Genomic DNA, 68784 nt, shown 5'->3' with positions numbered 1-68784 from the left:
TTCAGAGGAGTGAGCAGTGTGTGGTCAGACATGCTGGGAGCCGAAGTGGGGAGCCACCAGCTGGGCTGTGCAGCCACGTTGGTGGGAAGAGGGTCGTGGTCCCTCTGATAGGGGACTTAAGACTTGGAAAATTTCAGCTTAAGGTAAAAAGTTATAAGTCTAGCAAGTAATGTGTATGTTAAGCTTTTGTTTCAGAGACTACTGATAAGGCCCATCCTGGCTCCTGGGAAAAACAGCTGACCTCTTGGGGCACTGATAGAAGATTACCACCTGGGGACATCCCAACCTTTGTTCCAGGGAGAGCAGACAACCATCCCTCCCCTGGGACCAGCTAACTGCCCAAAATGGGAATGCTGCAGCTTCACTCACCTAATCCTCAAAGCCCTGGCTGTACCTCATTTATCCACCCACCCCTGCCCTTATAAAAGATCTGGCCAGGAAAGAGAAGGAAAGATGGTTTGTTAGGGTATGAACCTGCCATCTTCTCGGATTGCTGGTCATCTGAATAAAGCGCCCATAAAAGATTCAATCGCTGTCATTGCTTATTGGATTTGGTAGTGACAGGCAGCCCGAATGCTGGTGTCTTTTCTGGTTACACCTCCACCTTGGAGATGCTAAAAGGAGAAGCAAAAGGCACCAAACACTCTGATTTATTTGTTATTGGGATGGTGACGGGGTTCCTCCTCAAAAAGCTTCAGGCTCATTAAGGAAAAACAATGACCTATTCCAAGACACTAAAACCAGCCACAGGGGAGGCCAAGACAGTGGGTGGCAGAGAGGAGGAAAGGAGTTGAGGGAAGAGAAGGAAAGTCGGAAGACCTACCTGGGGTATGTGGCCCCCTCCAGGCTTTTGGAATTCATTGGCATCCCCATCCCCTTTGTCACAGTCATCAAGGTCAACATCCCCACAGCCATCTCCACCCCCAGCACCACCAGGGCCACCTCTATGGCCACTCACCCAACTGTGTCTTCACACGCAGCATCTCCACCCCCAGCCGTGTCTTGGCACTCCGTCAGGGTAAGCCCTGGCCCACTGCCTTCCTCCCAGATTCTTTTGCTCACTCTGGAAAGGGCTCGGGGTGGGGGTGGGGAACAGAGCTTCTCCAGGACAGAAGACCCTTCTGCATCGGTGCCAGGGAGAGTCAGCGTGCTCAGGACTTCAGGACGGAGTTCAGCCCAGGTCTGCGTCGCTGTGAGTTTCTAGGAGCCTCTGTCTCAAGGGGCTCTTGTTTACCATTTTAGGAATGCTAGCGGCCTTTTGGATTTTTTTTAATGTGAATCCCATCTTCCGAGTTCTGCGGGCTCAAGAAGCATCGTTTGGAGGAATTTGTAGCCGGGATCAGGACTTGGTCTTATGTTAGGGTTCGAGGTTAGAGGTCCGCCTGTGGCTGGGGCAGGAGCTTCCCTTGAGACTGGGATTAGAAAGAGGCTAATTTGAGACAAGGTCAGGCTTCAGTGTCCAGCCTGGGTCAAAGTGCTGCCTGAGGTTGGGCCAGTTCTCAGGGCAGAAGTAGTGGCAGGTGTCCAGCATGTGAACCTCTGTTTTATATCCAAAGTCTCTCACCCAGCACCACCATGTTACTCTGGGTCAGTCTGTTTTCTTGAGAGATTCCTCCCTGCTCTGGACCCTTTGCCACTCACAACCCTCCTTTCAGCCCTTAGGCCCCTGGGACTCAAGACACAGCCCCGCTCCTGCTCCGGGCTGCGGACTTCAGGATGAGATGGATGACCTGCTGAATTCAAAGCCCTCTGCAGCCGGAGCCTGCCATTGGAGGAGAGGCCACGACCAGGCCTGGTGCCCAGCCAGCCCTGGCAGCTGGATGGCTAGCCGTAATGGGATTAGGGCTGGCCATGCCCGCCCTGCCTGCATGCTGCCCCAAGCCCCACCCGCCCTGCCTCCCCCTGCATCCTGATTAGGATGCAGCCCTGAGCTCTACCTACCCGGCCAGGCCGGCCTCATTGTCTAGCGCCTAGCAACCCTCCCTGGGAGCCCTTTCCCACCACATCCTGGCCCCTCTCCCTGCCCCTCCCCTGTGTGAGCACCGACACCACTTGCGTGTTTATCCCTGCGAAGAAGCCGGCGAAGTGAGGCAGCTGGTCTCACCAGATCCTCCCGATGACCCGATTCCAAGAGTTTCTTTGGAAATTCCAGCCTTTTCCCCCCAAATCCCTAGGTCCTTGCTCAATTCTCAGACTACATCCTGAGATTCCCAAGTTCCATTCTGGAATTCTCTTAAGTCCTAGAGTTTATTCTAGGACTCCCTGAATTCGAGAATTCCAGGACCCTCTGTTACGGGTTTCAGATCACTTAATTGTATCCTAGAATTTGGTGGTCTTGTTCCCGAGGCGTCTGTGGCTCCAGAAACGGTCCCTGGCTGAGAGTCAGGGTGATGAGGTTAGAAGCTGGTGAGGGCGCAGACACTGCGTTTCCATCTTCTTTGAGTTGGAACTCCCAGCTCCGAGAAACACGGGACTGCCGCCTGGGAAGAGGAAGGGGAGGTTCACTTCCCTAGCCAGCAGATGCCGTCCAGCCGCTCACTCTCAGGGCTGGAGACGGAGCCGGGACAAAGGAAGACCCCGTCCCCAGCAGGTTCCCTCCTCATCGGGGAGGCAGATGTTAAACACACAGGCGTATAACACACGACATGCCAGACAGTGACGGGTGCATTAAAGACAATGATCGAAAACGTACAGTAATTCATACTTCCTTGTTCTTACTCTGTGCTCGACACTCTTCTAAGACTTTGCCTGTATTCAGTGATTGAAAAAGTAGAGGCTGCTGTTGAGCCCCCCGCCCCCGCTTCTAGAAGAGGGAACCAAGGCACAGAAGGTTAAATAGCTTGTCCTAGGGGTAGAGCCAGGGTTTGAACCCAGCAGTCTGGCTCCCAAATCTGTGGTTGACCACCATGACTGGTGCAGGGGAAGGAGGCGGAGAGTGATGCTGTGGGGTGGGGGGGCTGTCCCGCAGGGAGGGTGTGCGCACTGGACCCGAGACTTGCAGACGGGGAGGCGGTGACCATGTGAGCTCCCCGGGATAGCGAGCCAGGCGCCTTCTTCCGACGGGGAAGGCCCGCGTTCTCTGCGCTCCGGGGCCAGGGAAGACTTCCCATGGGGACCTGGTGGGCGGGGGCAGGCCTGGGGAGAGGACCCCTGCGCCAGCCTGGTCAGATTCCTCTGTGTCCTCTCCTCCCTGGACACCCAGGCCTGCTCCCCTCCTTTGCAGAGCAGTGTCCTCGGGAAAGAGCTGAGAGAGACAATCCCGTGGTGACAGGACTAATCAGGCTGGCTAATTATGAGTAATGAGAGGCGCCGCCCCCCTTGTCAGGTCCAGTGTGAACCAGAGTGAAGACTTAATCTCCCTGGGAAGGGGGGAAGGAAGGAAGGAAGGGGGAGCGGTGGCCAAGCATCCTTGACCATCCTGCACACCTGGCCTCCTGATGCTGCTCTCAGTCTGTCCTGCCCGCAGACACGGGCGACGCAACCTAGGCCAGGGCGTCGGGGACAGTGGGGTCCGGCCGGGTGAGCCGAGCAAGTCCTGGCTTGGCGAGTGTGCCTGCTGCATTTTGGGATAACTCACTTCCCCCCTGGGACTTGGTCTCTTCGTCTCTAAACCTGAGGTCATCACAACCCCTAATCACACAGCTTCATAAAGACCCAAGGAGCTGGTAAAATAACCCAACAAGGCGCCTGGCCCAGAGGCGCCGTGCTCGGTGTTTGGCAGTGTTTTCATCGTTTCAACTGCGTCGTCTGTCGCCTGGGATGACCTGAGACACTTCCATCCTGTCTCCCGGCCTTGGCTCCCCCCACCTGTAGTGACCCACTCACTCACCCAATCAACGCTTCCCGAGCTTCATGCCAAGCATAGGGGATGGAGCAGCACCCACACAGGCCCTGACCTCAGGGAGCTTTGGTCACTTGGGTGTCCCCATCCCGTCCCTGACCTTCCGGTCTCTAGGTGGTAGGGGTTGGGGTGGACAGAATTGCGAGGCCCAAGGTTCCTGCCCTCTGGGGCATACGCCCACACAAGGCCCTCTCCTTGAGTATGGCCAGGACCCCTAAATACAACGGCATTTTCCTTTCCTTTCCTGGGTCGACTAGTTATGTGGCTGAGTGGAAGGGGTTTTGCAGACGTTGTTAGTGTGCCAAATGGCTTGACTTCAAGTTTGTCAAACTCTCGTTAGTCAGACAGACCCTGTAAATGGGGGTCTAGACGTCCAGGACAGGCAGCAGTCTCTCCGCCGGCCTTGCAGAAGCAAGATGCCATGCTCTGGAGAGCCGGAGGCCTTGGCCCCGGGGCCGCGAGGGGACAGACTCTGCAACAACGTTGGGAGAAGACTCCAGGCCACAGATGAGACCCCGGGCTCTGCTGGCACCTGGGTTGCGGTCCTGTGACACCCCCATCCACATTCCACTCTAGGGAGATCGTGGCATAGCCCATGTGTCTTGCCTTAAGCCGCTAAGTTTGGGGTAACTGGTTATGCAGCCGTGGAAACCGGATATACAAGCCCTGAGCAAGTGTGTGCAAGGCCTCGGGTCAACCCCGACTCAGCATCTCCAAGGCTCTTCCTAGTCCCAGCTCAGGGCCCGGGGCCCCGACCTCCCTGGTGAGTTCCTCCCACCTGCGAGGCAAAGGGTCGTCTCATCTGCTGCCAACCTGCTTCCGAAGCTGTCGTCAAAGGACGTGCTATCTGCCCTACTTTTAATATAATTACCAGCATCACTGGCACGACTCGGAGTCAGGGCTCAGCCTGTCACAGGCCCCCACTGTACCGAGCTGCGTTGCCGGGAACGGCTGCCGTCAAGCCTGGTGCCTGCCCCCTCCTCCCTCACGAACTGTCTGTGATTTCCACACCTGTGTCGCACACAGCCCGGCCTTGGGCGGGCGCGCGGGGGTTTCCCAGGGGGTCAGGTCAGGAAAGTGGAGCACCAGCCAGGGGGGGCCTGGCCTGTGACTGTGAGACCCACAGGGGGGTGGGAGGAGGACAAGCAGAGGGGGTGCCGGCACCCACCTCTGCAGACCCTGGGCCAGATCGAGGGCCGTGGTCCAGCCTCTAACAACCAGAGGGCAGAGCTTGTGAAATGTGGCTCTCGAACTCGCACAAAGTGGCCTGTTCGGAGGATCCTTCCTGCAGAGCCCTGAGCACCCAGCCCGGGGCCTGCAGAAGATGGGGGTGGGGTGTTGGGTGGAGAAGACAAGAAAGCCCTGTAGATACTAGAGGAGAGTTGGAGATGAGAGTAGAAACAAGGCATTCTCCTTCAACCAGGGGCCCCTGCGGGGTATCCGGCTCCCATGGGCAAATGGCTGAGTACCCCGGGGAGGGCACTCCGCAGGGTGAATGGGAAGCGCCACTGCCTCCTCGGAGAGGCCTGCATGCAGCTCTGCGGGAGAGGAGACACCTGGGTTTTGACAGAGAAGATGTGCTTTCATACTGCAGAGCTGTGGATGGCACCCTTGTGTGTGCCCGTGCCTGCTCAGCCCCTTGGTGGATGCCCCGCTGGGTCGATGTATCGGATGGAAACGCACGTGTGTTCGCGTGCAGAGTATAATCACACACAGCGATAAGCACGCATATTCGGGTGCGTGCCGGATACGAGGCTGCATTTGCCTATTTATGTCCATGGGTCAGGAGACTGAGGGCAGGTGGTGCTGCTCCTGTATCTCTCACTTTTACTCCGAGCTTCAAGGGGTCACTTCTTTCGCCACCTTACTCCCAGTACGCCCACTCTGCCCAGCTCCCTGGAAGGGTGTCCTTCCTCTAGGAGTTATCATGGTCAGGGCAGAGAGTGCAGGACTCACAGTCCAGAGAGCTGGCGTGTGGCCCCAGCTCTGCTACGGTTGGCCTGCCCACTCATTTCTGCTCTCTGCGCCTCAGTTGCTTCATCTGTGCAATGGGGTGCTCACCAGGCAAGTCAGCATGCAGAATTTGGGGTTTCAAATCCCTGGCCCCCTGATCCCACTTCCCCTACCCTACACACCCTGCTCTTGCCCACCCTTAGCTACCAGCACACCTTGGGGGCAGGCAGGCAGGAGGGCAGAAGGACGCGGGCGGGACTCCTCAGCTCTGAGGAGCTCCCAGGCTGTTCTGAAGATGGCTCTCCCTCCCTGCTGTGCTCCAGGCGTTTAGGGAGGCAGCTAGGAGGATTTCTGGAGCTCCCGGAGCCCAGCTGGAGCACCAGGGACCTGGGCAGCTTTTCATTGCCCCGGTTGCTCAGAGAATCCCTGGATTCGGGGTCCAGCACCCATGGGGTAACTGAGACGGCTCTAGGAGGCAGCGGTTCATGTTGTGAGTTTGCTGTGTCTCGGATGAGGGGGCAGGGGGTCGCAGCATCCAACCCGCATGCAGTGCCCGCTGCTCAAGTGGGTGCTGCCCCAGGGGAGCCCAGGCTCTGCCACCAGGAAGGTCCCTGCGGCTTGTGGGTCAGGGGGAGGGGGACCTTTATGGGGCAATGGGCTTACACACCTTCAGGGGGCTCGGTGCTCGGTGTTCCAGAGCCTCCCTGACTCTGCCCTGTGGTGTTCCGATGGGCCCTCCCTAAGCATCTGGGGCCCCTGGCGCCTCCCTGGAGGTCCGATGCAGGAAGTGAGCAGCAGGGTCACTTCTGAACAAAACTTGCCTCACAGCTGGTGCGGTTTAGACCTGAGGGCCCCGCTGGCTCCAGTGAGAGGTCCCCCAGGCTCAGCCTGGTCTCCTCCAGCGTCGGCGGAAACAACCACATCTTCCACAGTCTGACATCCAGGCCCACGGCACGCCCCAGACGGGAATTAAACAGGCGGATGCGCAGGAGTGAATCTGTCACTCCCCACCCTCTTCGTGTCCTGGGCAAAGGGGAACAGGCTGCCCGTGGCTCCCTTCCTCTGCCGGGTTCCGGGTGCACGGGGGACTCTCCCATGCAAAGCATTCAGCACAGGGCCTACAGCCATGGTTCTGAACTTTGGCTGCGCATTACAATCCCCCGGGGAGCTTTAAAAAGATACTTTTGCTCAGGCCTCACCACAGACCAACTGTCTAATGATCTTGAGTGGGGAGGCCCAGGCACGGGTGTATTTTAAAGCTCCCCAGGGATCCTGTAGCACCAGTGGGGGTGAGAAGCACTGGCCCAAGGCAAGGTGAGCGTTCAGCAAACGTCAGCTATTTGCTATCAAGACGCCTCGGCGTCCTGGAAGATGCTGTTGGCCGGCCTGAGCAAGGTGAGGGCTGGGTGGGGTGGGGCGGGGAGCAGCTCACAGGGAGCTGCCGTTCAGGAAAGATGAATGCTGGGTAGGGCAGCCTGGCATCTATCTCCCTCAGCCACGGCTCAGAAAATTGAATTAAATCCCATAGTTTTGAGCTGCTGCCCGCCTGGCTGGCTGGCTGGCTGTGGAAGGGAGCTGAGGCAGTGAGCACCTCAGGGAAGGGACAAGCTGTAGAGAAGACCCCCAGCCCCGCTCCCCAGGGGAGCAGAGGCAATGCAAGGGGTCTGCTGGGAGAAGACCACTCCCAAGGCTGGTCTCACAGCCTCTGGTCTTGCTGAAGCCAGGCGGGCAGGGTGAGGATGGGCAGGGTCTTGGAAAAAGAAGGAGGCTCTGGCCCTGTCCTGGGGGAGGCCCATTCTGGGGAACGGGGTGTCTTCTGCCCAAGGAGAACCGAGGTTGCTTGGAAGGGCCACAGCCATAAGCCTGGACGGGCAGAACACAGTCCAGGACAAGAAGGCCCAGCCAGGGCCCCCAGCACGATCAGGCAGACCACCAGGTAGAACTAAGGGGTGGGGGCACCAGGACGTGGGCTTCAATCCCCGATGTGATAGGAAAGTTGCCTGTATGTCCTTGGGCTTGTCCTGTGGCCCCTCTGGGCTTGGGCACCTCATGCACAGAGAAGGGGACCAGACCAGGCCCTGGTCCCAGGTCTGAGGTTCATGTCCATGTCTCCCCAGGCCGATGCTACGAGGTGGGGCTCGGATGAGATCCATCTATGAGGACTGCTAGCCCATATGGCGCCTTGGGGAGATTAGAGGGGTGCCCCTCCAGGACTGACTAGAAAAACCGCCTCTTTGGGGTGAACTCTGTGTGCCTGGCTTGGTGGGCAGTGGGCAGAGCAGAAGCTGGGTTTCTGGCCCCACTCGCCGCTTGGCCAAGCCCCTTTGTGTGGGGCACCCATTGCACAGTGGAGCCCAGAGCCTAGACTCACCCTGGATACGGTCTGCTAGAGTCTCACACCCCACCGGGGGCCTTGAAGCCATGTGAGAAGAGGTGAAGGGAAAGGCTGTGAGCACAGCCTGGCTGGGCTCCTCCCCGGGCCCGCTACTGCCCCACAGAGAGGAAGCTGCCCCCAAGACGAAGACGTGCCCACTCCAGCCTGCTCACTGCCCACACCACAACACACATCTGGGGGTGCAGAACAGAGTGCAGGGGATCCAGAGCCCACTGTGGGGCCTGGAGAGCTCAGGGTATATGAGAGGGAATAAACCTGGAACTGAATGTCAACCTCAGAGCCGAGGGGACCTCCTCCAGGGGCCAGACCACCGGCATTCCCGGGGTGAGCTGGCCTGCAGTAGATGACTCTCACCGTCACCCCACCTTACCCTCCTGGCCCCCCGCATGCCTCACTCCACGTCTCCCGCCTGACTCTGAGGCTCCTCACAGCCCGTCCTCCTCTCTAACGACACCTCACAGTTTACACAGCACTTTCACACCCGCATCCCATGCGATCTTCCCAGCGCCAGGGCTGTCCGAATGGGGGAAGCAGGCTCCCAGGGGCTAGGGCCACAAGCCGGGCCCAGAGGGAAGTCCAGCCTGCCAGGCCGTCTGACCCTAGCCTGACCCCTCTCCCGGAGGGCTTCACTCTTTGTTGGTACAGAGGACTGATGTTCTCCTCCTCCAGGAAGCTTTCTGGGACTGAAAGGGGCGTGAGTCACGGTGACCCACAGTGCGGTGCAGCAGCGGGGCCAGTGTTCACTGCGCAGTAATGAGAAACCGCCGACTCGCTGTGCGGATGTGGGGGAACTCTGCGCATCTTCCCGGGGCCTCGGATGCTCCCTGTAAGTTTCCGTCACGGACTCCTGCTCTGCCCTCCAGTCCTCTTCTCCTCCGTTGGACCGGAATCCCAAAGGAAAGGCTCAGTCTCTCATCCCGCCTCTTCCTTCAAGCTTCCTCAGCAAGGCGGCCACGGCCAGGACTTGGGCCCACAGGGAGGCTGGGCAATAAGTGATGTGAGTGCGGAAGGACGGAGCCCGGCTGCGGAAAGGTGAGCGGGTGTGGAGGGTCAGCTCCTGGGATGCTGACCGTGGGACTGTGGCCAGATGCTGAGAGCAGGGGCGGCAGGTTGGGGTGAGCAGAGGGTGAATACTTGGCCTGGGAGTGGGTTCTCAGTTAGAGTTGGCTCCGCCACCGACTGGCTACATGACCTTGACTCGTTTAGTTCTCCTTATGAAGCCTCAGTTTACCCATCTGTATAATAGGAGGAGGTTCAGTGGGATCACAATAACAGTGGCGATAGTAATTCAATCTTCACTGAATAGATAAAGTCAGTGAAAACCTACTGTGGGGTACGTCACGACGCACCAGGAAGCAGAGGCGCAGAGAGAGTCACCTGCCCAAGCTCTCAGAGCTGGCCCTGGTGCTGGGGACTGGAGCAGGCGGTTTGACTCCTGTCTGAGCAGTATCATTTGAGGTTGCTGTAGGTCCGTCCCCCCTTCCCGTATGCCCCCGCCCCTTTTCTGAACACAGAAGCATTCTCCGGGAGGTCACACTTGAAAACATTCAGCCGGGCACCCCAAAGCCAGTTGATCTTTCCAGGCCAGGGCTGTGGGGGCACAGAAACCATGAGAGTCGAGGGCTTGTCAAGTTAAGGAAGGCTTCGTGGAGGAGGAAGACAGGCTCTAGTGGACTCAGAATCCTGAGGATGTGGGAGGGAGAAAGATCAGGGCTTTCTCGCTCTGGGTATCTCGGGGAGGGTGGGAAGGAGAGCAGTGAGCCCCCGGAAGCCCAGCGACGAAGGGGGAGTGGTCGCCCCCGCATCCTCGGCTAGTGGGTCGGCGCCGCAGCTCTGGCTGGTGTCCACCGTCCACCTCTAAGCGAGGGGAAAGCGGCGGGCGGGGTCCCGCTCCCCCTCCTACTACGGCCTGGGCCTAACCCCTCCCCCAGGCGCTCATTGGCCCGCACCCCAGCCCCCAGCCTGCGAAGTGCGCAGAGGGGGGGCGGGGAGGGGGTGGTCGGTCGCCTCCCTCCCGCCCAGAGCCTGGCTTCGCCGCGGAGGCGGCGCCTCTCCCGCAGGGCAGACTCCGCTGGGCGGGCGTGGGGCGCCGCGCTCCGGCCCCGGGCGGTGACTGACAGCAGCGGCTTTAGGCGAGCGCGGTCCCCGCGTGCGCACACGCACACGCACGCGCCACCGGCAGGGACCCACGGCCACGGGCCGCTGGCTGACACACAGACGCGGAGACCCGGGATCGGCACTCGCTCCTCAGGGCACACGCTCCGCATCCCCGGGCGACGCGGGACGCGGACTGGCAGCTGCGCGCCCTCCCTGCGGAGTCTGCCCCGGGCCGAGTCGCAGCACGCAGCCCGGTGGCGAGGCCCCGCGGAGATCAGGTAAGGGTCACCCGGCTGCCCCTGCCCCGCCGTGCTGACCGCCCTCCCCACACCCCAGAGGCTTCGCCCCTTGGACACTGCGGACCTCCTCTTCCAGCTCGATCGTCCCCGCAAGCCGCGTTCTCCGCCGTCAGAGAGCGGGCCGGGGCAGCGCGGGGCCAAGCTCCGGAATCCGAAATGAAGCCCGCTCCCATCGCCGCTCCCTTCCTGCGCGGCAATCCGATACCCTCGCCCCACAAATGTCCCGGGGGCTTCCGGGGTAGGTCGGCTAGCGACCTCGAGCCCTTTCTGGGGCCAGAAGGGAGGACCAGGGTCTGGGAGCGCACTGCGGCCAGGGAGACCCAAAGCGACCCGTGAGGACCTGTCTCTACTCCCAAGACACATGGAGGCGCCTCCTGGATGGGGCAGGGGACGCTGGAGGGCCCCTGGGTGCTGGATACTGCAGGCCTCGGGAGGTTTGAGGGGTGAGCAAGCAATGTGTTCGTTCCGGAGGAGATGGGCATCAGAGAATGCCCCCTTATGGTGACACATTGGGGATTGTTCCAAGGAGCATGGTCTCTCGGTTTCCCGCAGCGGGAAGGGGCTGGGGTAGGGATGGCTTGGGTGGTCCTGCGAGGAAACGCCCTCCAGGGGCCTGTGGGAGAAAGGCACCTGCCTCAGAGACCGAAGGGGCCTGCCTGCGGGAGACCCCTGCCTCTTGCCCTAAAGGCACAGGTTTCTGTGGCAGCCGACCGAGGAGGGGACCACATCTGGGGGTGAGGGGGTGAATGTTGGGCATCAGAGGGGGCCAGGATGCCAATGGCTGGAGCTAGGTGGTCAGAGGGGAGCCCAGCCAGAAGCTGACTGTATTTCACACGGAGTTGGGGAGCGGAGCCTCACCCCTGCAAGGAGCTCCGGACCCCCCCCCCCACCGTTGGAAGATGCTGGGGGAGGGCTGTGGAGCCCCGCAGACGGTGTGTGTGCCTGTAGTGCAAGTGCGTCAGTGCCTCTTTCTCTACCTCCCCCAGCCTCACAGTGTCCCACAGAGCCACCCCCTCTTAACCCCACCCCCTAAAACAGCAGGCAGCTTTTGTTGTGAGCAGCCCTGTGTGTGTGTGTGTGTGTGTGTGTGTGTGTGGTGGGGTGGGGTGGGGGTGGTGGTGACGTGGGATGGAGGCTGCTACGCACAGTCTGCGGAGGGCCACTTGCCTTGGTGCTGCTGGTGGGCAGGGGAAGATGGGCCTCCTGAAGGTCAGGCTGGAGGGTCTGTGGGCTCCAGAAGGGGATGAAACCCTGATTGAGCTTTGGGGGGTGGGTATCAGCAGCATCCCGCTTTCCCCAGGAGGTCCCATTCTGAGTTTGCAAAGGTGCCGGGCACAGGTGGGGTCAGTGAGGCTGGAAGAGCCCACTGTCACAAAGTGAACCCAGCTCCTGCTCCCCACTGACCTTGGGGAGGGCAAGCAGAGGCACCAGTCTGGACACCAGCCGAAATCTGAACGTACACATTAGGGACAGAGCAAGCTGGGCAGGCCCTGGGCCAGCCCTTCCACCCAATCCATCAACAAGTGTGTGTGGGGTGCCCCGGGAGGTGGCCCGTCTCTCCCTCCCCCCGGTTCATCTGCGGCGGTGCGGCTGGGACACGACCTGGGAGTCTGTGTGCCCCTGCTCACGGTGAGGGGGGGCGTGTGTGGGAGCCCCTCAAAGGGCCTTTTTTCTGCACTCTAAGGGCTCATCAGGCCCCAGGTACCAGCAAGGCCCTGTTTTGTGTGCGGTTCAGGCTGGCAGGGGGTTGATTAGAGAAAGCTTCAGAACCCACTTTTTTCCTCCCGCAGCCGCAGTTCTGCCGTGCTCCTGCTTTGGGACACTCTCTCAATTGGTGTTGAATAAACAAACACGCGGCAAATGGGTATTTACAATCGGCACATGCAACTCCGAGGCTAGGAGAGACAAGTGATGAGGCCGCAAGGTGGCTTTCTTCCTGGGCACGCGGCTTCCGGTCTCTGGCCTCCCAGGGAGGGAGATCTCAGGGACCCGGGGCTGGCACCGATGAAGTAGAGGGCAGGCACCTTGTGCTGTGTGTGCCGGGGGCCGAGTCGAAGGGTGCCCAGCACCGGGCCAAGGCTTGGCTGAGCTCAGGCCCAGGAAGGTCTTGCTGTCCTGCAGACCACGCAGAGGGAAGCCTGCCCTGGTGGCAGTGGGTTCCTTGTCAGGGACGTGTGTGATCTGAAGTCCGATGCCCCAGACCGGTTTGCCTGGCGGGCAGGGGCGGGGGAGAAGGATGGTGCCGTGGGAGGCCCGGGGCCCCGGGAAGCCTCCGCCACCCCTGACCAGAGCCGTCTGAGTCCAGGGTCTGAACGGCTGGGCCTAGTGGGCCAGCGGCCGGGCAACACGCGGACAGCTCCTCGGCTGCGACGAGTTTGTATTGAGCCCTGCGTGTCGTCAGAGGCACATGGTGACAGCCACCCCCATGGTGACACACAAAGAGGGAGTGACACACCGCCGGGGAGGCATCTGGGCTTCCTGTGACACCTGCCAGAGAGCTGGGGCAAACCGTGCGGCAGCAGAAAGACCCACAGACACTGGGACACACGTCCTCACACAGATCTGGGACTCAGATGTTTGTCCCGGGAAAGTCACCGGAGTCCTCCTTAATGAACCGTTGAATCGAGTGCGGGAAGTTCGTGTGCGCGGCCTGGGACCGGGGCAAGGGCTGGCGGGCGCTCTGCAGAGGGCCCGATCGGCAGTGCTTGAGGCGCTGCTGACCGACCACACACGGTTGCAGCTACTCCGTTCTGCCACCGCCGCCGCCGCGTGAAAGCAACCGCAGATGACGGGGAGACGAGCAGGCACAACTGTGTGCTGATGAGCTTTATTTATGGATGCCGAGACTTGGATTTCACACAGTTTTCATGTGTCATGAAAGAGGAGTCTTTCATTTTTTTTTCCCCTGGCCATTTAGAAATGAAAAAAATCCATTCTTGGCTCACTGGCTGTCCAAAAATAGGTGATAGGCTGGACCCGATGGGCCGGAGCCATTTGCCAAGACCTGGGCTGGAAGGTGAGGGGTGGATTGAGAGGCTGAAGAGTGGAGGGGCGGGGTGCTAAGAGCTCGGGCTGCCCCCGGGGCGGGGGTGCCATCCTCTACTCTGCCTGCGGCCCCGCGTGCCCCTCTGTTTGATGGGTCAGTGCCAGGCCCCCCCCGACAGGCCTTTGTTCTGTCCATGTGACACATCTCTCACTCGAAGGACACCTGGAGACCACACTCATGACCGAAAACAAAACCACATCACATTGCTTGAATGCACTGGAGCCTCCTTTTCCATTCACCCTCTGTGTCCAGGTCTGTGCCCACCGCCACCAGGGGAGACCTAGACACACCCCTTGTTTCCAGAGGAGACTGAAACTCACAATGAGCAGGGTGAGACCTTCAACGTCCCCAGCAGGAGTGAGGGACTTCTCTGTAGGACTGGTGGTTTGTAGAAGAGGGTGATGTCAGTGGAGGCGGGTACAGCCAAGGTGGGCTTCCCGGAGGTGGTGGTAGGAGGCTGGGTTGGCTTTAAGAACTACTGGGACACCCCCATTTCAGCTCCATGCCTTGCCCTAACTGTTCTCACCTTTCCTGCCTGCCTCCTTTGTGGATACCTCCACATTTCCCAGCTTCTAATGTAAGGCTGTTTGCTGAGCTGGGTCCTGCCGCGAGCTTCTTTCTATCCTTTCTGTCACCTCCTGCCATTTCCGTCCTGCCTTTTCCTTGGGGGCAGGATGGAGAGACTTTCCTCCCCTCTTCTCCCGTGTCTCTGGGTCCCACCTCTGCCTTCCCATTCCAGCTGCCCTTCCTCCCCGGGCTCCCGTTGCCGCCCTGAATCCAGAAAACGGCCTCAGCGTGGGTTCTGCCTGCACGTTGCTCTCCCCCTGAGCTCCCCAGCCTTCCGAGGAATATTCCCTAAACGGGGAGCTTGCCCCCTTCCTCCGCTGCTTCAAACCCTCCCTGCTGGAGTGGAGCGAGGCTGGGGTGGCCCTGGCACTGGTGGTCTTCCGCCCTCTGGTCCCTCCCGCCCCTGATAGCTCACCGTGCCCCTCCACACCCCCAAGTCACCGTTCCAAACCCATCCACCAAGCACTCAACAGTGTTCTGCCCCCAGAGCCCCCCGCAAGCTCCCCGAGACGTGCCCTGCCTGCCCCCGGTGCTGGGGCCATGCAGCTGGCCCTCCCTTGCAGAGCTGCCCCCCCCCCCCCCCAAGCCAGGCAGCGCGCAGTGAGCAGCAGCAAAGGAGCCCCTGCCCCAGGCGGGCATCTGGCTTCCTGCTCCCTCCCTCTCGCCCCTCCCTCTGCACCTTCTTCATCTGCCTGCCCTCACATCCCTCCCCACCTCCCTCCTTCCCCTCCTTTTCATTCATCTCCTGCCACCTCCTCCCCCCCCTTCCCTCTTCTTCTCTTTCGCCTGGTCCCCAGGGGGGCTCTCCCTGGCAGAGGCCACCCAGGACCTCTCAGAGCGGGGGACAGGCTCGTCAACACGACCTCAGGAAAGGACCTGGACCCTTACCCGTGGGCTGCGCCTGGTCCTTCCCTGCCCGAGCCCGGCTCCCCCACGTCAGATGCAGGACTTGGGTGAGGTCACGTCCGGGGTCCCTTCCAGGCACCTGGCTTCTGTCACCTGCGGCGGGACACAGGACCCCGGTGGCCGTGCTCTGAAAGGGGAAGGTGGGAACACTAAAGAGGAGTATCCGTGTTGACGGTGAACTCCGTGACTGCGAAGATGCCCCTCACCCCGGGGGGTGGGCTCTGCCCTCTCTCAGCCCTGACCTTTTGGAGGAGGAAAGAGGTTCTGGAGGGGCCCCCCGTCCTCCCCAGAGGCAAGTGCAGTGCCCTGCCTTTGAGGGGGACGTGGGCAGTGTTGCATCGTGCAGCTGCACCCCTGGCTCCCCGCACTGGGAGGGAGGGGAGGAACTGGGGGGACTGGCCTGCCCGGTTTTCTTACTAGAGGGAGTGCGTGGAGAGTGAGGGCGGCCAGGAGGCACTCCTCCTGGGTCCTCGCCCGCCTGGTGTCCGGCTCGGCCCTGCCTGGTGACAGGGAGGGATGCTGAACAGCCAGAGGCGTCCCGGCGGAGGTAGCCCAGACGGCCCCAGTGCCGTGGGAGCCGGAGAGGGACCCAGGGCTGTGTGTCCCAGGGAAAAGGGAAGGTGAGATGCTGCCTTCCCACTGTGGGCGCTTCTGTGAGGCAAAGGGTGGCCTGGAAAAAGTTCCGGTGGGAAGATATTGGAGCTTTCACCTGGTGGGGGGGTCTAGGGGGTGCTGGGCCAGCCCCTAGAGAGGGGTGAACGCCCCATTTGAGGGGCCAGGCCATCTTCCTCGGGGCTGCTGTGTAGCAAGGGTCCTGCAGGGTGTGGGGCAGTGCAGGGATGTCTGGAGGGTCTCGGAGTCCCCGGAGCCCGGTGAGTCACTGCTGGCTCTGCTATGCTGATGAGTGATGCTGTCTTCCTGCGTGCCTGCCCAGTGGCTCATGGGGCAGGGGCAGTGTGGGGGGGGGGTGACACTTGGCTGCTCCTGTCAGCTCCCCATCCTGATTTGTCACTGGGCTGATGGGGCCTGAGGAGGACCGGCCTCCCTGAATCTGGAGTGGGGGAGGCAGACTCCCCTCCAGCTCAGGTATCAGTACACTTCAATGCCTGCCGGGCAGGGGCCCACGACCCTCCCCTGTGTGACCTTGGGAAGGGTTGTCCCCTCTCCAGTCTCGGCTTCCCCACAGGTAACTCAGCACCACAGGGATGTGGTCTTTAAAGTCCGTTTCAGGACTCAGAGTCCGAGTTTCCAGTGACATCTTTCTAAGGAGCATTCTCCAGACAGAGAAGCTACAGCGGAAGGCCTGAGCAGTCTCCCAGCGGAGGAGAGGGGTCACTGATGGGGTGTCGGTGGGTTCTGAGCTGAGCTTCCTTTCAGCAGTAACAGAGGCCAGCAGGAACGTAGGGAAGGAGGGCATGAGCTTTGGCGCCAGACGTTTCGAGTTCACTTCCCAGCTCTACCACGTATTTGCTGTGTGAACCTGGGGAAGTGGCTTAGCCTCTCTGTGCCGCAGTCACCTCAGCTGTAGAGTGAGGATGGTGCTAGTAACGACTTCATAGCGCTGGGCAGGTGAAACCAGTTAATGCATATTTATTGCTTGGACGTGTGCCTGACACATACTGAGTGTTTAATAAATGTTAGTCATTAGGAAAGAAAGGTGCATCTGGCCTGCTGTCCTCGTTCTGAATGTGACACGGGGCTGTGGGGATAGAGGTGACAGCAAGGCGGTGCAAAACTCTGCACACCAGTGGTGAGATCGCAATAAAAAGAGCTGATGTACGCGCAGCCCTGACCGGGGGCCGGGCTGCTCTGCGGCCTCCACAGTTTTACTTACATGAGGTCCTCGGTGCCCCCCAGGGATGTCTGTGAGGTTGGTGTTCCTCCTACCCCATTTAACAGCTAATCGAACTGAAGCACGGAAGAGGCAAGTAGCTTGCTCAAGGCCCTAAGGCTAGAAACTCCAGCAAAATGGGCCATAAATCCACCACAATGAATGTTAGGAGATACGGTATAGCTGCAAAATTGCCCCAGCAGAGCCTGGACCCGAGAGAGAGAGAGAGAGAGAGAGAGAGAGAGAGAGAGAGAGAGAGAGAGAGCTCGCGCACACGCCTGGGACGATCGGGGACCAGGTCACACTGAGCCACTTGTGCGTCTGGGCCAAAGTGGCCCAGTGTCCATCCTCAAGGAAGGGAGGGCCCCATCCCAGGGTGCAGGAGCCAGGCCGTGTCCCGCCAGAGGGGCACGGCAGCCTGGGGGAGGCAGCGAGGATGAGAAGCAGCAGCAGCTGACGGGGCTGTGGGGGCAGACCCAGGGGATGCATTCACGTGGCCTCGGGGGGGACCAGGTGTGGGGCAGACGGCCTAACACTGTAAACTCTGAGCACTGCCCAGTGAGGGTGCCAGGAGGGGCCGAGGAGGTCACCCTCTTGGAGAGGCTGCAGGACATGACCCCTGAGGTCCCCAGCTCAGGTGGGGGAGTGGGAGCGCCAGGCCTTGGGAGCTTCCAGGGTCTCTTTCGCTGCTGTGTCTGTGTCCGGTTGGGCCAGGGGGAGGACTGTCGTGGGGGTGGGTGAACAGGAGAGGACAGCAGTCAGCAAGAGAGTAGGTCTTAAAAGCTCTCATCACGAGAGAAAGAGATTTGTGACTGTGGTGCTGGATGTCAACCAGACTTCTCACACTGGCGGTCATTTTGCAATATACAGATATGGAACCATTGTGGTGCACACTCGAAATGAGTGTAATGCTGTGTGTAAATTATATCTCAGCAAAAGCGAGAGGAGGCACCGGTGGGAATCAAGAACCTCAGGTGCAGTTCCCTAGGAGGCGCGTGTTGAGAGCCCCCCATCCGGTCCACCCTGTGTCCCCGGGCTGGGGCCACACCTGGCTCCTGGCTCTCCCCTCACTGCCTAAGCGGCCGGGGGACAAGGCAGGGAGCGGGGGGATGGATGGTTAGGCTGAGGCCCCTGCGCTGGCGTGTGTTCAGTCCAGTGCAGCGGCGACCGAGGAGCTGAGCTGCCAGAGAGAGCGATGAGCACCTGCCCGTCTGGCCCTCCCCCGTGAGCACGTGTGTGTGCATGTGCACAGGTGTGCGTGTGCCTGTGGGCGTCCCCACGCCTGCGCCTGAATCCGGACGGATCTCACTGCCTCTGTGCCGCCGAGTGCCTTTGCCCAGGAGTGTGTGTGTGAGTGTGCCTGTCACTACGTGTGTCCACCGGCTGATGAACGCACCGGAAGCCCTGAGTCGTGGTGCAGTTTTGCGTCTGCCCACAGCTCTGCTTTCTGCTCCGTGAGGGTGCCTCTGCACGGCTGCAAATCCAGATGCGGGAATGTCGGGCGGCGCCAATGTGCTTTGGCGATCGCCTCCAGAAGCAGACCAGACTCATCCCCTGGGGACGGGTTGGGACCCCCACCACCTCCTCCCCCCCGCCTCCCCACGCACGCCCTGTCATCCTCGGTGACCTCGGTGACTGGTGGCCTCGGTCCTGCAGGGCCCGGAGCCCCTGCCGCTCGGAGGTTGCCACTCGCCCTTCGGCAGCTGCTTTGCTCTGTGTGCCGCGGAGGGGCAGGCTTTGTGCTGGAGGCCCAGTGGGCTGAGGCAGGGCGAAGGGGGCGATGCTTGCGAGGGGCCCAGGCTCTGGAAGCTGGAGCAAAGCAGCCCTTTACGACGGAGAGAGTTAGAAGTGTGGTTCTTTCGCACGCAGCACTCCGGAGCCTGCGGGTGGCCCGGCTCCCTGAGCTCCCCCAGCTCCCCCAGGCACGCTGGTTCCTTTCGGCGTGTCGCTCCCCACCCCTCAGGTGCTATCTTTGCCGCCCTGTCAGAGCCGGGTCGGGTCTGGCATTGGGGAAGGGCGCAGGAGCGGAAGTGGACAGCACGTGGTGCTGATGGACAAGTGGCCCCTGTCACTGCCACCCCCATCCCATAGGTGGGAACTTCATCACATGCCCTCCCTTGAGAGCATGGGGTTCAAGGAAATGCCGTCTCTGAGTGGGCATGCATGGGACAGCAAAAACGGGTGGTGCAGACACACTGGGGGATACAGTTGGCTGCCGCAGAGCAGAAAGCCATTGGAGCGCCCCAGGAGTCCAGCGGGGGCCCCAGGAGCCCATGCGCCCCTGTGCCCAGCACTCACTGAGCAGGCGTGCAGCAGATGTTAGTGGGGCAGAGCAGAAGGCAGCTCGAACAGGAGGGGCAGAAGGGGCTCCCTGTGGAGGTTCGGGGCCCTGCCACCGGTAGGGGAGGAGGTGTCCTGGGCAGGGCCAGGCCGTCCCTGCCCCTCCTCTGCCACGGGGCCTGCAGGACTCAGGCCTTCCCTTTCTCTCTAGCCCTAGCCACCTCGGGGCTGACCGGCGGCTGCTCTGAGTGGGAGGCGAGCGGGGCTGGCCTGAGCCTCTGTTCCGGCTGAGAAGCGTCCAGGCCAACGTCATGCAGGCCTCCCTGGCCGCCCTTCTTCTGCTGCCGATGGTAAGGACCCGGGACTGTCCCCTTCACCGCCAGCCGGAGCCCCCACCCTGGCTGGGCCATCCAGGACCTTTGCGCGAGTTAGGAAGGGGGCCCATCCTCCAGATCCTCAGCTGACTTGAGCAGGAATTGTTACACAGTTTGCAAATCTGTGCTGATGGCACCGTGGGTGGCAACCTTTGTTGCTGTGCAGCACACGTCCGGGTCAGGGGCCCTGGCCAGGGCTGCAGAGGGCGCTGCGGATCCCAGGCCGCTGCCCGTACGTCTCTGCCAGCAGCCGGCTCTTTGCTGTGTCCTTCCTAGAGTGAGGGCAGCAGGGAGGGATCCCAGGGCCGGGAATTCAGACCAGCCATGGATGGGGCCCTCCTGAGAGCCCAGGGTCTGGGTCCGGCCTCTGCCCGGCCTCAGTGTGTGACCATGGCCCCTCACTGTCCCTGGAAGCCTCAGTTCTCCCCATTGGACGGACGCCCGTGAGTCCCCTGGTCCCAGTGATAACCCCGAATGCCTTGCAACATTTCCAAATGTCCCCAGGCAGTGGTGTGGCCTCTGGCTGGGAACCAGGGCTCCTGCGTGGTGGCCCCCCTCCCCCAACTCCCTCGCTGTGCGGATGGAATACCGAGGCCCGGGGAGGCGGGGCTGCACTGCATGCTGCCCTTGGCAGCTCAGCCGCCTCTGTGCTCGCTGCGATGCGCTTACGGAGCCACTGCTGCCCCCGAGCTGTGCGTTAGGCTGTGATCGCAGTGGTCCCGCGCTTGAATCCGGCATCCGCCACTAACCAGCCGTGGGACCCTGGGCGGGAGTTTCTTAACTTCTCTGAGCCTCGGTGTCCTCTTCTGTGAAATGGGGCGAGAGTAAGTGAGAGCGGTTCCTGGGGCCGCTGAATGCTGCCGCTGCTCCTCCGTCCCCGCCTTTCACGGGAGCCCCTCCTCCCACCCCTCGGCTCCGTGCTCTGTGCTCCCCTAAAGGGCAGTAGTCGCCTCGTGGTCTCTGGAACCAGACTGCCGGGGTTCCGATCCTGGCTGTACAGTCGGCTAAGCCGTGTGACTTTGAGCAAGTTACATAATGTCTCTGGGCTTCAGTTCCACATCTGCAAACTGAGAGATGATAAAAAGAGTATTTACTACATGTATGCAGGTGGTAAAAAAAGTGCTATATGGCGTTTGCTATGATTTTTAGAAGACACGGAAACTGAGAGCCAGGGATGGGGGGGGATCCGCCCAAGGTCACACGCTGAGTTGGGAAAGAAGAGCGCTCAGAGGTGTGTGACAGAGCGGCTGTCAGGGCCCCCGCCTGCCCTGCCCCCTCCCCCACTCCACCCCGGGGCTGAGGGAGCAGTGCTTCCAGATGACCCTCCCTGCTCCCCCCCACCCAGCCCATGTGTCTGTCGCCTGTGCCCTGCAGACCACTGCCATGCACTTCAACTGCATCCTGAAGGAGGAGAAAGCCATGTGTCTGGAGAAGATCCAGAGGGAGAAGGAACAGCTGGGCTTGAACGACTCCTCCCCAGGTGAGTAGGGTGTGGGCGAGTGGCGGGGGGGCATGGTCCCCAGCACATGCAGGCCAGCCTTTAGAACTGGCAATTCAGCCTCTGGCCACCTTGTAAAGAAAGGTGGAGGGCACGGGCCTCCGGGTCCTTAGAGAGCCCTTCCAGGTGGAAAAGCCCTAGGTCGCACTGGTGCTGCTGTCCTTGGGGACGGGCCTGCCCTGCGTGGCCCACTCTGGGAAGGGCTGTTCCGGGTGGCTGCATGGGGCTGCCTTTGGTCCTGCGGCTGGGGCGGAGCTGGAGTCTGGGCTGGGCCGTGGCTGTCAGAGAGCTCGTTAGCAGGCAGCCCGGGCCTGGTGGCAGCAGGGACGCAGCTGTTGCCGGTGCCCGAACGGGAGAGCACCTGGGCCACCAAGGCCGGAGGTGGGGGGCTCTTCCCCACTGCTCTGTTCACTCCATCGGAAGCCTGGGAATGAGGCAGCAGCGGGCACCCCGGTCCTTGGCCTGTCTGGGCAGCGCTTCCCCTGGGGCCGCCGGTGGCCCAGGAAGGGGTCCCACCTCCTCCTCGGGAGGGGCACTGCAAGCCTTCGAGCAGCCTCAGTTCTCCTCACTGGACGCCCGTGACCCCCCTGGCCCCAGTGACAGCCCTGAATGCCTCACAGCATTTCCAGATGTCCCCAGGTGGGGGCATGGCCCCTGGCTGGGAACCAGGGCTCCTATGTGACCCCCTGCTCCTAACACCCTCTCTGCACAGATGGGACGCTGAGGCCCAGAGCGAGGGCACCCTTGACTGCCCGACTCCCCGAGGGGCGGTGTGGGGAGCTGAGGGGCTGGGGGCATCCCGGGGGGCTCGCCAGCCTCACTCACACCCCAGTTGTTGCAGGGGGCCCTCTCTGCCCAGACTGGAAGGATCCACTCTTCCCTCCGGAACCTCCCCATTTACAGGGAGTTCTTCTGGGCACTGTCTGTTTAAATACTCGATTAATCTGCAGCCCAGTTATGTGTAACGGTCCCTCCAGGCCGAGCTCCCCGGCCAGTCAGTGAACATTAACTGGTAATGGAGCCGCTGCCGGCCCTGCCCTCCTGCCGAGCTCCGGCTCAGCCCTCACCGGGGCTGAGCGTGGACTCTAGGCCACCCCAGCCAGGGGCCCTGAGGCGGGGGGCCCAAATCTGGTCCAGGGCACGGGTCTAGGAGGTGGGAAAGTGGGGGGCCCTGAGGTGGACCTGGAACCCGGGTGTCCTGCCTCCTAGCCCAGGACCACTGAGCCCGCAGCACAGGTGCCAGGTGCACTGGGGGCGGGGCAGGAAGAAGCGTCCAGAAAGGAAGGGGAGAGGCAGAGGTGGGTTGCTGCACAGGTGTTTGGGGAGCCCTGGGCTGGAAGAGGACGAGGAGGAGGGCCCACAGGGCTGTCCTGGCAGACGCTCACGTGAGACAGAGGGGAGGGGGCACCCCCTCCCAGGAAGGGCAGGCCAGGGCTCACCGCAGCTCAAGGGCGCGTGTCAGAGCCGGGAGGAGCAGCTGGTGCCGTGGGATTCAGTGGAGGGAGAGAGACCTTCCTGCTGGGCGGGGGGAGTGTAGGTGGTGGGTCAGGGAGGGCTTCAAGGAGGAAGGGGCATCCAAGCTGGGCATGGCGGAAGGCAGGGCGGGAAGGAGTCTCCTGGAGGCAAGGGGATATCCGTCCTCTAACCCTGAGTGCGCAGGGGAGGGTGGAGGCGGCACCTTCCCACGGTCTGTCCACCTCTGCCCGAGTCACAGGAATGGACTCAGTAGGACAAAGCTAAGACCTCATTTAGCACAGTCAAAAGAGACAGCCGTCAGGTGGAGAAAGAGAGGAGACTGTGGGCCCAGGTGGACCACCACCTCCACGGCCCTGTCCTGCTCTGTGCCTCAGAATCTCTGCTATGAAACGAGGAGGCAGGATGGGTCATGGGATGGCCCGTAGTTACGTGGATTTACCATCTGCCCAGCCCTATACCAGCTCCTACGGCAACCACTAGGGGGCGGGTTCTATCATCAGCCCGGTGTTGTAGGCGAGGACACAGAGGCACGGGCAGGTTAGGTATTCTGCTTAAACACAGTTCGATGTGAGTGTAACCAGAACCAGCAGGTGTGCGTTATGTTACTAATCTGTGCCTGGGTGAACCGAGAGAGGCCGGCCCTCCTGCTGTCCCCCCTCCCTGCATCTCCCCTGTCCCTTCTGTCCCCAAGCACACACGCTGTGCACCGCACACTGGCCCCGGGTCAGCCAGCTTCCCTGAAACACACCTGAAAATGAAACACGAAAATCTGTCAGCGCATTCCAGCGATGGCGAGGGCTTTTGTGTATTCCTAATGTATTTATGTGTACGTGTTCCTTTTAAGTACAATAACGTGAGGGCGTTGATTGGGGTGAGGATGCTGATCTGGCAGAGGTGAGGAGTGTGGGACTGGGTAGAGTTGGGGGGCCCCAAGAAGGTCCCTGTGCCCCTTAAATCCCTGCCCCTCCCTGGTGCCAGGCTCCACCCCCCAGAGAACATTGGGTGGTGGTGTGCATAGTGTCCTTCAGAGTGGCAGCCGAGGCACAGGGTCACGCTGGGGACGGCAGGGGAGCTGCACAGGCAGGTGAGGGAGGCGGAGAATTCTGGCGAGGTCCCGGAGACAGGAGGCAAGCTTTCTGGCTCGGTGCCTGTGTCCGCAGCATCCTTGGCACGTTTTGAAGGTGTTTACTGGGACCGTTATTGAGGAGTTGTATTCGGTGATTCCTCATTTCAAAACCCCTGAGCGCTAAATGGGACTGGAGTCAAGGCTGAGGCCAGCTCTGTCACATGACACGGCGAGGCTGAGACCAGGGCGCCCGAGCCAGCTCTGGGACAGGCCCCAGGTCTGCGGCCTCAGCCGGGGGCGCCCTTTGTGCTGCCGCGCTCTCGTGCCAGAGAGGAGGGGAAAGGGCTCCTGTGCGTGGGAACCTGCGTCTCCACTCCTGGGGGTCCCAGACCGGCGCAGGTCACGGGCCCCGCCTGCTGGGCTGGACCCTTCGTTTGTGAACCACTGACCTCGAGGGGGGGCTGCATCCTGAGTCCCCCGCTCACCCCCACCCTGCGCTCACAGCTCGCCCGCACTTCACCGATCAGAAGCATCGACTGTGAAGTCACTTTCGGTAAATTGAAATCATTTTTTGCCCTTGAACTTTACACTGCCACAAGGGGCTCGTTCTGACAACACCCAAGCATCCTCGGGTGGCTTCTCACAGGGATGACTGCGCCCTTGTCTGAGTCCCTTCGGTGCCTCTGGTCTCACGGGTTTTGAACACAGCGTGGCACTGGACGGAATCGTCACCATGACAACCTGAGATTAGTGCCTTATTTTGTTCCAGTCCAGGCTAATGGCTCTTGCGTCCTCTCTGTTCTGCCCGCCCAAACGGTCTTTCCTCCCGCTTTTATCAGGCGCGACCTCTTCGGCTGCTTTGTGTGGATGTCTTAGCGGGAGCTGCCCACCAAGCAGGCGTCTCCCCCACCTCCTCCGACCGGAACTCCTCTGACCAAGTTCCACAGCGGGTTCGTGGCAAGGGGTGGGCAGAGCCAGCAGGGCACTGGCAGACTTAGTGTGGAACCGGAGAGGTGAACAGGGAGGCTTGGGGTGTCCGAGTGGCGAGTTCTTCCAGGCACTGGGAGCTGTTCTGACTTCCCACCTCCTCTGCAGGGGCAAGAAGGTCGGGGAGTGTGGGGGGGTGACTTTCACAGCCTCTCAGCAGTGTCTGACGCACATGACCGCGTCCCACTTGAAACATGTGTGTTCTTGGCTGCTGCGCCACTAACCTCTCCCCGTTTTCCTTGGGTGTCTGGCCACCCCTCCTCAGTCTCCTCCGCCAGCTCCTCTTCTGGTGTTGGCGCTCCTTCTCCTGTCGGGGCCAGGCCCTCTCCTCCCTCCTTCTCACGCCCGTGCCTTCTCATGCCACACTTCACCCGGCCCCACGGCCCTCCCTAGCACCCCTGCGCTGACCACTCCCTGCCCCTTCTCCAGCTCTGACTTCCCCTCTGCACTCCACACCGCTACCTGACTGCCTGTGTGAAGCCTTGGCAGACGCCCCTTGGGGGATGTTTGTCCTGGCTGTGGGGCCAGGGAAGGCCGCCCCAGCCCCCTGGCCATCCTTCTGGGCATTGGCAAGGCCCCCGTGAACCTCTGCTCCTGATGTGAGCTCTCGTCACTCAGACTCGGGGACACCCTGAGATACCCAGCCTTCAGTGTGCACACAGGGAAACTGAGTCAGGGGGCAGGGGGTAGAGGCTCGCCAGAGTCATGCAGTGAGCCCTTGGCAGAAGCAGCCAAAGCTCCAGTCTCGTGGCGCCATGCGTGTGGGAGCTGAGGGGACACCCTGCCCCTTCCCTCCCTCCCTCGCCCCCAAATGCAGACTTCTCAGATGCATTTTGTCTGCCCCCGTAGCCCTGGGCCTATGGGTGCCAGCCTGTGGCGGGGGCTCCGGAAAGGGTTATTACGAGAATGACTCCCCCGCCCTGCCCCCAGGCCTGGGACCTCCACCCTGGGAGCCCCTCTTCCTTGTGCCATCCTGCCTGAGCCCTGCGCCCCTCCCTGCCGCTCAGGGCTCGTGACGGCTCGCCTCCACCTGGCGTGCCTCGGGGACCTCGGGGACGTCAGCTGGCAGCAGCAGCTGCTGTGCCAGGGCCCGAGCTTCCACGTTAAGGGAACATCTGTCAGCAGGGCTCCTGGGACGTGGGCCAGACGTGACCACGCTCCCTGGCCGTTCCACGGTCAGCACAGGCCGACGTGTTGCTGGGTCCCCTTCGAGGGCCTGATGTCACAGTCAGGCGTGGGCTGGCTGGAGTCCTGCTGGGTGGGGGTGGGTAGGACGGTCAATGACCGGCCTGTAGCTGTGAGACCCGGGACACAGCTCATGCGGTCTCACATGGCCCCCAGTGTCCTTGCCGTCCTGGTCTGTCATCCTCAGAGCTCTCTGTGGCGCTTCGGGCTCCCAAACCTGGACACCCCGGGAAGGGGGTCCTGTGGGCTACTGTGACTGGGTGTGAATCCCAGAACAGCCAGGTCCCAGTTCAGAGAGGCAGACCACCCCACGTCCACATGGCGCCCACAAGCCGGTCGGCCAGGGAACCCACAGAGAGGCCTGGAGCTCGTGAGGCCCGCCCCGGGCCCCTCCCTGCCTGGCACCCACCCTGCGACCAGCTGGCGGCCCTCTGCTGGCCATTCTTGCGGGGCTCCATCCTTCTCCCTGCCCCGGCCTCTCAGGGCAGTGGTTTCCAGGGGCACCCAGTTGACATCATGAGATTAATGGTAACAGCGTAGGGCGTGTTCGTTGAGTGAGCCGGGCGCTCTGCTGGGCGTGTTACAGGTGTGAGCTCACTACTGTTCACGGCAGCCCCGGGAGGTGGGACACTGTTGCTCACCCGCCTCCGGCTGTCCCTCATCTGGCAGTGCGGCCCTCTCCGCAGCCCCTGTTTGCAGGCCCCTCGGCAGCGGGCACGCCCTGTCCCGGCAGTCTGTGCTCTGCACCTGTCCCTTCCCCCGCCACCTCCTCTGATTCTGCCGCAGGCGGCTCTTCTGCCCACCCGTACACAGGGGGTCTGCAGGGTTCCCTCCTCAAGAACTCCTCGTGAACTCATTGCCTCCCCTACGCCCATGGTGTCAGGACTTAGGGACCCTGTTAGGGGACTGGGGTGACAAGACCGTGACAGGTGCTCATGGCGAGGGCCTGGCTCACGTGGCTTGCTCCCCCACAGGTTGCCCCGGGATATGGGACAACATCACGTGTTGGAAGCACGCCCAGGTGGGCGAGATGGTCTTCATCACCTGCCCCAAGGTCTTCCAGATCATCTATCCAGACCAAGGTGGGTTTCCCTGGGGCCTCTTCCCGCCACACTCAGCCCAGCCCACTCCCCACGCCTGGGCCCCAGACCCTCCTGGGGCACAAGCTCCAGGGACATGGGGCGCCCCGCAGGCAGGTAGACAACCCCTGCCATAGCGCTCACATTTGGGGTGGTCGGGGGGAAACCACAGACCTCCTGCTCACAGGAACACGGAGGTTCCTCTCAGACCTGGCTCCCAGGTCCACGTGGGGACACAGTGTCGTGGGTGGGGCAAGGCTGGGCTCTCACACATGGCGTGCATCCCAAGACCAGAGAAGGCAGGGTATGGCTGCAATGCCCCCCCGCCCCCCCACCTCCCCTCCCCGCTGTGGGCCATACCTCCCGCCTCCACACCTCCCGCCAGCAGTCGCACTCCCCCATCCTGACAACGGGGGGGACTGGACGTGACCACACCCTGCCTAGAACAGGACAGGACGTGGCTGTTGAAAGAGGAGACAGTGGAGGGGAGGGCAGTGTGAGTGGGGCGACGCCGGGCCGGGGCGGCCCCTGACGCAGCCTAAGTCACTTCTGTGGAAACCAGGTCAGTCACCACCCCCGCCACCCCGCACTCACGGACTCCTCCCATTCATTCGCTCATTCATTCATCCATTTAAAGTTTGTCGAGCATCTACTCTGGGTCAGGTACCGTGGCGAGACTGCTTCTTTTCAACAACAATAACATCCAAAGGCAAAATGAGTCAGCAGTGAAATGCCCTTTTCTCAGGACAGACTCTCCTTCCGACTCCAGCCCGCCCTGGCACTTGCGTGGTCAGTGTGCCCTGGACACCTGAGGCTCAGGGGCTCACTGAGGCCGGGCCTTTCAGCGTCTCCATCCCCAAAGCTGGACCCGGGAGACTCACCTTGAATGCTCGGAAAGCGCAGATGGCATTTCTCTGTGCACCACCCCCGGGTGCCCAGGGGAGACCTGGCGGCGCTCACTGTGGTAGCTGCTGCTCTGCGGGCTCTGGGGGTGCAGCAGACTCACCTCCTCTCAGCCGCCTCGCTCACTTCCCTCTCCCTCACTGTCGTAGAGGGAGAGCGGGGAGTCTCCAGCGACTGGCCCTGCCAGTAGTCCTTATGGCTCAGGGCCCCCGGCAGAACCTCTCTCCGGAGTTTGGGGGTAGGGTGGGGAAGGGGGAGGGGGAGGAGCAGACCCCACTTCAGCCCTCACTCACCTCTGTGTGCTCTCTCTCTCTCTCTCTCTTTCAGTCTGGGAGACGGAAACCATCGGTAAGAGGAGTCCTGGGGAGAACCGACTACTGGTCACCTGTCCACCTGTCCATCCAGCTGGAGCCCAACTCTGGCTGTTGGGAATGGGTGGGGGTGGAGTGGAAGGCTTACCAGGGACCAGGGTCTCCCCTCCTCCTTCTTCCCTCCTCCCCCTAGACTATTCTAGAACAGGGTGCACAGGAAGATGGAAGGTGCAGCCCTTGGCCTCGCTGCTCGTGGGCTTCTTTGGGAGGACGAGACCCAGCCCCGGAGGGGTTAGAAAACAAGCCCATGAAACGCATAAGTGCAGGCCCGAGCGTGTGTGTGAGCCTGCGCAGATGCCAGTCTCCCCAAGTGGCTGCAGAGGGGGAGCATTCAGCAGGCATGCCGACAGAAGAGACCTAAGGACGCAGCATGCAGGCAGAGTCATGTAAAGGTCCAGGGAGGCTTCCTGGAGGAGGTGGCATGTCTGCTGGACCTTGGAAACAGGATTTGAGAACGTAGAGGGGACATGGAGGTTCAGTGCTAATAGGGGCGTCGGCACGGGTGGAGGTGGGAATAAAGAGTCAGGAGAGAAAGAGACAAAGGTCTGAGGAGGAAGTCTTCGGAGTTCTACGTTCCCTTTGATGGGAGCAGTTTGTGTGTGTGTGGGGGGGGCCCTGAAGAGGAAGCACGAAGCCCAGGACTTGGGCGGCTGTTCCCCGCCTTGCCCTTGAAAAGGCCCCGTCATCCTTTGTCCTCCCTCTCCCACTCTGCTCTGGAGGAGGCCCTCTCATCATCCGGACCATGTCCCATTTCCACTTCCTGTGGTCCGGGGCGGGGGGAACTGAGTCATCGGCATCTTCGGCAGCACAGAAATACAAAGCAAATGAGACTGATGTTAGGATGTGCAGTGTGTCGGAAAGGTGAGGCTGCCGTTGCTAGGCCGCCTCTTGGCCGAGACCCCACCCCTCACCCTCCCGACTGGGGGCAGCCTCGGCCCCCCAGCCCAGAGAGCCAGCAGCGTCCAGCCCCGGCACGTGGGCGGGCGGGCGGGCGGCCGGTGTTCTGACTCATGCCCATGTCTCTGTTTTGCAGGAGACCTTGATTTCGCAGACATCAACTCCTTGAATCTCTCAGGTGAGTGGGTGTGCACCATGGGCTGGCTGGAGCGGGGCGGCATCTGCTGCTGGCGTGTGAGCCTGGGCAGTGCCTCTGTGGCTGTGTGGCCTTTGCCAGGTCCCCATCCTTCTCTGATGAAGCTGTGGATCTTCTCCATGGAAACTGGCACTCATGTGCCCAGACAGTTTCATGGGCACGCAGATCTCTCAAAGCCCCACAGTGGGCCCCAAATAAAGAGCCCTGGATCAGCCCTGGCTGGTGTGGCTCCGTGGATTGAGCTCTGGCCTGAGAATCAAAGGGTCGCCGGTTCGATTCCCAGTCAGGGCACATGCCTGGTTGTGGGCCAGGTCCCCAGTATGTGGTGTGCTAGAGGCAACCACACATTGATGTTCCTCTTCCTCCCTTCCCCTCTCTAAAACTAAATAAAACCTTTTTTTTTTAAAGACCACTGGATCAGCAGCCCCTGAAAACTTTGAGCTCATATGTGATTCTCATACTTGAATTGTGCTCATGATGTCCCAGTGGGCTTGTTAAAACTGATATTCCTGGGCCCCCTGCCCAGGGTCTCTAATTGAGTAGGCCTGGGGTGGGGCCTGAGAACATGTATTTCTAGCCAGTGTCCCGGGGGGTGCCGATGGGCTGGTCTGGGGAGGGCACCCACTTTGAGAACCCTGCCCTGGCACCCGGTGCTCCCGTGAGGGTGGCGGGGAGGAAGGGCCTGGTGCAATCACTGTGGGGTCCTGACGGCCTGGAGAGCACTAGCGCAATTGTTTGGCCAGCTCATGGCCGGGCTCTGAGCAAAAAGGCTCCTGCTTGTCTGAGCCCACGCTGTACTATAGAAAGAAAAAGAGCGAGAAGGAGAACAGGAGAAAGGGAATGATGCCTACCTCTGGGGCACTTTAAAAAACTGGTTTTCAAAGCAGCTTCCCTTGCCTCTTCCCACCACCCTGATGTGGACAAAGGGAGGGAAGGGTCAAGGCCACGGTCCCCTGGGACATGCGGACTCTCTGAAAGAAGGGCTCACAGGGACGTGGAAGGAGCTCGCCAGTCACAGCCTGACAGAGCTGCCAGAAGCGGGACCAGTTGGCGTGGAGCTGTGAGGCAGAAGTGGCTCCCTCTCTCCTTGTCCTGTGTCCCAGGGCTCAGAGTCCCAGCAGCCACTCCACTCTGGGCAGAGCTGTCTTTATGGCAGGGCCACCGCCCTCTGTTGCTCCCCGGAGTCCAGAATCTGCATTTCTGGCTCTGTTGGCTGAAAAGGCTGGCTGTAGAACCTCCAACTCGGCTGGGAAGGACATGAGGCTGGCAGATTTGGGGTGGGGGCTCTTCTGTCTTGGCCTCTGCCCTTGGCTCCTTCTAGAGCTCCCCAGAGGTGACCTTGGCCAAAGAGCAGGTGTTCCTCCAGTAGCACGGGTGCAGGAGCCCCTTTCCTGCAGGTGTCTTTACTTGTGACAAAATCCTGTGACAGCAAGAACCATCCCCTATGTTCCCCTATGTCCTAGTCCACCAAATGAACTACCAGGGAGCTAGTATGGGAGCAAGGGTGGGTCTGGGGCCACCTTCCGGGGCTGGCCTGGAGGCCAAGGGGGCTGCTGGCCTTCTCTGCAGCCCTGGACCTCTGTGGGTCCCCCTACAGGCATCGGGAGAGTTGTTCGAGGCTGAAACAGCCCCGGGCTGGGCGTCAGCCAGCCTGGCCCCTGCTGTGTTGCCAGCCGGGACCTCCTGCCCCCTCCAGGGCCCCCAGCATGGCCTTTAAAGTCGATCAAAGAAAACTGAAGTGCGTTAGTGTCAGGAAACAGACAGACCTCCAAACCTGGGAAGGCAGAAGTTCTTTAAAACAACAACAAAACAAACCCTAAATGCATGTCCTAATGACATCTTGTGCTAAGCTAATGGAGGTCTGGTTCTTGTTAATTAAGGAAGCCCTGTGTCCCTTCGGTGTGGGATGGGACCGGTGTGGGACGGGACTGTTGCAGCTGCTGGCAGGCCCAGAGCTCCCAGTGAAAGTGTCACCCAGGGTGTGAAGGGGACTCCCGCCCCTAGGTCACCTGAGGTGGCTTCTGGACCAGCACCCCTGGCAGGGGGGTGGGGGGCAAATGAGAGCTGGAGGTTCCGCTCAGCGAAGTTCGGTAAGTGCTGACCCAGGGCCCAGGAGAGGGGCTCAGGCCTTTCCCAGGGAGCCCTGGCCAGTTCCAAGACAAAGGGGGAAGCTGGGTTCAGCCCCGCTGGGCCTCTCGCCCCTAGTTCAGAGGTCAGCTTGCACCTCCCCCTGCCCCACGTCCTCCGTGAAGGCGGAGCTCGGGGTCCTCAGCGCTGGCTGGTTTCCCTCCGACAGCGACAGCGGAGCAGTCGGTGAGCCTTGAGGGGCCACGCTTCCCAGAGGGGCACGTGGGCTTCCAGGCATCCCCACCTGTGAAGTAACTTTTGAAGAAGAATGTTGGGGACTGCTTTTTAAGTCACTTCTGTGCCTCTGGGCTCCCCTTCCGCTGCAGGCATGCGGGTGATAGGCCGGAACTGCACGGAAGACGGCTGGTCAGAGACGTTCCCTCATTATTTCGATGCCTGTGGGTTTGACGAGGAATACAACGAGACCGGGGACCAGGTGAGTGTCTGCCCCCCACCCGTAGGGTGGGGCTGTGGGGGCAGGTGGAAGGGCCTTCCCACCAGAGGCCTGGACTCTTGGTGGGGCCACAGGAATCTCAGGTCCCTAGGCAGCATTTATGCGTGTCCCCTGTGTCCCCAAGCCAGTCCCATGGAGGGCAGGGCTTGCATTCACTCGTTCTGGGCTGAGAAGCAGCTGGGTAGCTCCGTGAGCTCCTCCAGCCCCCACCACGTGTCCCCCACCTCCCCCGCTGCTCCTCCTGGACACCCGGCCTTCCTGGCCCGGCAACTGGCAGGTGACCGCTGGGCCCAGCAGGGCTCCTCCTGGCCCCTGTCCCAGGCTAAGGCGGTGACTGGGTTGGGTAGCGCTCCTGCATCCGGCCAGCGCCTGCAGGACCTCTGATGAGTGCAGGCGCTGTGCAGCGGGGAGGAGGCGGCGGCGGGCCCAGAGGTGGTCAGGCCCCAGGCGGGAGTGGGCCCCGTGTGCAGCCCTGCCTGTCCTGTGCCCACTCCAGGACTCCTACTACCTGTCGGTGAAGGCTCTGTACACGGCCGGCTACAGCACGTCCCTCGTGTCGCTCACCACGGCCATGGTCATCCTGTGTCGCTTCCGGTGAGACCTCCAGCAGTGTTCCAGGGAGCAGAGATCGCCCCTGGCTGAGTCCCCCGGATGTCAGTCCCGGAGCTGCGCTGGGAGGTGTCCCCCCCCCCCCTAGGATAACAGATGGGAACCTTGAGCTCAGAGAGGGCACCCGGCCCGTCCAGGGCAGGAGACCTCGGTGTCTCTTCCTGGTCTAGACAGAGAGGCCACTGGAGGGGGACGTCTGGCCCTGAGGTGTCCTGGGGTTGGGGGACAGGGGCCTGAGACTGAGGGGGGTGGGAGGAAGGGGGCGGGCGGTCTGAGGGGGGGAGCCGCACTGACACACAGCCACGCAGGTGTCCCCGAGCGGACCCCGAGCGTGGGCTGCTGCGCTGCGGGCTCGCAGCCTCAAGGCCTCTCCCCCTGCTGCCGCAGGAAGCTGCACTGCACCCGCAACTTCATCCACATGAACCTGTTCGTGTCCTTCATGCTGCGGGCCATCTCTGTCTTCATCAAGGACTGGGTCCTCTACGAGGAGCACGACAGCAGCCACTGCTTCATCTCCTCGGTGCGTGGGCTGCACCCTGCCGGGACGTGCCTGCCGCCCGGGGGCTCCCTGCAGGCGAAGACGTGGGGCCCCGGTGAACACAGAAGCCCAGGGGTGGTCAAGGGCCGACCAGGAGCCAGCGAGTCCCCTGGATGACGCCCCTTCCTGTCCCTTGGCTTGGGGGTGCTCGTGGCAGGGGCAGAGCAGTGGAAGGTCAGGCAGAAAGGCCGAGTCCCACTTGGCTCAGACAGAGGGCTTGCCTGGTCCCTGGTCACTTAACTGGCCTGTGAGCCCAGGGGATGACAGACTGGCCTTCTTTCCGGACCTCCGACGTGTGGAAGGAAGCAGAGAAGACCGGATTGGAGGGGGCGGTGCGGAAAAGCCAGCCCAGGGCACGGGGCCTTGGCCTGGGAGGGCATATTTAGAGGAGGTCTCTGTGAGATTCCCGGGGGGCAGGGGAATCCCCCATTCCCACCCCTGTCATGGCTAAAGCCTTCGTCTTATCACTATCACAGGGGGGGGGGGAGCTCCTGTCCTGCAAGGACCTCGTTATCGCCTAGCCTGTGGGGGCGGGGAAGGGGTAGGAAGAAGGGGGGGAATGAGTCTCCGTGGGCAGCTCCAATGTGGAAACAGGCTGCTACCTTTTAAACTCTGTGAGTCTAAGAATCTCAAGTGTTTCAGACCCACGGGAGTCGGGAGCCTGAGCCCACCAGAGCGGAAGGCCCTCGGGATTCTCCCTGGTCCTGCTGGGCTGGGTTTCAGGGCTCAGTGGTGGGGGGGGGCGTGGTTCACGCCCCCCGCCCCTCCCGTTCTCTGGGCAGGTGGAATGCAAGGCCGTCATGGTTTTCTTTCACTACTGCGTCGTGTCCAACTACTTCTGGCTGTTCATCGAGGGCCTGTACCTCTTCACCCTGCTGGTGGAGACCTTCTTCCCCGAGAGGAGATACTTCTACTGGTACACCATTATTGGCTGGGGTAGGTCGCTGGCTGTGGCCAGGACAGGCTAAGGTCTCATGGGCAGGTGTGGCCTTGGTGCCCCGTCAGGGTGCCAGGGCCAAGAGGGAGGCACTTCCCTGCCCCCGCAGAGGGCGCACACCTGCTGCGCAGACTCTCTCCTGCTCTTCCCGCCCCCAGGAAGCCCGCCACCCTCTGAGAGGGTACGCCCAGGAGTTCTTCTGTGAGGCGACACGGCCCGTGGTGTAGGGGAGACACGGACCCATAGGAGGCGGGGGGTTAGGGACCGTGAGGGCCCCCAGCACTCCAGGTGTGGCAGGGACACATGCCCGTGGACCAGAACCCCACGTCCGGGTGGGGACGATTGTCCCTGGGAGCCCCATGTCTGGGGGAACACTGGGCCTGGGGGTGATCCAGTTGTCACGGGGCCCCTTGTCTTGCTCTCGCAGGGACCCCAACTCTGTGCGTGTCGGTGTGGGCCGTGCTGAGGCTCTACTTTGATGACACAGGGTGAGTGCGTGCCCCGATGCCACGTTAACTGCCCCCCCCGACAGACCATCCCACACTGGGCCCAGGCTGCACCCCGAGCCCTGGGCGTCCACTGCACTGACCGTCCCCCCTTCCTGGGTGGAGCCATGCAGCTGCATCTCAGCCAGGAGGCCATGCGAACAAGCAGTTTCAGAGCCCTACTCTACTCCCGGTCCCAGCGCTGAGTGCCTGGTCCTTTTGGGGAGGGGAGGGGAGGGGAGGAAGAAGGTTCAGGGGAAGGTGCCGCCCCCCAAGAGTCCTAGATCTGAAGGAGAAATGTGGCCCTTGAGGAGCCCTTTGGTGACCTGACTCTTGGGCTTCCTCCCCGCGTTGACAGGGGAGCAGAGGGAAGGACGGGGCCCCGGAGAGCTCTCCTTCCCGCCGCCCCTCTTCAAGGACCAGAGACGTTGCCAGGCAGGCGTCCTGCCCCCTGAGCATTGTCCCTCTTCCCTCCCACTGTCTTTCAGCTGCTGGGACATGAATGACAGCACAGCTCTGTGGTGGGTGATCAAAGGCCCCGTGGTCGGCTCCATCATGGTGAGTGTCCTCCGGACAAGGGTGGGGCGGGGGAGAGGTGGCGGTCTGGGCTAGGAGGCAGGCGGGAGAGGAAATAAAGAGGTCACTGCCTGCACCAGCCTCCTGCTCATTCACGGTTGCATTGTATTCTTATGGGTGCCCATGTTAGTTAGCTCTCCGGATGATGCTGGCCTTTTATATCATCCCATTTTCCTCCTCATGAAAGATCCGACCAGGGACAGTTCTGTGTATCATTTTGAGCATGTATGAATATTTATTTAGAGCAAATCCTTTGAAGGGGAATTGCTGGGTCGGTCAGTTGTCCACTGCGCTTGTGTTATCAGTCATTTGAGTTTTTGCACAGTCTTGCGGGGGATAATGGTTGCTCGAGGCTTTGGGGTGCGTTTCTCCACATCGCCAGTGCCACAGGGCGTTTCCCCGGCGTTGATTGGTGATTTGTTTATATTCCTGGTACTACCTTTTTATCGGCTGATTTTTTGCTTACTTTTCCAGTGCAGTTGTCTTTCTCGCTGTTCGAAGGACAGTACCGCTGCGTTTGGCGTAGAGGTTGTGAGTGTATTTCGAGGTGGCGTGCCTCCGACAGTCAAGCCAGCGGCTTCCTCCCCACACCTTCCACCCCCTGTCTCCTGGTTAAGGAGGCCCTCCCAGACCTCAGACAGAAAGACACGCTTCGTCATTGTCTCGTCGTCGCACTTCTGTTGATTGGGTTATTCCGTGCTTTCATCCAGCTCCAGTTTTACTTCCTTGGTCTGAAATGATGCCTCATTCTATCTAGTTTTATTTTTTCCCCATGGGTAGATGCTCCACCCTCTCAATTCCTTTTATGGAGCAGATCCCCCTTTCTCCGTTATGCCAAAATGGCACTGTGTCGTCAGCACTCACTGTGTTGTTAGGCCCCAGATTTTCTGTTCCATGCTACAGCCTTACGGCGTGTTCTCACATCTGGTGCGCTGATTTCCCCTTCTTTGTTCTTCTATTCTTCAAAATCTTATTGCACGTTTTCTTTTTTACGTGGATTTCAAGTCCTTTGGCAAGTTGCAAATCAAAAGCCTGGTGGAGATTTTTGTAGGCCTTACACCGAATTTATAACCTAACTTGGAAGGTATAGTCAGCACCCCCCCGACCCCCACTGCTATCCACAGTTTTGCTTTCTGAGTTTCTAGTTGCCTGCGGTCAACCTTGGTCTGGAAAAAAAATCAAATGAAAAATTCCAGAGATACACAGTTCATAAGTCTTCATGTGGATGCCACTGTGAACAGCGTGATGAAAGCTCACGCTGTCTCCCCTGCCACACCCGGACAGGAGCCCTCTCTCTGTCCCGAGGACCCCCGCTGTGCAGCGTCCACACGGGTGGGTCACTTCGCAGCCACCTCGGTTGTCACATTGATTATACTTTGAGGGAGAAGGACAGGCCACACTCACAGAACTTTCGTCACAGTAGATTGTGACAACCATTCTGTTTATTATCAGGTCTTGTTCATCTCTAACTGTGCCTGATTTGTAAAGTAAACCTTATCGCAGATATGGATGTACAGGAAAAGCAGCGTACGCTGGGGGCTTGGTACTCTCTGCTGTCTCAAACGTCCTCTGGGGCTCTTGAAAAGTGTCCCTTGTGGAGACAGAGGGACGACTGTAACCGATTTTCTTAAAATAATGAGTCTTTCTCCCCCAGCACGTGGCACAGATCTCCATGTATTCAGTCTTGCTCACAGCTGTGCAGTTTTTGGTTGTGTTGTTCAGTTTACCTCTGAGATAAGTCCAGCCAGTCTGTGTTTCCGCTGCGTCTAGGAACCGTTCTTCCATGACGTGTTTTAGCAGGGTACTGCTGATGTTTAGGCATGCTTGTAATTTTCTATTCGTTTTTTCTCGGTCACTTTTAAAAACACTCTTATTCGTTCTCATCTCCTTTCAGCTGTTTCTCATGGATTTTCTGGGTAGAAAAACTACATAATCCTTAAAGGAAACTAGTTTTTTCTCTTTCTTTCTAATATTTACACCATCGATGCCTTGGCTTCGTTGAGGATGATGTTGGCTGTAGTTTTGGGAAGTCACTGTTTAATAAATGAGGAAAGTTTCTGGTCCTGGCTTATCTCCACGTGCAGTTTTTTAAAGTCAGGACTAGGTGTCGAATTGTATCGAACATGTTTTGGAGACATTTGTGGAAGTCGTTTTTCCTTTAGTGATGGACGTTTCTAGTTTTTCGGTTTTTCTTTGTCGTGAACAATGCCACAGTGGACGTCTTTGTGCCTATCTTTGGGCACGCATGGGTGTGTCTTTAGAATTCACCTCCAGGCGTGGAATTTCTGGGACGCAGGCTGTGCCCATTTAACATTTCCGTGGGTGTCCAGGGGCCCCTGCTCGCCGGGTGCGACAGTGCTCATTTCCATGTCTTCGCTGGCGCGATGACTGCCCAGCGACCTGCCGATCTTTTGAGGGACGGCCGTAGCCTATTGCTTTCATCGGTTACAGTAGCAAGTCTTAGTAGTTCTTCATTTCATTTTTTTGTATTTCTGGCACAAAACCTTTATGGTGATAATCTGTTTGTTCATTTGGGACACCGCTAAACTCTCCGTGTTCATATTTCGCTTATAGCTTTTGCATTGCTCTTCGTATGTTCTCTGGTTTTAGGTGTGTACCTGTGAGTGTGTGTGTGTGTGTGTGTGTGAGTGTGTGTGTGAGTGTGTGTGTTTTGGAGCAGTGTCTCGTTAGCCTCATAGGTGACTTGGGAGTTCTTCTTATTTGCTTTTGAACAGTGGAGCAGCTTGGGAATTGCGTCCTCCTCGGAGGTATCCTGGAACTGCCCCGTAAAGTGGTCTGGGCCTGGCGCCTCCTCTTGTACACACAGTCTGTTCCTTTTGAAGTTTCTTTTGCGGTCATTGCTCTCTTCAGGTTTTCCCCATCTTCTAGATGTGCTTTTGTTAACTTCCATTTCCCCATTTTGTGTGATTTCTTCTTACAATTTAAAATATTCCATGCATCTGTTGTTTTAGCTTCCTTTTTTTTGGTTCTGTTTCATTACACTTTTTTTCCCCTTTTGGATGGATACACACACGCAGTTAGCTGCACTTACTGAGCTAAACTCCAGGTACTGACCAGACCCAGGGCAGGCGGGGGAGGACAGGACCGACAGAGCCCTGCCTCCACATTGCAGCCTGCTTTCTAATTCTCGCAGCTCTGCGCAAACAGACAGACAAAACAAGGCCTGAAATTGAAATTTTTTTTACTGATCAAGTCTACCTTTTTTTATAAGATTTTATTTATTTATTTTTAGAGAGGGAAGGGAGGGAGATAGAGAAACATGAATGTGTGGTTGCTTGGGGTCATGGCCTGCAACCCACGCATGTGCCCTGACTGGGAATCGAACCTGCAACACTTTGGTTCGAAGCCTGCGCTCAATCCACTGAGCTATGCCAGCCAGGGCTCAAGTCTACCTTTAAAAAAAATTTTACAATGAGTTGTTATCTTTATTAATTTCCTTACTGTAGAAGTTAAATTTGTGTACTCTTTCCCTAGATTTTCATTTGAACACTTAATTATTTTATCTTCGGCATTTATTATTTTTTAATAGGCAGGTGTGAGGCCCCCCATGTTTTTCTCAGGGCGCTGCTGCCGCGGCGGCGTCTGGAAGATGTCGCTCTGCGGTCCTCTCCCGGCGCCAGTTCCTGTTTATCTGTCCACCTCCCGCCTCCCCTCTCGCCCTGCCCTCCGCTTGGCACTTGGCTCAGGGAGCTCGGGTCCCTGATCTTTATCTGGAGGTAAATGCTGCCGTTGCTACTCCCAGGCAGGCCTTTAATTAATCATGTGTGTGGGTGTCCTTTCCAGTTCCCCATATTCAGTGACTGTGAACTTGGAGTTCCTCCAGAGGGCGGCTCTCACCTCTGCAATTGCCTCTCCTCCATGTGTTTGGCACTGGACTTGTTCCATCACCCCGACCCTAGTTGCTCTTTCTCTTCCAGAAATCACTCCCCTTTTCTGGCTCGCTCGTGGTGAACTTTCCCATTTCTCAGTACTCCTGCGGGATTCTTTTTCTTCCGTCTCTTCTGGCATTGCGACCCCACGAACACGTGTTCTCATAGCGCCATCTTGGATCATGAGTCTGGATGGGATCTCGACTGGATGGGGGAGGGTCCTGCTGGGGCATTCACAGCTGATGCAGGGGCAGGGGCGTGGATAGCCTTTGCCCAGAATCATTTCCATCTGATTTTTCTTGGCTCCTCAGGTGAACTTTGGGCTCTTTGTCGGCATCATCTTCATCCTGGTGCAGAAACTTCAGTCTCCAGACATGGGAGGCAATGAGTCCAGCATCTACTTGTAAGTACCACTGTGTGAATACCATAGTCACTTCCAACAGCTGTGAGGGCCCTGCTCTCAGGAGGCCGCAGGCGGAGAGGCCTGGGCTGTGCTGACAGGGTCACCCGGCACGGGCGTTTGCAAGATGTCTTTCTGATAAAAGTGCCTTTAAGACCTAGTCACCCACCTATCCCCAGCCAGCCCAGGAGCTCCCAGTCCACATGGTGATTGCATGGAAGGCAAGAAAGAGAGGGGAAGAGACTAGCAGATGTCACTTCCCCCTGAGAAACTCAAGATGGAAATTGCCAGATTCCTTAGGGTAGGTAGGGTCTGGTTGTTTAGAAGCCGGGTTTCCTCTGGGGATCTTGGTGCTTTGGGAGGCTCACGAACGCCCCCGGGTGCCTGAGGCTCCCACCCCAGCCTCGCCTGTGCACACTGCCACAGCCGCCACCAGCGAGCCACATGGGCATTCTCGCTGGCCTCGGTGTTGGAAGGGGGCATTCTTTTTCTTCCCCTCCCCTCAGGACAGCTCTGCCTGTGGGTCCGATCCTCTTCCTATGACTCCCTCTTCCCTGAGCAGAGGAACATCTGAGTTGTTTTGGATTGATGAGGTTTGCAGGCAACCTCTTACCACTGAGTGTAGAGTTTTCTTCACTTCCACTGTCATTTGGCTTGTTTCCTACGAGTGTTTCTGCCATCATGTCCCCAACAGCTTACCCTGCTTTCTCTGCCCCATCCCCTTCCAGCCCCCGACCCGTTCTGAGTCAGCCTGAGTGTGTTTCATCCGACCCTTCTTGCTTCGTGGTCAGAAGCACGGCCGAGCTAGGTGTGTGGGTGGCAGGGGTGGGGGACGGGTGCTGCAGACACTTCCGATGCTGGGGTGGAAGGTCAGTCCTCTGTGGTTGGCTGGAGGGGCCAGATGGGCACGGAGAATCTGGGAGCAGTCTCTGGGGACGGTCTGCAGCCAGGATATAAGCCCCATGCGTTGCTTCCTTGGTTTTTAAAGAAGAGAGCAGGTTGGATGGAGCTGAGGTACTCCCAATGCATTAGCGGGGGGCTTTGTCCTGCCTTCATCAGAGACCCCAACGTGGGGCTCAGAACTCTGATAGCTGCCTAATGGATAAGTAGGGCAGCAGAAGGTTCTCCTGGAGAGAGAAGGGAGGGAACGGCTCAGAGACCCACACTAGATCCTTCCCTGTGACTCTGACTCCTCGGGGCTTCCTGGGGTCTGTGTGTTCAGCCCAGGCCACCCCTTGCGGAAGCCCTCCCCCTGGGGCTGGGGGTCAGCCCAAGGCCTGGTTTGGTAAGCGTTGTTTGTTCTGCATGGAGGATGATTCCATTCCATTGGGAAAGAGTCACCCACCCACATGCTTTCTTTTGTTATCCATTTACTGTTTTTTTTTCATTTTTTGCAAGTTTCTACCAACCCCTGCTCATATGTGTATGTTATGTAGTCAAAAATGTGCATGCATACTAAGTCAGGAAGTCTCCGAGGCCCTGCCCTCGGGGACCAGCCGGGCCTGTTCTCTGCCACGAGCTAACTGCCCTAGAGAGGTGACTCCTGCCTTCATCGCAGGGCCCCGTAGCACAGGGCCCCATTGCTCTCCTCACCACCCTGTCCAGCGTCAGTAATACATCCCGTGTCTGGCCCTGGGGCCTCCTCTCGAGGGTGCATTGGCCCCCCGTGAGCAGTTACCTTGGATGTGTGAGCCAGCGTGTGGCCAAGTTGGCCTCATCTCTCCTTTGAGCTCGGCAGCCTTGGTCCTCCTCCCTGTTTGATGGTAGGGTCTGTTTCTCCTTCTGGGGTCCCGGGACCTCTTCTCTGGGGTGTCTCCCAGCTTGCCCGCACTCAGCCGCAGCCTAAATAGGGACACTCTGCTTGCTGCAGCCAGAACACACTCCACCAGCCCAGCCAGCCTGCCCCAGGCAGTGAGGACCGCCAGGGCTGACGGGAGAGGAGTCTGGGGCCAGGGTTTCTAAGTTATCACTGACTTGGAGCTGTAGAGTGCTGTGGGGCCTTCCTAGTTCATAGACAAGAACCGCTGTGACTCACACATGGTCTGCACAGGCCTACTCGTGAGACACCGTGGGGTGGGTCCAGACCACCGCCGTGAAATGAAGAATGCAGTACAGTGAGTCACGCAAACTTTCTGGTTTCCCAGTGCATATAGAAGTTATGTTTAGACTCTGCTGTAGCCTATCAAATGTGCAATAGCATTATGTCTAAAAAACCAATGTAGATATCTTAATAAAAATGTTTTCTTGCTAAAAAATGCTAACTATCACCTGAGCCGTCTGCAAGTCCTACCCGTTTTGCTGGAGGGGGCCTTGCCCCCGCACTGAGGGTGCTGACCGATTAGGGCCGTGGCTGCTGAAGGTCAGGGTGGCTGTGGCAGTTTCTCAAAGCGGGACAGTTTTCTGTATGAGTGACTTCTCCGTAGCGTGATACTATCTGATAGCCTTTTATGCACTGCAGAACTTCTTTCAAAATTGGAGGCGATCCTTTTGAGTCTTGCCGCTGCTTTTTCTACTAAGTTTATGTGATATTCTAAGTTCTCTGTTGTCATTTCAACAACCTTCACGGCGTCTCCACCAGAAACAGAGTCACCTCCAGGAACCACTCTCTGCTCATCGAGTGGAGCAGCTCCTCACTCACTCAAGCGTCATCATAAGATTGTAGAAATTTGGTCCCATCTTCAGGCTCCATTTCCAATTCTAGTTCTCCTGCTGTTTCCACCGCATCTGCGGTGACTGCAGTTACTTCTTCTACTGAAGTCGTAACTCCTCAGAGTCATCCAGGAGGGTTGGAATCAACTTCTTCCAAACTCCTGTTGATGTTGATATTTTGACCTCTTTCTGTGAAATATCAATGTTCTTAATGCCATCTAGAATGGTGAATCTTTTCCAGAAAGTTTTCTATTCATTTTGCCCAGATCCATCAATGACCCATCGTGTATGACAGCTACAGCTTTATGAAATTGATTTCTTAAATAATGAGACTTAAAAGCCAAAATCACTCCTTGATCCCTGGGCTGCAGAACGGATGCTGCACTAACAGGCATGAAAGCAACATTCATCTCACTGCACATCTCCGTCAGAGCTCTTGGGGGGCCGGGTCCGTTGTCAGTGAGCTGTAGTATTTCAAAAGGAATGTTTTCTGAGCAGCTGGTCTCAACGGCGGCCTTAAACTACTCAGTAAACCGTGTTGCAGACAGGTGTGCTGTCGTCCAGGCTTCGTTTCTCTCTTTACAGAGCACAGGCAGAGTAGACTTAGCAGATTTCTTTAGACGTAATTCTGAAAATTGTAGAATTTTCGGGATGGTAGATGAGCGTGGCCTCAACCGAAAGTGACCAGCTGCGTTAGCCCCTCACGGGAGAGTCAGCCTGTCCTTTGCAGCTTTGAAGCCAGGTGCTGATGTCCCCTCCCCCTCTGGGAGAGCCCTGGGTGACGGCTACAACGTGAGGCTGTTCCTTCTACAAGGAAACTCCGTGGTCGAGTGTAGCCGCCCTCAGGAGTCCTCTGAGCTGGACCTTCTGGGTAACTTGCTGCAGCTCCTCCATCAGCACTTGCTGCTTCGCCTGGCGCTTGGATGTGATGGAGCGGCTTCTTTCCTTAAACCTCACGAACCAACCTTTGATAGCTTCAGACTTTTCTTCTGCAGTGCTCTCAACTCTCTAAGCCTTTAAGAATTGAGGAGAGTGGGGGCCTTGCTGTGTGTTAGGTTTTGGCTTAGGGGAATGAGGCCGGTTTGATCTTCTCCCCAGACCAACAGAACTTTGCCCGTGTCAGCAATAAGGCTGTTTCACTTTCTCATCATCCGTGCGTTCACTGGAGTAGCACTTTTCATTTCATTCAAGGACTTTTCTGTTGCATTCACAGTTTTGCTAGGTTTCAGCCTGTCTCAGCTCTCAACATGCCTTTCTCCCTAAGCTTCCTCATGTCTAGCTTTTGATTTAAAGTGAGAGACGTGTGACTCCTCCTTCCACTTGAGCACTTAGAGGCCTCTGGAGGGTTAGCGATGGGCCAGATTCCGACATCGCTGTGTCTCGGGGAGTAGGGAGGCCCGAGGAGAGGGAGGGAGACTGGGGAAGAGGCAGCTGCTGGAGCAGTCAGAACACACGCAGCATCTGTCAGGGTCGCTGTCCTACATGGGCGTGGTGCGCGGTGCCCCAAAACAACTGCCACTGCAACAGCAAAGGTCACTGATCTCAGATCACCGTAACAAATGCGATGATAATGATAAGTGTGAAATAATTGCAAGATTTACCAAAATGTGACAGAGACCCGAAGTGAACAAATTCTGCTGGAAAAATGGTACCAATAGACTTGCTCGACACAGGGTTGCTACAAATTTTCAGTTTGTAAAGAAAGAAAAACACACAATCAGCAAAGTGCAGCGAAAGGAGATATGTCTGTGCATTTCAGCACTGACGTTTTGAGAACCAGTGAGTTGGTTTGCTTCTATCATGTAAAACAGTCTCCTCCTAATCTCAGCAAATCCTTTTTATAGAGAAAGTGAAACATGCATTCATCCCAAGCCCCAGAGATTAAACACGCAATGGATGTGTTCTGCAAACCAGGGGTGAGGGACGCAGGACCAGGGGTTAGCTCGATCCAGTTAAATTCAGCGACGTGTTTGCATGTTTCCAGGGTCAAGGAGACCCTGACGGGAAAGTGAGGGGCCACCAAAGGACAGTGAGGGGCCATCAAAGGGACAGGGACGCTAAGAACTCAGAGCATTGAGACACACCTGCACCTCAGTCCGTGCCCACTGAATGCTCACGAGCGCCCAGAGACCCTGGCGGGACAGGCGTGTGAGATGTGTGTACGCCCAGTGTGCCCACTGCCTCTCAGCCTAGGGAACTCGGGTCTCGGTGTTGAGTGCAGCGGACCCAGCAGGAAGGAGCGCAGGCAGGCACAGCTGCCCCGCAGGCATGCTCCCGGCTCCAAGCTTGGCGGCACCAGCATTCCTGTCCTCCGGGAGTTTCCAGGAGAGAAGGAGGTGCTAAGCGAGTATATAGGTAAAGTTCCCTAAGAGAAGAGGCCCCAGTGGTTCCAGCCTTGTATAAAGCTGCCCACTGGAGGGCGCTGAGCTGAGCAGTGTCTGCCGTGGGCGAGGGGAGGCTCGGGGGTGGGGGGGGGGACTGGAAAGGGCAGCGCACAGTGGGAGAGGATTTTAGGGCTGCGCTCGAGTCCCCTTGGGCCACCAGAGTTATGTGTTGAACTGAGAAGCCCTTTCAGAGCTACCAACAGCTTTTCGGTTTTTTCCTCTGTTTCCAGAACAAATTTAAGCCTGGGAGTCCCCAAGAAAGCCCGAGAGGACCCCCTGCCTGTGCCCTCAGACCAGCATTCACTCCCTTTCCTGTAGGTTGGTTCCAGCTGCTCAGGTGATAAGGGTTTGTCCTCCGCAGGTGGAGGCGAGGTGGCACAAGGACCTGTCGGGGGCTGGGCGGTGGCACTGAGCCCCCACACTCTCTCACCTGGCGTTCCCGGTAGAAAGAGTCCCTGGGGTCAGGACTCGGGCAGGGAGTGTGGGCGTGTGCTCAGACTCGACTTGGTCATGGGCAGGGGCTAGGGCTCAGCCCAGGACTGGGGTCGGGGTAGCCCGCCTTTTCCTGGGGACGGAAGTTCACCTCTGCTAGAAGCCAACTGGCTCAGAAGGGGGAGGGGAGGCTCCAGGGCCGGGCCCTGTTGGAGCCGGCTTCCTTCCCAGGGGTCTTCCCACTGCATGGTGGGCACTGGAAGCTGATGCGGGGGAGGGAAACCCCATCCGTATCCCCCTCAGGGACCCCACAGAGGGGGTCTCCAGGGTCCCCAGGGTGAAGGAAGGAGAAGAGGACAGACACCAACCGTGGTGCCGTAGCTGGCTCAGTGGGGCTGTAAAGTACCTGCTGTCGGAAAGACGACATTCACCTCTGAGGACAGGCTTTTCCCTGGCTAGGCGGACATACAGCCGCACAGAGCTGGCTCCTCCTCGGGGGTGGGGGAGCAGGCGGGGGGCAAGGGGGGTGCTCCCAGATCTGCTGCGCTGGGCTTCTGCCTGGGGCACCAGTGTGGGCTGGAGTGCCTCCCTGGGCCTGGGCTGAGTGCTGGGGGCTCACAGCATCTTAGCGTCAGGAGGGACCCTACGGGGAACGCTCAGCTCGGACCACAGCATTCTGTGGGCCTGTCACGTCCAGTGACAGACTGATCACCAGGATCAAGGCGAACAGACAGTGGCGCTGCCCACGGAGGTCTCCCCGCAGGGGTCTCTGTCCAGCCCCCTGCCCGGGGTTCCCTGGGGCCCCAGCCAGGCAGCCTTACTCACGGCATGCACCAAAGCCTTTGTGGAGTTTGGCCCGAGACCACAGCAGGCACCCAAGAACCCAGGTTATAGGTGGGAAACCTGGAAATGGCTTTGACCTTCCTGCAGACAAACAGGAAAGCCTTGGCCAGACCGGGCCTGGGAGCCAGGGCTCCCCTACTTCCTGCTGCGGGGCCTCCCCTCTGATTCTGGCTGAGGCTGCTGCCCGAGCTGCCCCCACCCAGCACCCTTGTCTGAGTTTCTGGTCCTCCCTTGGACCCCAATCGGAAGGGAGCTCGCTGGCCAGCCTGGGTTTATCTCTTCCTCTTGATGAGCTTGCTTCGCCGCCTTCTGCTGGTTGTGGCCACTCTCCAGAGAAGCTGACGTCTCTTTCTTTCTCACGCCTGTCTCTGGCTTTGCTGCTGCTCCCTGGCATTTCTCTTCGGTGGGTTTTGTTTTGTACGGAGTCACGGGAGATCTGGGGGAAGGGTGGCGTTTGGGAAGAAGAGCCCTTACTGTCGTCCCTAGGTCCCCCCTCACCTTCTCCCGAGAGCCCCCCACCCCGAGGCACTAGGTCCCCCCTCCTTTTTTCTCCCCCCACCCCAGTCCCCACCAGAGGCACACATCCTTACCAGATGCTGGCGTCCCAGCTAACCTGCCACTAAATGGCCTTGAGCACACTTTGAACAAATCAGAGGAGTCTATTTTTACTGCACCCAGGGGCCGGGAAGGGCAGGGACAATTTGGGAGCTCCAGGCAGAGCGATCTCAAAGGGCTTTCGAGTTCTGGGGGAGGGTTCAAGTCCAGTGTGGAGGAGGCGACGTCTGAGGGTCACGCTCTCAGGCCCCTGGACACTGCTTTCCGGGCTTCACGTAGGCCGAGGTTGAGGGACCTGGCCGAGGACTGTAGGAGAGAATAGCCCACCCTTTAATCTGGGCAAGGTCGAGAATGAACGTGGAGACCAGGAGTGTCCGTCCACTCCTGAATACCCAGTCAAGCTCTTCTAGTTACGCACTTACATGTGCTTGTAATTAAAAGAAAACATGCGTCTCTGTGGCCGTCTGTCTCTCTGTGTGTATACAAAACAGACCTTTGGCATTCACCGAGGGCAGAAGAAACTCCTCAAACACATAGCTTTCTCCCAGCGGCGCTTCTCAAGCTTTGACTTGCGTGTGGACCACTAGGGGGCCCTGTTAAGGTGCAGGTTCTGAGCCAGCAGGTCTGAGGTGGCCCCGAGAGTCTGAGAAACTGTCAGGTGGTGCTGATGCTGCTGGTTTGGGGGCCCCACTCTGGGTAGCAGAGCACCGTGTCCCACGCCCGTCATCTATAACATGGGCCAGCATCATCTACCTCAGTGCTGTGGGATTTGAAAGATGCAGGTTTTTTTTTTTTTAAAGAACTATTCTTTAATTTTTATTTTTTATTTTTTTAAAGATTTTATTTATTTATTTTTAGAGAGGGAAGGGAGGGAGGTGGAGAGAGAGAGAGAAACATCAATGTGTGGTTGCTGGGGGTCATGGCCTGCAACCCGGGCATGTACCCTGACTGGGAATCGAACCTGCGACACTTTGGTTCGCAGCCCGCGCTCAATCCACTGAGCTACACCAGCCAGGGTAATTTTTATTTTAAAAAAGATTTTATTTATCTTTAGTGCTCATTTTGGCAGCAGATATACTAAGGATTTTATTTAGTTTTAGAGGGGGAGGGGGGGAGAAAGAGAGGGAGAGAAACATCAATGTGTAGTTGCCTCTCGAGCACCCCCCTACTGGGGACCTGCCCCACACCCCAGGCATGTGCCCTGACTGGGAATCGAACCGGCAACCCTTTGGTTTGCAGTCTGGCACTCAATCCACTGAGCCACACCAGCGGGGCTGAAAGATGCTGTTTCTTAAATGAGCACCATAGACCTCACTGAGGCCCAGAGGCTGGGCGGACCTCAGCTTACTCCATCTTTGAAATGTGTGGTTCAAATGTTTGCCCCGGCAAAAAGGCACGGGTCCCGTGATGCCAAGGACCTTCAGACTTGTTCTAGAAGAGCTGGAGTCACAGATAACAAATCCGTGAGTCTTTCACGTGCTTCTGTGCTTCTTCGTATCAGATCCCCTCGGGCCGGTCAGGTCACTGGCAGGTTCCAGGACCGCGGCACCTCCTGGGGCCCGAGGAAGGTTTGTGAGGCCGGCAGGTCCGCTGCAGTCTGAGGAGGTGACACTGCTTTGCTGGCCAGGGAAGGACAAGAAGTGCCAGGGGTTTCTGCCGTCCCAGGCTCAGGCGGGCAGAGAAGGGCTAGAAGCAATGGAAATGAGGCCTCTCAGAGGGGGTGCGCGCTCTGGGCCTCCCCCAGTAGCAGGTCCAGCTAGACCGGCACCCTGGGCCACTTGTTTCTGCAGGCAGAGGGACAGTGCCCGACAGATGCCCCTCAGCCTTCAGCCCCTGCCCTCTGGATCCTCTCAGGAGGTCTAGCCTACCCGGGCTGTGTGCTAGAACTCTCAGCAGCGACAGAAATGCCCGCGATCACTGCTGTCCCACATGGGACCCACTAGCCACCTGTAGCTGTTGAGTCCTTGCAGTGTGGCCAGGGCCAGGGAGGAAGTACTTTTTAACTTGATTTAGTTTTAACTCAAGTAGCCGCAGATGGGCAGTGGCTGTCATACCGGATCGTTCAGGTCTAGACTAAAGTTGGTTCTGTCCAGGCCACCTCTGTGCCCCCTGTGTGTCCGCATCAAGGTGCTTGGGGGCTCAGACAGAGGAAGGTTTGGGAGGAAGAAGAGAGGTGTAGTCAGGGGGACCAGTGTCTGTGGAGTCGGGCTTCGTAATCCAGCCCACAAGTAGCTGGGCGCCGGAAGGTCCATGGTGTGGGAGTCCAGCTGCCTGGGTCTCTGGGTGACATCCAGCAAGGCCACACTCCAAGCCTAGAGCTGACTCTGGAGACGGCTTCTGGCTCGGAGACCCAGCCCCAGCCCCACCTTCCGACTGCACGTGCTCCCTGCGACACCCCCATTCCCCCTCCGTGATCCCAGGGCAAGTGCTCGTGTGTGCGTGTGTGCATGTCTGTGCACAGATGTGTACACATGTGGGCGTGCACTTCCATGTCCAGAGCTGACCTTGTCTTGGCCCTCGGCTTGCTCGTGCTCTGTGTCACCGCCCGGTCCTCTCTCCACACCCTCGGCTTCTCTGCCCTCCCCGTGGCTCTAAGTCCCACCTCAGTTTCCTCATTGCCCGATGCCCCCGCTGACGGAAGTGCTGATCTTGTCACACCCAGCAGCTGCGTGCAGAAATGCTACTGCAAGCCAGAGCGGGCTCAGCAGCACTCTTGCAAGATGTCAGAACTGTCCGCCATCACTCTGTAAGTGTGCGTGGCTGTGGCCCATGTCTCGGTGGTGGGGGGAGGGGACGCATGCTGCCGCCGCCTCCTGGAGCCCGCCTGCCCGCTGCTGGGCTGGAGGAGAGCAGAGGGCAGCCTGTGCCTCCAGCCCCGAGCCGCATTTTGGCTGTTGCATGCTGACGTCTGTGTGTCTTGTGAGTTCTCTGCAGTCTCATGGCGGGGGGCGGGAAGGAGGTTGTGGGGACGCAGCTGCAGCCATTGAGGGAGCTGCTGGGGCTGCTTGGCACTAAGGAGGGGCCCGGAAGCCTCGGCCACTGCTACCTGGATGTGTGGCCTTTGCCCAATGTCCTGCTTCTCTGGGCTCCGGTCTTTGGAACTGACAGGTTCTTTCTGCTAGTCTTAGTGCTTGAGTTCATATGGCCCAGCCCCCGCACAGGACAGGGACCCCCATTGCAGTGGGCCTCACTCACACTTCAAGTTCGCGGCCGCTGTTCCCTCTCTGAGCCCCCGCCACAGCCTTAGGAGGTGGGTGCGTCTATTGCCCCCATTTTACAGATGTGAAAACTGAAGCCTAGAGAGGTGAAGTAGCTCACTCTGGGTCACATAACTGGCAGGGTGAGGCTTGAACCCAGGGTGCCCTGCCCCTGGCTCCAGGCTAACTTTGAGGGGAGCAGTCACCTCCTTCGGATATCCCTGTAAGTGGGGAGCCTGCTCTCACTGGACGGATCTGACTGTTGGAAGCTTTCCTTGGCATTTTCTAGGAGTTCTCTGCCGTGCATGCTTCCCCAGGGCACAGACTATAGGTGCCAAGGCCCGTGTCCCTGTCAGATCCCACAGGGATTCTGCGACTGTCCTCAAACAGGCGTCCTGAGGCTCACTCACACCCCATGCCTGCCTTTCCGGGCCTCTCTGGTCAGCTCTGGACTGTGGAGGTCCCAGGACTCTGGCCCTGGTCACCTCCTCTTCTACCTCCACTTCCCCATCTGCCGAAGGGGTCCCTGGGCCGCCCTGGACCCCTGGCGGAAATCCCTGACCACCCCAGGCAGCCGCAGGGCTGCCGGGAAGGCAGGTGCTGTCTCGGCCAGGCCTTGCAGCACAGGCTGCCCACGAGCAGGGGGAGAGGGGGTGGGCTTCCTCCTTCCGGGCCTGAGCCCTGGTCCACAGGAAGGTCTTCCCAGGTGGCTCCTCCCTTTTCTTCGTGTCTCTTCCCCTCCTTCTCTTTCTTCCCCTTCTCCTTCCCTTCTGCCTTCCCTCTGAGAAGCCAAGGGCCTCACTCCGACTACGCGGGTTTGCTTCTGAGATCCGGATCCAACAGAGCATTCTCCCCCAGAGAAGCTGGGATGGGGAAGAGGGAGGGGCACATGCTATAACCCCCCAAATCAAACGGTGGCCCCCACGCTCGGCTGTCCACCCCGTGGGCCAAGGGTGCAGGGAGACGGGGAGGCTGAACCTCCCACCCACCCCCGACTCAGAGGGTGCGGGGGGCTGACAGCACCTCCCAGGCAGGCCTCCTCTTTGAGGAGATTTGGGGGAGCCAATATGCTGGGGTGGGTGGAGAGGGGGTCCCACCCTTGGGGGCCCTCTAGGAGCCCCCTTCACAGAACAGGACCCACAAGGGCATGTACTGTATACACTTGATGTCTTACTTGACCCCTTGGCCCCGCCCCTCAGAACAGAGCCCCTCCCACTGGGTCAGGGAGCCAGCAGCAGGTAAAGGACCCACAGAAGAGCTGGCTTTGAGGACCAGAGGTCCTTCTGGCCCTTTATTTCCTGCCCACCCCATCCCCATGCAGACAGACCGCTTTCTCTCCCTTTGCCTCCGGCTCCTTCTGCTTGGGTGGGAATCATCCACGCCCACGGTCACTAAGTCCTTCCTAGGATCCCGCCCGAGTCTCTCCTTCTGTGGTCCACTCACCGTGCCCCCACCCCACCACCCTGTGGTCAGCATCGCCCTGTCACTCTCCAGGAGTGTCCCTGGCCAGCCCCAGACTCAGAAACACGACCATCTCTGCGGCCCCTGGGGGCTGCCCGTTCGGGCCCACGGAGCTTCCCTGGGCAGCAGGACGGTGCTGGCTCTGCTCGGGACCCATCACGCCGTCCCTCTAGCTTCCCGAACCCCCTCCCTGTGTTTTGCCATGACTTCACTTTTCCACTGGGGGTGTCTCTGTCATCACATCCTTACATGTGCACGCTTAGTGGGTCCACAGGACACTGACGTGGCCTAGAGGGACAGGGGTCCTGCAGACTGGGGGATGTCCTCCCAGAACCTCCCATGGAGCTCCGGAGCCCAGCTGTGTCGGCCACCCCTGCTCCTGGGCCCCATGAACTTGGGGAGAACCCTGGGGGGGGGGGTCCGTGGACAGGGCTCTACCTCCGAGGGAGAGGAAAGGGCGGGGGCTGGGGTTCTCTGCCCTCCACGGCTCCGGCCCGAGCGCGGGCAGCCCCCGGAGCAGCTGTCTTGCTCTCTCCCGACAGACGGCTGGCCCGGTCCACGCTGCTGCTCATCCCGCTGTTCGGGATCCACTACACGGTGTTCGCCTTCTCGCCGGAGAACGTCAGCAAGAGGGAGAGGCTGGTGTTCGAGCTGGGGCTGGGCTCCTTCCAGGTACGCACTCGGTGGGGGCAGGGCTCACGGGGGTCCACGGCCCTGGCCCTAGCCTGCTGGTGGTTCTAGAAAGTTCCTTAACCTAAAGTGGGCCTCCGTGTTCCCATCTCTGAAATGGGAGTTCTGGACTAGAAAAGACCTGGGAGAGCCCTTTCTGCTGCCTGCGCTCTGGGCTTCTGTGAGCAGATGCACTGCCCCCTTCCAGTCACTGTGCCGGGCCGTCCTGAGCCAGGCCTCTCTTGGCGATCGGGATGGTCGCCCCTAACCCTCAGTGGCAGCTCCGGGTGTGGGTGGAGTGCCCCCCAGAGACCTCTGTGCCCATGTCCCGGCTCCCGGCTCCAGATCGTGTACCCCGTGAGCACTGGAGGTCTGTCTTGCCCCCAAGTCAGGGCCCCCAGGCCAGGACCTGGCCACAGAGTGCGGAGCCAGGTCTCACCTGGTGGACGAACCTGCGGACATGCACGGAAATGACCCATGGAGGGAGAGAGTGGCGGACTAGGGGCCCCACGCGTGAACGTAGGCGGGTTGTAAGCAAGTGAGCGAAGGAGACTTGGTGAGACGGTCCACAGTGAGAAACGGCCATTTGGGAGCACGAGGGGGCTGTGCACGCAGGGCTGGCTCCCTTGAGTGCCCCCAGGAGACAGCAGCTGTCCCCCACCCAACGGCTCCAACATGTATTTGACCTTGACGGCCAGGAAGTTCCTCTCTGTGTCTCACTGGAGTCTCTCCCCTCCCCCAATTTTAATTCTTAATTTGGCAAGGCCGCAAGTTATAAAGACAACGCCCCAGCCTGGAGCCCGGACTCAGAGCCCGGGTTTCTGTCTCAGCACTAGGAATCTGAATGCAAAGAATATGCATGAAGAATGTAGTAGGGCAGCAGAACACCTACTCTGTGTCGAGCACTTACTCCCATGGCGTGGGGGGTGCTGTGCGCCTGGCCTAGGGTCAGGTGGGGACAGCACAGGTCTGTGTCGTCCTGGAGGGGTGTGCCCCCAGGAGGCCTGCAGGCGGGTTGGGAGCCCAGTGCACGTTCTGGGGCATTCGGGGGAGGCCTCTTGTAGGAAGACAGACAGAGCCGGCCCTTGGGAATGGGCAGGATTTGACCCAGGAAACTCGGGCTCTGAAGCCAGGCGTGTCAATGGGAGGGGGCTGTCACCGGCCACTGGCTCCCCGGCTGCGGAGCAGAACTCGTCCCACTTGGCCCCAGGTTCCTGGTCGGCAGGTGCCCCCCAGTCCAAGGGATTGTATTTTTCTGCTTCCCGGTGTGGCTCTTCCCTCCTGCCGCCTGCCCCACACCTGGTGTGGAAGGCCCCTCGCTCACATGCTCAGGTGTTTTCTCTCTCTCTCCCCAGGGCTTCGTGGTGGCTGTTCTCTACTGCTTTCTGAATGGGGAGGTAAGACCCCGGTCCTCCGGCTTCCACGCAGTGGGGGTGGGGCTCCTGGGGAGCGCTTGGGGGTGCAGCTTACCGGCCACACAGGGCTTATAATCCAGACCAGGGCTCTGCCACACTCCCGGGCCCTGCGGGAAGGGGGTGGCATGGTGCCAGGGTCCCCTGACAGCCCCCACCCAGTGCCAGAACCCCTCCCACTTGGTCTGCTGTACAGCTGAGGCCCCGTCTCTGCAGCCGAGCCCTCCCCCCGCCCCCCAGAGGCCTCGGCGGTGGAGAGCAGCCCCACCCGGGAGGGCTCTCGCCATAAGACGTGCCCCAGTAATGAAGAAGTGGGAGTGAGGGAGAGTGGGGCGTGGCAAACAAGGTCCCTGGCGCAGCAGGCGGCGATGGGCAGAGCTGCCCCAAGTTCAATGCTGCTCCGCTCCCGGCAGGCGGCTTGCCTGCACACCCATCCCCTATAGAGAGGGGACTGTGGGGACTCCGCTGGGGCCGTGGGGAGAGGCCTGGAGCCTCCTAGCAATGCTCCATGTCCGGTGCTATGTATGCTCTTGAGGGCTCAGATCTTACCTGCTGGGGTGCCGAGATGGGGCTGGGCTGGTGGGATGGCTTTGGGCCGTGGACAGGAGTCGTGGCGCTGGACCTCAGCCGGCTCCTCCACTGTTGCATCTAAGAAAGGAGAAGACTGGGCCCCCGGGGTCGCTAAGACACCGCAGAAAGGTCAGACGAGGACAGACGAGCAGAGGCAGGATAGGAGGGAGCAAGCAGTGGGAGTATGGGGCTCGTCCAGGGCCTGCTGTGTGCGGCGGAGCTGGAACCAGATGGTGGGTGCCGGCACCACTGCCGGTTGTCCAGGCCATGCACCGCACACGGGTGCTGGACTGAGGGGAGCACTGAGGCTGAAACGGGGTACACCCTGTACATACCATGCTAAGAGCAAGTGGGGGCGTGTTCACTAGAGGGGTGTGTTGTTTAGTGGTTCTCACCCCTGACTGCACCCTTGCATCCCTGGGAGGCCGTGAAACACCTGCAGGCCTGCCCCCGAGATCCTGATGTGCGTGTGGCGGGGCTGGTCTGAGCGTCTGCCTCTTCAAAGCTCTCCGGACGAGCCTCGTGCACAGCCCGCCTCTGATGGCCAGCGCGAGTGGTGCTCCTTGCCCCGATCTGTCTGCCCCTGGGGCCAGCTCTTAAAACCTTCCCTGGAGGCCCCATGGGCTCATCTCTGGCCGTGGACACTGGAGTCCAGGGCCCCAGGAAGCCATCAGTGGGCCCGGCTCAGACAGTGACGTGGGCAAGGGGCTGCGGTCAGCTCCTCAGAGGTGCTCCTTTCCCACTGGGGGCCCGGGGCACCACTGGAGGCGGCAGGGAGACAGGTGGATGAGGTCGGACAGGATGTCCCCACCCCTGGGGGTGACCCCCGCGTTGCTCCCTGCAGGTGCAGGCGGAGATCAAGCGTAAGTGGCGGAGCTGGAAGGTGAATCGTTACTTCGCCGTGGACTTCAAGCACCGGCACCCGTCCCTGGCCAGCAGCGGGGTGAACGGGGGCACCCAGCTCTCCATCCTGAGCAAGAGCAGCTCCCAGATCCGCATGTCCGGCCTCCCGGCCGACAACCTGGCCACCTGAGCACCCCCCGCCCTCCTCGCCTCCACTCACAGGCTGGGGCTGCAGGCGGGCGCCGGCCACGCATGCTGTGCCTCTTCTCTCCCTTCGGGCAGGCCCGGGGCTGGAAGCTGGGCTCCCCGAGGGGGGAGAAGGATGCAGGCGCAGATGGGTATGTCCCCCCTCTTCCCGTTGGGGCGCTGGCCCCACCCACCATGGGCCCCTGGGCCCTGACCCCAGACATGTAAATACTCCTCAAATCTGGAAAAGTCGTCCCATCCTGATCCTGTCGTCCAGTGTCCCTCTCACCTCGGTCTGGTCCCAGCTCCCCCTACCCCATCGCCACCAGCCTCAGCGACCACCTGGCCCGTGGTGAGGCTGAAGACCTTGCTCTGGGGGTGCAGGTGGGGCCTGCTGGACAGACTCTCGACTGTGTGACTCTCCGTGTGGACTCCCCCAGCCTGCCCATCCCCCCGGGGCCCTTCCCAGGCCTGGCCCAGTCTCAGGGGCCAGCCACAGGTGCCATGTGGGCAGCCAGAGCGTCCTTCCCTGCACACCAGCCGTGAAGGTCTCCCGTGTGTGGTGTCCGGGTGCCCAGCTCCTGGGTGTCAGGCCAGTGGGGCGGCTTCAGGCCCCTTCCCCTCTGAGGCTGCAGTTTGAGTGGGGGCTGAAGGTCAGGGAAAGTTCTGGTGCTTTTCATTTGGCCTGAGGGAAATTGCCGAGAGCCGGAAATGTGGATATAATCAGGAAGGATGCAGAAGGACCTGTGGAAGAAGACCGTCACCATTTCCATTACTGTCCCTCCAGCTCACGGAGGGCGGGGTTCATCTGGTAGCCGCTCTCTTGCCCCTCCTGCCCCAGGCGTCAGCCGTGGAAGGTGAGAGGTGCCTCAGAGGAACTGCCCCAGCCACGCCTTCCCCGTAGAATCCCTGAGCCCTCCCACCCCCACTTTCCTTTAAGTCAAAGCCATGACTGGGACGAGCCAGACACCTTCCAGTGATGTCAGTGAATCCTTGCACCTCCATGGGCCCAAGTCCAGGGCCCCAGGGCCCCTCCCCACCCCCAGCGCCACCCCCATGGACGATGAGGAGCCCTGGCCACCAGCTCCTTGGGCTTGGACTCAGCTACTGAAACCCATCCGAGACCTCTGCAAAGACCAACCTCTCTGGGCGCTCTTGGAATCACCACGGGAGGACAAGGAGGTGTCAGAGGTGTCTCAGATGCTGAAGGGAAGCCATGCCCACCAGGCCTGTTAGCAGAGGAGCAGGCACCCCAGCGCCCGTCTGGGCTCCCCACGGCCAGCCCGAGAATAAAACAGGCCAGAGCCTGGTTCCAGGAGGTGGAGGAAAGTGCCGGAGTGCCATGCCCTGTGGGTGGGGCCGGCTTCGTGCCGTCAGCTTTTGGTGTTCCCGTCTGAGTGCGTCTGTGAACTTGTTTCGTGATCACATTGGGGGAGGGGAATGTTGCTTTGCCTGGTTTTAGAAAGAGGCTGGGGGCTGGTGGGGCCGCTCACTTCTGGAACGGCCTGCAGGGTGACTGGAGAAGGGTTTCGATGTGTAGTTTAGAGAACTGTGGACCCTGGGTCTTTGGCGCGGCCGGGGCAGGAAGGCAGCTGCCTGCTGTTGCCCGGGCAGTCTGTGGCTGAGGCTGGCCAGTGGTCCTTCCATCCGGCACCAGGCCCCATGAGACCCGTGTGTCACTCAAGTGGGCGTCCCTGGTCACCTTGCACTTGGGGCCCCACTGAGGGGCCTGGGCTGCTTGGCAGGGGCCACGGGCTGGGATTCGGAGACGGAGGATCTTCCCCGGTCGGCCCTAGACCAGGAGACTGTGGACACAGAGTGGTCCTTGTCTGGGCCCCAGTTTCCCCACTGCCGAGGGGAGGGGCCCTCAGATGCTTCTGTGGTCTCTGCACGCCCGCCACTCTCCAGTTCGAGTCTGAGGCGGGGAAAGGGCGTGTGCCATTATGTGTATCACTCAAGGTTTTGATGTGTCTGTTTGCGTGTGTGTATGTGTGTGTGGGCGGGCGCTGTTTATTCTTGGAAGTGGAACGCCTGTCTCTTTCATTTGGACACCACAGTGGACACTGGTGGGCCGCAGGGAAAGGTCGGGCCTGGGACCACTGGCCAGGTGCCTTGGCATGGTGTGGGCCAGGGCCCCAGGGCGCCGAGGCTGGGTGGGCAGAGGTCACGTCCAGATTCTGGGAGCAGCCCCGACTATGGGCCTTATTTCCTCACCCTCGCCACCCTCAGCGAGTCTGCCGCACTGTGGAAGGAGAGGCTTGGACTTTTTGGGCAGAGACCGTCACAAAACAGCAGAAACGGCAATCCCTGAACCCCACGTGCTTCCCGCCTGAGCCCTGGGCCCGGGTCCTCGCGGAGGCTCCAGGTTCCCGCTGGTTTGTCAGTTTGCTCTTCTCTCCGAACCAACACCTGCCAGGCTCGCGGGCAGCGGTACCTGCCGCGCTCTCCATGCCCTGGGTCGGGCAGCGGTACCTGCCGCGCTCTCCATGCCCCGGGTCGGGCAGCGGCCTCCGGAGGCACGGGCAGTGGGAGGCCGGCATGAAGTCTGGGTGAACCCTCCTCTCTGATCCCTTGTTTCCAACTCTGTGATGCTGGCAGCGAGACCGGGTGATTTGTGCGGCCCGGGGCACCCCGGGGGCTCTGTCTAAACACCATCCCCCACTGGGGATGGGCCCTGGGCAAGGGCCGTTGCCTGGTCCCGAGAGGATGGGAAGGCACACCGAGGGAGGGGCAGCTGAAGGCCCGGGGCGGGGGAGGCCGGAGAGGAGTAGAGGTTCCAACTGCATGACTCTAGAAGGTCATTATCACAAGGGAAGTTACGTCTCTTCCATGCGACCCCATAGGACAGAGGGTTCCCCGGGGGAGGCTGAATTCTCCTTGGGAGGAGGAAGTCTCTCATGCTCTGTCTTGGGTGTCTTAGCACGGCAGTGTCGGGAATGTCCCCAGCCCTGGGGGAGGTGGCACTCCAGGTCAGGGGTGCTGAGGCTGTCAGGGAGCCCAGGAAGGGTCAGAGTGTGAGGTTTGGGGGGTTCAGTGGCTCTGGTGGCCCCCGGCACTGCGGACTTCATGACAGTCCCCACGTCTGAGGACAGGCCACATTCTCTGTCTCAGCGACCCTCCTTGACATGCCTGGGGTCCTCAGTGAGTCCTTCTCCAGTCCCCCCACTGCCGGCACCAGTGACTCCAGGGACTGAGCCCAGGGAGCTGGGGCCAGGCCCAAGGCTTGCCCTACACCTGAGTCCTACACCTGAGTCTCCTGCCGAGAGCGCTGGCTCTGCTCCTCCTTCTGACCCTTTCCCTTCCTGAAGGAAAGCAGAAGAGGCTTTCTTTGTTATTCTGGGGGTCCCCCTGACCCCCTCAAGGACACTCCAGAGGGAAAGCAGGGAGTGCTCTGTCACCGTCAATTCCTGCTTGAGCCTAGTGACCACGGAGACCTCTGGGGGGCCCTGAGCAGGGAGCGGAGGGCCTGGGTTTCTCCCAGTTTTGCAGCTGACCTGTTTGACCTTGACTCCTTCCCTAGGTATCTTTGGGGAAGCTCCAAGCACTAGAGCGGGGAGGAACTTGAGATCTGCAGGTCAGACCTCCCCACTGGGCTGACAAAGAAACACCAGCGGGCCTAGCCTGGTGCCTGCTGCCGTGCTGGGACCCAATGCACTTTGCAGATGTGAGGACAGGGGCCCGCCCACAGGTGCCCAGCCCTGCGCAGGAGCCCGAGCGAGACCCTCAGGAAAGCTTCTGTGAACATGGTCAGCCTTGTGCAGCTTTCGAGGGGCTCTGGCTACACAGGTTATTAGCGCTCCAGAGGACAGGACAGGTGGCGGAGCTACTGTGATGTAGGGGGACTGCCCGGTGCCCTGGGCCTCAGCCCTTGTCCTGTGCGCCAGGGCGGAACCTCTCTGGGCCTCTGCTTCCTAATCCGACAAACGGGAGGACGTGATTTGCGTTCGGTCCCGTGGGACAGGGATGGGGTTGAAGTGAGATGCCCTGTTGGCGAATGGGCTCTGGGCACCACACCAGGGGTGGGCTGGTGATCGGGGTGAAGACCCCCGCAGGGTACCCTGTGCTGTTGGCCAACGGCTTGGCGCCCTCCTAGATGAAGCTTTGTCCCATCTGTGAAAACCACCAGCACCGGAGGGAAGGTGGAGGCCAGGGCTCCTCCGACGGACACAGGATGGCAGCTTTGTGTCCGTCTGCTGACTCAGTCTGTCTTTGGGGTTGGGATAAGGAGACTTCTGTGTGGGTAATGCCAGCATCTCCCTGCCACTTCCACAGAAATCCTTTAAAGTTTTGGGACGTCCCTGCAGTGGGCCGAGCGCCCAGTCCTCCTCCTTCCCTTGAACTTGAGCCCTGGGATGTGTCTGTGCTTAGCCTTGCGTGTCTTGTCCTGTGTCCGTCTTCTGTAGCTCTGCCTCTGTGAGGGCTGGGGCGGGGCAAGCCCTGGCATTCCAGACGTGGCCCCCCGGGTCCCTCCGGGCAGAGGGGCAGCCTGGGTTTCCTCTCCCATGGCCAAGACCAGCCACACAGACCTCCTGCTCCCGCCGCCGCCGCCATTAATGCTGTGCGCACGACCTTGTCTGGGACTTTATGGACGTCACACTGCTGTAGACGACTCAATAAACGTCTTATCATTTTTCCTGGTGGCTGTCACTTGGCACAAGTGGAGGGCAGGGAGGAGAGCAGGTGGACGGGGCAGAAGTCTCATGTCCTGGGTCCTGTGGCCCCTTAGATTCCAAAGCAGAGGCCTGAGAACGGGCCCAAGTGAGCTGAGAGCTAACTTGGAAAAGTCAAGTCCTGGCCTCCAGGGGACCTGCAAGGCTCATGCACTGTGAGTGGGATCAAGGTCACATGGATGTTTAGGTTCCTAGAAACGGAAGCAGCTCACCCCAGAGTCCTTGTTGTGGGCTCTGTATTGTTTGGTGGGAGTGGCCACCAGACACCCCCAAAGCGTGCCCATGGCGAGCCTTTTATTCCAGGTTGCCACGGGCGCACCACCGGCTGGCTGCCAGAGTCCCACCCCCTAATGCCTCCGAGTGTCCGGAGCCCTTAGCCCCTGCTAGACTAGATAACGGGTCCCAGGTAACCCCCACTTTCCTGAGGCTCTGTCAATTGTCACAGCCCTGGACCCCTGTCTTCCTGTCAGTCTAGACTCTCAGTCGCTAGCCACAGAAGAGAATTTTCACTGGTAAGTCAGAAGAGTTTAGGGAAGAGATGCTCAGAGAACTCTTGTGAGGCTGGAGGGGGCAGGGGAGGTGTCCAAGCGTGTCCTGCAGGGGGCGATGGCGAGGCCGTTGACGGCTGCTGGCCCAGCGGTGTTTCTTCTGTGCCCGGGACCCAGACTCACAGTTCTGAAAGCAGGTAGGTAGCCTTGCACTGTTCTCACCAGCCAATCAGATTCCCCATGGAGCCTCTTTCCTCAAGGTGCTCACTTCTGAATTGGAGTCTCACGTGACTCAGGTAGCTGTGCTCTCCTGCAAGGGCAGCTGGACATTCGACGGCTCTGGATTCTGCCTCGGGGAGGCCGGGCTCCGATGTCTGGAAGCGCTCCCCGTTTGGCGACTGTACTGCACAGAACTGAAATAATGAAGGCCCACCACTGCAGGCCTGCGTGCGCGCAGAACCAGCTCCCCCCGGTGATTGCGTGGGCCGCCCTGAAGAAGTCAACTCCGTGGGAAGGTAGCACAGCAGCCCCACAGCCAAGCGTGCCCTGGTGTTCCCCGCCGGGAGGCTGGCTGGGTCTGCTTGAGATGCGGGCTGAGGGGAAAGTGAGCAAAGGCAGAAAAAAATTCTCTTTTGAGTCCACTCATTTTCTTCTCCAAGAAGCCTCACACCTGCTCATTGGCCAACAGGTAATCTCATGGCCCCAGGTCACTGGACTCCTGAAAACACCGGAAGGAGAGAGGGGATTCTGGCCGGCAAACAGCGCCTTGTGCCTTAGCCTCAAACCCCCAGACCTTTAGGGGTTTAGCGGGTGGTGCCCGGGCTCATCACCCCTGTGAAGCACCAGAGGCTGCGTGACCCCTTGGCTGTCCCACGCCACCACGTCGGGAACAAGTCAGGGGGCGCAGTCTCCAACCAGAACCATTGCATCGCCCTGGAGAATCCTCAGTCAGAGCCGAGGGGTCGGCTTATCCCGCCCCTGGGGAGCCACCGGGGGCGGGGGGCGGGGGTGTGAGAGCGTGTTCAGGTCCCTTCCGGTTTCCTCCGTTCCTGCTCTCCCGGGACTGAGACTCCCGGGAGCCTCTGCTCACTCGTGGCTTCGACATTATTTAATCTCTTTTTAATTGGGGGGATTATCAGAGTAATGATGTAATTCACTTGTCTTTTCTTTTTTTTTTTTGGTCTTGTAATTGCTGTCAGTTGCCCTCACGTGAACTCAATTTAGATGCTTGTCCTCCCACTTTGTTAGACTGCCCCCTGGTGGACGCCCATTGCAGCGTCGTTCTGGTCTGAACAGAAAGCTGGCTCATCACCCTTGCTCACGCCCCTCCCCCTCTGCCTGCCGTCCCAAGAGGCAAAGATTATGATTTGACAAGTGGAAGGGCAAGGGGGCAGGTGTTCTCCATCAGGGGCCCACACCTGCAGCAGCTGGACCTTCTAACTCTCAGGATGCAGTTTTGTAAAGGCCAATGGAAAGACAATTATCTCCTTGGTTCCTGACATAGTAGTTAACTAAATTCTCATACGGGAGAGACTTGGGGTGTCAGTCTCACTAGAAGGAGGATGGTAGCAAGAAGGAATGTGCCTTTCATTTAGTTATTCAACAGATGCTTGCTGAGCATCTGACTCTTCATTTACGAACTATTGCTTGAGCGCCTACTGTGTGCCGGGAGTTGCTCTGTCATGGCTGAGCACCAGAGATGAGGGCCCTGCTCCCAGCAGTTCCATTCTAAGGAAGGAAGGAAGGAATGCGGTGATTTCAGATACAGGGAAGCGCTGTGAAGGAACTAGAGCAGCTTATGAGGAGACAGTACTGGGTGTGGGGTGGGTTCGTTGAGATGGGGCAGCCAGGAAAGTTCTGTCCGAGATGCAGGTATTTAAGCCTCTGAATGCTCTGCACCCCCAGCCTCACTGGCCCATCCTCTGGGGACGCCTGCAGACTCCTCGAGGAAGGGCATTCCATGGAGAGGTACCAGCAAGGGTGGAGGCGTCGCGCTGTGAGAGAAAGGAACCTGTCCGAGGAAGGGTGGACCATTCTCCTGGGGTTGTCATGACAGATTGCAATACGCTGGATGGGGCCACACACGGAAATGCATGCTCTCCCAGCTCTGGAGGCCGACAGTGTAAAAGTAAGGTGTTGGCAGGCCAATGTTCTCTGAAGGCCTTCATGGGGAATCTGTTCCGTGCCCTTCTCTTGGTTTCTGGCATTGCTGGCAATTCTCGGCGTTCCTTGGCTGGTGGATGTACCACTCCAGTCTCCTCCTCAATCACCATGTGACGTTCTCCCTCTGTGTCTGCCTGTGCCTCTCTGTCTTCCACTCTTCTCCAGAGCACGCTGGCCATATCAGATTTGGGACCCACCCTGATCCAGTATGACCTCCTGTTAATTAATTGTGTCTGCAAAGACCTGATTTCCAAAGGAGATTGCTTTGACAGGCACCTGGAGTTAGGATCCTCAGGTGCCTTTGGGGGTGGGGGAACATTTCAATGCATGACAAAGGGCACTTAAGCCCGAAGGTTCACTGGCTGAGCTGACACATTGTTTTGATGTAGATCATTTGGAGGAGGTGGGGTTGGTGGCCAATTTGTAGTGCAGAAGCCTTGACAGCCTCCCCTCACCCACGGTCCCTCCTTGGCACCGCCACTGTGTTTCAGTGAAAAGCCTGTATCAGCCCCGACCCTCCCTGGTCCTGGTGTGGTCCTTGCATTTCTCACGTTTCTCCTGGGAATCGACTCCTTAGATTCCATTGCCTGCTAGGTCACAACTCCCATAGCAGCAGCCTTAGGGAGCCCCACCTCAGCTGGTGAAGCTGGAAGAAATTCATTCATGGGGGCCAGACACTGACCTTCTCTCGCTGTCCAGACCACCCCAACTTCCAAAGAAACTGAGTGCACATCTCAAAGCAAAAACGAGCAAGCGAAAACAAGATTCCGACAGTCAGCCACGCATCCTCAGGGACACGAGAAGACTGGTATACACCCATCGTTTACATCAATTCTGACTCGCATCCGTGGGGGTGTGGGAGTGAGGTCTCAGTTTCAGCCGGTCCTCCACTAACTCAATGGGCAGGGTCTTCGTTCTGGCCCCGGGCTCCCTCTCAGCCCACCCCCTCAGTCATTCTCTCTTTCCCTTCAGAAAGCCGGCACCCCCAGTCTGTGCCGTTCTTGCTACTTCTGCTCCTCATCCGCTCCCCCCTCCCCACCCTTGGTCTAGAGTCAGGCATGCTTTGGCGGTCCATGTTTTGCTTGAGCTGATACGCCCTTGGTGGCCCTGTCTTTTGGGTTTCCCTGACACTTGGGAGTCACCTGTGGTGTTCTCTTTCACTCCCTTCCCTTTACACAGTCACTGCATGGGCAAGGTGCCCATTCTTTTGCATTAACCATGACCTCGGTTGGTAATCCCGATGTTCTGTCTCTGGGTGTGATGGGTTGGCCTAGACGTGCTCATGCAGCAAGTACCATGGAGAGAGGCCAGTGAGCACAGTGTCCAGCACCACAGACAGCTCCGAGACACTGTACCTACGAGGGTGTGGGATCTCCGTCTGGCTCCTGCATCTGGCACAAACTACAGCACATCTAGGTTTTGTGGGTCCCGAAATTCACATAATTTTGGGGGTTCCCTTTAATAAAAATGCAAACATTTACTTTCAAAAGTGATATAATATAAGGGCTTTTTTTAAAGAATGACAACCATTGTACATATTATAAAGTCCAGGAAAAAACCGTAATATGTGTATAAATTACTCTAGGACATTTTTTGCCTGGCCCCGTACATGTCAAACTTTGTTTCTCCGCCACAACCCTGACACTGTAGGACATTTTCATGTTATAATGTGATCTCAGGCCCTCCGCCTTTGTATGTAATGCCGGGTGACATACTGAGGTATTCCTGGATGGGGAGTAATATTACAACTCTATAATGAAGCAGCAGTACAATACTTACATGTACCCCAAACTGAGAGCATCTATAACTTAACCTCCCCTTTAGCTGCACCCCCCAAATGCTCACGGTCAGTTTCAACACCACCCGACACGGTGTTCAGTTTTCAGTCTCTTGCGACCTGTCGTATCCTGCCTGGTAGAGGCATCTGCTACAGCTGGCGGAGGGTCTGGTAAGTGAACTTTTCCATGAGAATTCCCTCTTGAGCCTGAATATTAATGAGCAAAAAGGATAAGGAAAGAGGGCAGAAACAACATTAGAAAAGGAAAAAATAGTATCAGCAAAGACTTCTTCGCTTTCTTCTGGAATGATTTCCATGAGCCTCAGATGTTTCCCGATAAAATTCCGTACTGAGGCCACACTGAGCATTGTGCACCGTACAAGAACTATTCAGGGCACATCGAGTGAGTTCTATGTGCTTGGCTGCCTGGGGCTAAGACGATGAGTGAAGGATAAGAATTGTTTTTCTGCAAAGAAGTCCCTTCACTGGAGTGAAAGGGGTACAGTGGAAGGGATGAGGCTGAGGATGGAATAACATATATCTCCAGGCAGCTTTAAGGAAACTGTGTCTCATAGGACTCGCTCAGGCCATCAAAATCTCAGAGGCAGCCCTGGCCCTAGTATGCCCACATCCTCGGCTTTGACCAGAGCCCCAGCCTGGTGGAGCCCCGCACCTGGCTGAAGCCCCGCACCTGGATGGAACCACACACAGGTCGGAGTTCTGAGCACAGGTCGGAGCCCTCTGTGGGCCTGTGTGAGACCCAGGCTGCCCAGCGACACCAGGACCCCAGGGCAAGCCCTCTGCAAGGAAGGTTGGTCTCCTGGGCTCTGCAAACTGGCCTGGCCAGTGGCCCCGCCTCCTCATTCATTTGCATCACAAGCAGAGAAATACTTCAAGCAGGTCATGACACAAGCAGACATTTAACCTGAATGGCAAGCTGATGAGGCAGCAGAAAATATAAAAAGTATCTGGAGTTGAGAGCACATTCTCCCCCCAGTCAAAATGTGTCTAGGCAAGTCCTGAATCTTGACTTCTTTGGGAGGAAAGTCAGTACATGGGTCTGCACTGCCCTCTGCTGGTCACGCGGTTACCAGCAAGGGCAGCACTGTGCTCCGCTCCGGAAATCAAGACAGCTCTCGGTTTCCACCTGGTGCCTCGTACAAGCGATAATGACACTCCAGAGCAAGTCAAAATATTTACTATAATTCACCCCAGGAGGAAGAACTTGTATCTTAAATTGTTTGTGGAAAGAATGTGGCCTAGAGGGGATCTCACAGTTGATTTAACCCTTTGCATTTCCTGTGGACGAAAAACGCACTGCCCCCATCCCCCCACCCCGATTTTGAAGTAAAAGCATCCAGACCTGTGGACAATTTTCATAAGATTTTATTTGAGCCCAAACTGACAACGTGCCCTGGTGCAAGCTCACAAAGGCTCCCAAGAATGATGATTTTGCAGTGTTTTTTCCACGTTTGGAATTCATGATGGAAAGTGGGAGAAACCCAGGTGAGGGTTGGGTTCTGGGTAATGGACAAGATCATGTGCTTTCTTGAGGGTGGTTACACCTTGAGGGGTCTGGAAGAGAATCACTCTTGGTGTTTCAAAGGTATGTCACCCGAGATGCACGAGGACAAAGGACAGGCCTGGCTTAAAACCCTTTTACTGAAGAAGTTACGGGCCTGGGGTGTGACTGCCCACCAGGGCCCGCCCAGTTAGGATTTGTGATCAGCTCGTTGAAAGGGCGGGTCACTGGGGGGATGGGCCACTACTGGACCACACCACCCTGTGGAGTTCTTTTCCGTCACTAAGCTTAGGCACGCCCCACCTTTCATCCACACTAATGAAAATTTTTTCCCAGAGGCCACGTACATGTAAGAAACATGTGTTTGGTGGCATTCAAGCAGTGAATATGTGTCTAAGAATGTCACACATCACTGTAACACGCGTGTACTCATCCATCCATTCACTCACTCCGCAGATTTTCACGTCCCCGTCTGCTCTGACCTCCTTCCCCTGATCCAGGGGGATGGGAAGGTGGAAGAGATAAGGATCTCCATCTCAAGAAGTGTGTTGGTTGTAGGGAAGATAATAAACAGCTAAAGGAAGGCAAACCGGGAGGTGTGCTCTGGCAGATGCTGTTGGTGCCACTCAGGGCTCCCTCACGGGTCCAGCTGCTGCAGGTATGGGCTGCCGATGGTGTGAACCTGCCCCCTTGTCCTGACAATTGTCCTCCCCACCACGTCCCATCCAGCACGGCCCAGGGCCAGTAATGGACCGGCCAGCCCCCTTGCCTCTGGAAGGGGCAATTTCTGTGGTATGAAGTACAAGCCACAGTCAGAAGGCTGAGAAGACATATTCCCCTCGCTCCCTCCTCTGCCTCTTCCCTGCTTCCCTCATTCCCTGCCAGTTCCTGCCAGGGCTCTCACTCGGGAAGGTGCTTGCTCCAGAGTCTTCTTTCTAGGCTCTGCTTCTAGGGAGTCGAGACAAAAAACTTGCACTATCAAAGAGGCTCAGGAAAGAGGGTGTCTAGTTTCAGACTCAGGGAAATCATGCCCTGAAGACCTGTTGGATTTGAGCTCCTTCGAGACACTCCACAAACGCAGGTTGGCGAGCGCCTTCTGTGGTCCGGCGCCCTTCCAGGCCTTGGGCACACGGCAGCCAATACGACAAAGTCCTGTTATCACTGGCGCTTGCATCCTAGGAAAGAGGCAAAGACAAAGAAAATTAGATGAGTTCTGGTAATATCACAGTTTATTTTTCCCTACAGTTCTGCAAAAGCAGACCCATGGGGACAGGTGACTCAGTCCAACTTTCCCCCCACAGCTCTAGGTCTTTACATGCAAAGACTCAGATTTCACTCCAACTTAGTTCTCATCACGGACAATCACCTTATACCATGGCATTGACCACCAAACGTGTTCAAACACTTCAAAGCCCATGTGTGACATCTCAGAACACCTTCTTGGCTTTCCAAATAAGCTTTAAGGCAGCGAGGGATTTCATGTTGGCCCCTGATGCACAGCAGGGGTCCCTCTAGAGGACCGAGGACGCTGCCCACTAGGAGGAGGCCACTGCTGGCGGTGAACACCTGGCAGATGGCCCGGGGACATGGGCGAATGGGCCTTTCTGGGATCCCAGGCTCTCCTTCTCTGGTGGTCAGTCTCATTCTCCAGTGTCCTAGACTTGCACTGTCCTCTGATCTAAGGGGCCCTCTAGCCTTCGGAGCTAAAACCCCCTGCCGTTGGCTTGTAAGCTGCCCCAGGCAGAGGTGTGTTTTATTCACCTTTCCATGCTCAGCTGACCACAGCCTCACCCTGGAAAGTTAACATAGCTGTTCTGATATCAAACGAAACAGACATAATGAATGCATAACAATAAAGGATCGATGAATCAGGAATATGCGTATACAATGATTATGAACACATATGTACCTAATAACTGAACACCCACTTTGGTAAATGGAGCAAAACTCACAGGAATGCAGGGAGAAATAGACAATTCAACAATCTTAATGGGAGGCTGCACTATCCCACTTTCAACCGTGACTAGAACAAGGGGAAGGTCAATAAGGAAGCAGAAGACTTAGACGACACTGCAAAGCAAACTCGGTCTAACTGCAGCTGCAGAGCCCCCGCCCCCCAGCAGCAGAGCATACACTCTTCTCCAGCACACATGGGTCGCTCTCCAGGCAGACCACAGGCTGGGCTATGCCATAAACCTCGATACATTTAAAAAGATACAAATAAAACAAAATATTGCTCTCCAGTCACAATGGAATAAAACTAGATATCAATAGCAGGGACAAAGCTGGAAACTCACAAATTTGTGGAAACTCAACAAGATTCTCCTAAATAATCTACGGGCCAAAAAAGAAATCAAAAGAGAAAGACCCCACTTTGAGTTGAATAGAAACGAAGATGTGACCTGACAAAAACTTATGGGATGCAGCTAAAGCAGTGCTTAGTGGAGGATTCATAGCTTTACGCACCTGCACAAGGAAACATAAAGTTGTTTAGAGTAGCACTATGCATAATAGCTAAAAGTTGGAAACAACTCAGCTATGCATCAATTGATGAATGGAAAAATGCAGGATATCCATACAATACCTTATTATTTGGACATACAAAGGATAAAATAATGATACCTTCTATGACATGGGTGGACCTTGAAAACATTGTTAAGTGAAAGAAGTCACAAAAGGCCACATACAATATGGTTCCCCCAAATGAAATGTTCAGATCGGGGGAATCTCTGGAGATAGAAAGCACGGGGATCAGTAGTGACTTAGGGCTGGGGGAGTGCCGTGGGGGACAGAGGTTTGACAGCTGTAAACATTAAACGTTCAGTTTTTCTTGTCTTTATCCAACCTAAACGCTACTTGTTTTTATGTAAATGAATACTACCGTGCAATATAGATCCTGTCTTTTTATCTTTAATCTGTCTTCAGCATGGTTAATATTTTTAATGTGGCTTTTATAATTAGTTATTTTGAAGTCCATATGCAATTTTAAGGTGTGAAGGCAGCGACCTTTAGGTAGCGAGCCTCCCGACCCTGTGTAAGAATTGTCGGGTTGTTTCCCGAAGCAGCTGCGCTCTTTTGCACAGCCACCAGCAGCGGAGACGGGTTCCAGCTGCTTGGGATCCTTGCCGGCACTGGGTGTGATCAGCCTTTCTGAGCCTTTCTGGTCTCTGTGCAGGGATGTTCACTGCAGCTTTAATCTGTATTTCCGTAGTGAACTATGCTGTGAATATCTTTTCATGTGTTCACTTGCTACTCATACCTTTCCTTTGCCTAAATGTCTGTGTATGCCTTTTACCCATTTTTTTTAAAAAAGGGTCATTTGTTTTCTTCTTCTTGAGTTGTGAGAGTTAAAACCGATTCTTCCTACACATTCTTCATCAGATAATGTGATTTATAAATATTTCCCCCCAGCCTGTGGTTTCTCTTTATTTTCTTAATAGTACCTGTAGAAGACAGGCTTATAAAATTTTGATAGAGCCCCATTTATTAATTAGAAAGTTTATTTTGCTACTTTTATTCTTAGAGACTTTCTTTTTTAATGCAGGAGGGAATACAGAGATTTGGAAGAATTTTGAGCAGGGGAGCAACATATTGAAAGTGGCATTAAAACACACTTGGCCCAATCGTAGACAGTAGCATACAGTGAAGCAGAGATAAATCTAGAGTAAGAAAACATCAACTGTTACAGTAAGTGAGGTGT

General features: G+C 58.4%; 1 protein-coding gene across 6 annotated transcripts; it reads left to right on the top strand.

The window, feature by feature from the left end:
* Positions 1-10298: 10298 nt before the first annotated feature.
* ADCYAP1R1 (ADCYAP receptor type I) lies at positions 10299-59060 on the top strand. Of its 6 annotated transcripts, XM_045828283.1 has the most exons (18): positions 10299-10564; positions 19427-19565; positions 20964-21069; positions 26776-26883; positions 28111-28131; positions 29188-29229; positions 31701-31810; positions 32325-32422; positions 32825-32957; positions 33758-33911; positions 34340-34400; positions 34886-34955; positions 39175-39266; positions 44527-44610; positions 48789-48872; positions 51327-51456; positions 52809-52850; positions 54280-59060. In XM_045828283.1, the coding sequence occupies exons 2-18, from the start codon at positions 19527-19529 to the stop codon at positions 54466-54468; spliced, it is 1563 nt and encodes a 520-aa protein (XP_045684239.1). In that variant the 5' UTR covers positions 10299-10564; positions 19427-19526; the 3' UTR covers positions 54469-59060. The 6 variants fall into 6 exon arrangements, with proteins under 6 accessions (XP_045684239.1, XP_045684243.1, XP_045684241.1 ...); XM_045828287.1 differs by lacking the exon at positions 44527-44610 and having other exon boundaries at positions 10301-10564; positions 48792-48872; XM_045828285.1 differs by lacking the exon at positions 44527-44610 and having other exon boundaries at positions 10301-10564.
* The last annotated feature ends 9724 nt before the right edge of the window (positions 59061-68784 follow it).

The sequence above is a fragment of the Phyllostomus hastatus genome, unplaced genomic scaffold, assembly GCF_019186645.2.
Source record: "Phyllostomus hastatus isolate PE091 unplaced genomic scaffold, TTU_PhHast_1.1 phas_scaffold_78, whole genome shotgun sequence".
Taxonomy (NCBI): domain Eukaryota; kingdom Metazoa; phylum Chordata; class Mammalia; order Chiroptera; family Phyllostomidae; genus Phyllostomus; species Phyllostomus hastatus.
This window is presented reverse-complemented; position numbering and strand designations above follow the sequence as displayed.

Excerpts from the sequence above, each read along its gene's own strand:
- ADCYAP1R1 (XM_045828283.1), top strand. The coding sequence starts at position 19,527 with ATGCAGGCCTCCCTGGCCGCCCTTCTTCTGCTGCCGATG. Across the intron at positions 34,401-34,885 it reads CTCTACTTTGATGACACAGG|CTGCTGGGACATGAATGACA; the intron begins GTGAGTGCGTGC and ends ACTGTCTTTCAG. Across the intron at positions 48,873-51,326 it reads GAACTGTCCGCCATCACTCT|ACGGCTGGCCCGGTCCACGC; the intron begins GTAAGTGTGCGT and ends CTCTCCCGACAG.